Consider the following 69,992-nt stretch of genomic DNA (forward strand, 5'->3'; position numbering starts at 1 on the left):
CAGTCTCACTCAGCCTTTATTGAAAAATACCCCTCCGCCCTGTACAGAAGTCGCGTGAACGTTCTTTGACGACCTCCGCTGCAGAGCCTAGAAATCTCTGTACACTTCTTATTTGAGGTGTTGAAGGGTCGAGCGTTTCGGGAAGTTCCGTTACTTCTTGTATGACGCAGCTTCCAGGAGTTCGTCCGGGTTATTGGCGTGGGTGGCAGGTGTTTTGATCAAACTGCCGATGTAACCCCGTGTGAAATCCTGGGAACAAAAGCCTCCAGCTGAGGCTGGAGTTCTCTCCGCTGCATGCTTAAGGGTGGCCAGAAAAGACGTGGTGCTGTATTTTTGGTTGGGGAAGGCAGCGTCATATGTTTACACCTCACGTTTCCTCTTTATGGTACAGGTGGTTAATTTCTACATGGGTCTGCTGATGGAAAGAGGCAAGAAGGAAGGATATCCAGCGGTCCACGCGTTCAGTACTTTCTTTTATGCCAAACTAACATCTGGGGGCTACGAAGCAGTAAGAAGATGGACCAGAAGTGTGGATGTCTTCAAGCAGGACATCATCTTTGTGCCTGTGAACTTGCAAGCACACTGGACACTAGCCGTGAGTCCCACGGGCTTTTTCTTTAGAATTGGACGGGGAGCAAAAACTGGCAAGAGAAGTCATGTAGGTGTTGGGGGGTGTGCGGCAGAAGGTTGTGCTTTGCCTAACGGTCACCTTTTAATAACAGGTCATAGATCTGAGGAAGAACACGATCACGTACTTGGACTCGCTTGGGCAGAAAGGGGACAAGATTTGTCAGACTTTGCTGTAAGTAACCGCTCTGTCACTGCTTTTCTGGTGTGAATGAGGAGAGGGGTTTTAGATTGAGTCCCTGTAAGGCGACTGCCAGTTTTCACGTGGCTTGTAGATAACCAAGCAGGAATCTTGGAGTTGCTTGCTGCGACTTGTCTGGCATCGGCTGCTTATCTGCTGTCACAGTGTCCCCTGCACCCAGGGTCTGGGGTGCCTGGATTCTGCCACCTTCCCGTGAGAGGCACAGCCAAATACGCCATAGCCCCGTGGCACACGTGTGCCGACTTTGTTAGTCGGAGCCCAGGATGTGGGATCAAGGCACCCGGTGGAATTACGGCATTACAGTTCCTTGCTTGGTTTGTCTCTTTGTGCTCTGATAACATGTGATTTGGGGCTTTTTGACCTCTCCGAAGCAATGGAGTCGTTGGCCTCGTTCTTGACCATTAGCTCACAGCCTCTCCCCGTGTTTGTAAGTTTCAGATTGGGATTTTTCCTCAAAATCAGCCTTAAATCAGCTGCAGTGAAGATCCTCTGACATTTTACCGTCCTGCCGTCCGTCTTCCTGTGATCCTTCAGCCGCTTTATTTTGTTGTTGGCCTAAATTACAGAGATGAAAAGGGATTTTTTTTTTTCCTTTTGTTTTAACCAGCCAATACCTGCAAAAAGAAAGCTGGGAAAAAAGACAGCTGGAGCTGGATGTTTCAGAGTGGACTCTTCACAGCATGGAGCCACGTGTACGTGAGCACCCCTTGGGTCTGAAATGGGAACTGTAAGTGCTTCTTTGGGGCCCAGATCCTGGCCCGTGACAAAGAAAGGGTTGAGCTGATGTTTCTCGAGGAGTTGATAGTAAAAAGCAGTCCCTAAAGACCGGATTTAAGAAAGGTCACTTAAGAAAGAGGCGGTGCGAACCTTGAGACACCTCGCAGGGGGGAGGGCTGCTGCGCCTTCTGGGCCTGCCAAAAATTTGGATCGTAGTGTCCGAGTCCGGGAGGCAGAGGGGAGGGATGGTGAGCAGTGAACTGGGTCTGTTCCTCGTGGGCGGGAGTGGGTATCGGGGATTAGGCAAGTAGGGTCAGGAGTGTGCGGTGAGCGCAGTGTCGGTGTGGGTAATGTGCGCTGCTTCCAAGTTGCTTTTCTTTTGAGACAGAGGGAAATCCTCCATCTTCTTTGCATTCCTTAGGAGATCCCTCAGCAGCTGAATGGAAGCGACTGCGGCGTCTTTATGTGTAAATACGCAGATTACATCGCCAGAGAGAAACCGTTCAACTTTAGCCAGGTGAGTGAAGGTCATAAACCCCTCCAAGCCCCTCTCGCCCAGGGACAGGAGCCAGGGAGGTTAGGCAGCAGCTCTTCATTGTGTCCGGGGCAGGGGCTGAGGTTTCGTACCCCGTTTCGGTGCGTAGTTGCTGGGATCAGAACTTCCAAGTGGCCTGGGCAGGGCAGAGCTGTGGTTCTCCATCCCCGCCTTTGGGAGCTGCTGCCGGTGAGATTCCTCTTGGGCAAGATACTGCCGCCAGCGGGTTTGGCATATCTGGGCTCGGTATCTTTTGGAGAAATGGCTTCTACCCTTTGACCAGTCAAGACACCGCTTCTTTTTCTTGATTTCGTTTTAGACGGGTCTTTTATTAGCGTGCTTGTAAGCTGTCGCGCGGTCAAGTCAATCTGGTTTTGTCGGGTTGTCGTGTCACCCTCTTAGGAACCGCGTGGGGTGTTGTACCCAAACGGTTGACAGTTCCTAAAGGGAACTTCCTATTAAGGACTCCGCTGGGCGTTTATGCGTGTTTGCCACCTCTTTCTACCGTGACGTCATTATTTAATTTCTCTTTTCTTTCTCTTCTCTTTTCAGACTCACATGCCATACTTCCGGAAGAAGATGGTGTGGGAGATAATCCACCAACAGCTGCTGTGACACGTGGACTCTTAGAGCTCTTCTTTTGATTACGTTTCTTCGACCTTAGTTACTTTTCTTAGGCCTTTAGTTAGTTTTCTTAGACCTTTAGTTACATTTCTTAGACGAATTTTCCTCTTTAGGTTATGAAGTAGAAGTTAAGATGGTTTATTCCCCCCACCTCCCTTATTTTGGAGACAGTAACTCTGGGGTTTTGGTACACAAGTTTTCCTCTTTAGCTTATGAAGGAGAAGTTAAGATGGTTTATTCCCCCCACCTCCCTTATTTTGGAGACAGTAACTCTGGGGTTTTGGTACACAAGTTCTCCTCTTCAAGTTATGAAGTAGTGGTTAAGACAGTTTATTTCCCCACCTCCATCCCCCCCCCCCCCCCCCCCCCCTTATTTTGGAGACAGTAACTCTCTTTGAAATTAGCTAACGCACCTTAAGCAAGAGCCAGAAAGGTGGGTGTGACCTCGTTAAGGGCAGAGTGAAGAAGGAACATCGTCAACTTCCATGGCTGAGCCGCACGCTCGCGCCTCACAGCGCACGCGACCACGTTACAGACAAATGGGAAACATCCGTGGTGGTGGTTACAGTCGTGTTTGCCCAACTTACCTTCCCAAGGACAACGTGCTGAACTACCGTCTCCTCAAAGAGAGTTTTCCTCTGTTTCTGGAATATCTACCGTCTACTTGATTCCTAAAACTGGATTTGTCACGACCACAGAAAGAAAGCGTTTACCATCTCTTGATTTCTCACCAAAGCCCCTGTCCTTTGGGCTGGTTTGGGGTTGGCTTGTTTTGCTGCCTCCAGGGAGTTATCTAATGTGAAAAGAGAAGTATTTATTTCTTTATATAATATAAATATTTATTTTAATAAAAAGAGCCTTAATGGAAGGAAACTCTCCCTGTGTCCTGGTTTGAGGTAAAAGAGAACCAATTTTGTTCAGTAACTTGGCTTCTTAGCTGGGCCTCTTCTACCAACTGAAATTAACTGCCTATTGTGCCGTCAGCGTTCACTCTCTCAGAGCGATAAGAGCAATGGTTACAGCTGATGCCCAGGCATGGGATGCAGAGAGGCTCTTGCTTATACTCATTGCTATAACCCCCACGGCCAACCAGCTTTGTTATTTGCCCCGTTGGAGGGTCGGAAGCGGAAAAGCATAGTGGGGTCCCACCTGCGGGGAGGAGCGACAGGACAGGTGACCCAAAACTGACCAACAGGGTATTCCATCCCATCTGCCTCATGCTCAGTAGAAAAGAGACCAAAGGGATCAAAGGGTTCTTCTACCTGGGGAATGTTTACTTCGCCCTTTGATAATTATGCTGATGTGACCCCATCAGAGCTGGGGCATGGCAACCTTCTGGGCTCTGAGGATAAGGACTGGTACCTTGTTAAGATCGTGGTTTTGTTGTTGATGCTCCTGAATGTGGTGCAGGGGTGGTTTCTTGTGAAACATCTGTGCAGGGGGAGCTGGAGGGGACCGTGCGCTGCCGCCACTCAGACCCGCGCAGCCGCTCGGCGATCTGCAGCGGCGCGAACCGCGGCCCCGCCCGGCCCGGCCGCAGCTGTCCCCCCCGGAGCAACGGCACCACCGGCAGCCGCCTCCCCCACGGCACCGGCGCCACCGGCAGCTGCCCCCCCCGGAGCAACGGCGCCACCGGCAGCCGTCTTCCGCACCGCCACGGCACAGGCGCCTCCGCCGCCGCCTGCACCGGCACCGGCACCCGCACCACCGGCAGCCGCCCCCCCCACCGCAACAACACCGGCCCCTCCGCCGCCCGTCCCGGCACAAGCCGCGCCCCCCCCTGCAGCGGCACAAGCCACGCCGCCGCCTCTCCCGGCACAACCTACTGCAGCCACTACAACCAGTACCAAAACTACTCCAACTCCATCAAAATCGGTACAAGCCGCCCCGGTAACCAGGAGCAGGAAGAGGAGGTCAACTCCTTCCCCTGCCCCTTACCACAAAGACCACCTCAAGTCACATAGCTTGGGGGAGAGTTCTGAACAAGATCCAGGGGAGGGTCCTTCAAGACCACAGAAGGGAAAGAGACCTTTGAAAACAGACAAAGGCCAGAGTCCTTCTAGAGCAGATGCTGGAGAGGCCCCTTCTGGGGCAGCCTCCCCACAGGAGGACTCAGATGTAGAGGGAGTTGTTCAATCCTTCTCCGTGAAAGATCTGAGAAGTATCAGGAAGGACTTTAGTCGTCATGAAGGCGAAACACTTGTCTCCTGGTTGCTCCGATGCTGGGATAGCGGGGCAGATACCCTAGACTGAGATGGCAGAGAAGCTAGGCGATTGGGAAACCTGTCCAAGGATGGAGGGATTGTACCTGAAAGAACTGCCTGTGCGAGAGGTGATTTATAGTGATGGGCAAGCGATAGTAGACCCTGATGAAATGCCATGCAAACGATCTCTGCTCAAAAAGTTTGTACAAAGTGCACCATCAACATATTCCCACCCATTGTCAACAATGGTCTGGGAGGATCCGATACTGACACACCAACTGTAAATGAAGGGGTTAAGAAGGTACGACAGTATGAAGACAGTCTCTCTGGTCCCTTCTCTGTGGCAGCCATAGAAAAGCTGACTGTGACCACCGAGAAAATGACTGAGAAACTGACTGAGAAAATAGAGCAAATGACCCAGAGATTAGTTGAGCAAACCGATAAACTGTTTGATAAACTAACCAAGGTGGAGGAAAAACTCCATGCTTTCCCTGGACAGACTCATGTTGCAGCTGCTAAGAGGAAACGCCCTCCTACTCAAGAGAAAAACCACCCTCCGACTCAAGACAAATCAAAGCTGATGCGAGATATCCTGTGGGTTTGCCTCTGTGAATATGCAGAAGACATGAAGAAGAGGGATGGAGAACCTACCTCAGCCCTACAGGCACAGGTGCTTGAGTTGCAAAATGAAGCCGATAGAAGAAAGGATTCTTACAGGAAGAAGGCTGCTCCGACCTACGGTAGGCGATTCTATGGACCAGGTAGGAACCAATCTGATAATCGTAGGTACTACGGTCAACAGTAGAGGTGCCCTGCCTCCAGCCAGGAGGAGGAGAGGGACAACTGACTTTATTGGACTGTGTGGATTCGATGGCCTGGCACATGAGAGCCACAAAAGTATAAAGCCCTGGTGGACACTGGTGCACAGTGGTGTTGGGTTGTTTTTTGCTGTCTCCAGGGAGTTATCTAATGTGAAAAGAGAAGTATTTATTTCTTTATATAATTTAAATATTTATTTTCATAAAAAGAGCCTTAAGGGAACGAACCTCTACCTGGTAATGAGAGAGGGTGATTTATTCTTTTTTTTTTATTTAACTGAAAAAAAGTTGGATGTAGCGATGTGGATTTTCGCTCCCTCACAATCCCCCAGGAAGAGGATTGGAGCCAGGAGGAGCATCGGAGCACAGAAGCCGCGAAGCGATGGTCACACAGTGCTGCAGGGGCAATCGAGGTGTCGTTCAGTGGTGAGATGAGCAAGCAGCATCCCGAAAATCCGCCCCTGGAGAGGGGTCAGCGGTGTACGGACGCTCTCTGTGTTCTGTAAGCCCCCTTTGGGGAGCCCCTGCTGCCCCCTTGGCAGTGCCCGGGTGGCTGTGACTGCTGAAAGCTGGTTTGGTGCGTTGAGGTGTTAGGTGGGGTGGCAGCAGCCCCTGCCCGCCCCGGGAGGGGGGACACCACCTCTCCGGTGGCACTGGATGGGTGGGAGGGAGGGAGGGAGCACAGCTCTGGAAGCCATGGAGAAAGGCGTGGGGGTGTCCCTCATCGTGGCAGCCCCCAGCAGCCCTACCCCGCCACACGGCCACCCCAAGGACACCCAAGCCCCATCTTGGTCCTCTCCCTCTTGGGTGATGCCCTTCCACCCGCCCTGGAGGTGCGCTCCTCTCCTGCAGGGGGGGACGCCCAGCACTCGCCTGGCTAGAGAAGCACCGGGGGGGTGCTTAGGGGGCATCTGAGCTTCCCAGTTACACGGGCATAATTAGGGCGCCCTTAAGAACCATTAATAACCACTTTGGCTCTGCTAACCAACTGCGGCGAGGCCCCCACCCCGCTTTAGCGCAGGCTTTGTGATGCCAATACCTCCCTGAGCCACTGGGTAAAGCGACGCCTGGCAAAAAAACACCATCACCCAAAGAAAACCCCACACCACGTCCCCCACTCCCCGCCCACCCCTTCTCCCCCCATCACAGCCATGGGACAAACTCCCACCACCACCACACCCCAATCTCAGCTCGGCCGTGACACCCCCAAGACACTGGAAAGAGAGCAACGGAGAGCGAGCTCAGGCTCCTGTGAGCTGCAGAGATTTCTCTTTGGTTTTTGATGTTGTCCTTGGGTGGGTTTTGCTTGGTTGTTTTTCACACAACACTTTGCAGTAGAGGACAAAAACGTGGTGTCGCAGCCCCCGGGGTCGGCGCCGGCACTGCCACCTCCCCCCCCCAGCTCCTGTCCCTCCTCTTGCCCCGCAGCTGTTCCCACTTTCCTTGCTTGGTTTGGTTGGTTTTTTTTCCTTTCTACCTTTCTTTTTTAATATGTTTTCGCTTCCCCCTTTTTTCTCTTTTACCCCTTTTTTCTTTTGACCTTTTTTGCTTTTTCCCCCTTTTTGCCCCCCTTTTTTTCTTTTTCTCTTTTTCATTTTCCCACTTTATTTTTCCTCCTTTCCCTTTTCTCTTTTTAAACATTTCTCAAGCTTTCTCCTGAAGGAACGGCCCCTGGCTCTCCGCTAGCAGAAGGAGCCTACGGAAGAGCTCTGGCACTGACATGGGCAGGAACACCCACAAGTGAGAACTGGATAGACAAAAGGCTCCTCAATGATGACACTGGGGCAGCCCGACCTTAGAAGCAGCAGAGGAGCAGAGCCACCCAGAGCCACCCAGAGAACAGGAAGGGCTATTCAGGGCCTTATTGTCTGCGCGAAGTAACCATCTGCTGAGAACCGGTCTGGCGGCTCAGAGCTCAGCCACAGCAGCACTCTTGAGCCAAAGGGGAAAAGTACACCGGCAGGAAGACTGGGAGTCTTCCTCCACAACAACCCACAGATCATGACCAGAGTGGTGCCTATTCCCAGCCTACACTAATGAATACTTACGCCTTTGCATCAGAAAGGAACGCTTGCTTTACCAGCCCCTGGGCGAGTTGGGAGCCATCCCCCTTGCACCCAGCGCTGCAATAAACATGCTGCTTTGTAACTCGCCCCGAGTTGGGGAGTTTCTTTCCGCACGTCAGCACCCCTGGGATTGCTTTCCTTCTCCCGCCTCGCACTCGCTCGACATGGTTTTTTCCAACTCAGTCTTTTTTATTAAAAAAATTAATGAAAAAATGCTCCAACTCTCAGTTTTACAAGGCACACAAAATCTCTAAAAGGGAAACACAAGCGTGAGGTGCTGAGGTACCAAAACCTGCCCCTGTTAGTCCAACTAAAGGGACAGCATCGGGAGGCGACGGAGGAGGAAGGGGGAGGCTGTGGGATGGAGAGAGCCCTCCCCGTACCCCTCAGCTGCGCATCCTCGCAGCGCCGCGGGAATGGGGGGCTGTGTGTCTGGGCGGGTCTTTGGTTTGCTCCCCTGACCTGCTGGGGGTGGTGGAGGAGGTTGGAGGGGGTTGTCCGGCAGTGGGGTTACATTCATCAGGCGGTGCTGGGCGGCACGACAGGAGCATCACTTGCTGTGCTGCGAGGCCGGGGCTCCCGGAGCGTGTTTCTGCTCCTGCTGCTTCACCTGCTGGACCATTTCCCTCATCTTGCACTGTGCAGTCTTGGGGAGGAGAAGGGAAAAGCAAGAGGTGGGGGTCAGGGCACTGTTTCTCCCACCACCACCCACCCCTGAGCCCCCACCGAGCATCTCGCCGCTCCCAACTTTTCACCCCGGACAAGCCCTAATTAATTTCAGGTTTCTGGGTTTTTTTAACTTGTGCTTCCTCCATCGCTCCTTGAGAGAGGCTCAATTTTTTGGGGGGGGGGCCGCCATCCCGCTCGAGTGGACAGGAGACAAGGTTATGGAAGATGAACCCAGGTGGGATGCGGGTGGCTTTGCCCGCACCGAGGAGTCCATTCACAATGTCCTCACGTCCAGCAGCATCAAAATCATGGTACCCAGCAAAGAGCTCCCCTGGCGCTGAGGGAGGCCAAGCCAGGCTGGCAGCACAGTGCTGACCACAGGGACGCTCTCAACTTGGCCCTTACTGTCCCCCACACCCACAGCCCCCACCCAGCGCACCTTGAACTGAGCCTCGGGCGGCCCTGTGATGATGACCATGCGCTCGCTGCCCTTGGGACCTTCTGCCGGTGCAATCTGGGGAAGTATGGGGGAGAAGGAGCGTGAGTGCAGCCACCGCTTCAGCAAGACCTTCCCTCGGTGGCATGTCCCCCCACAACGCAGGGCAATCCCCCCATGCAGGAGCATCCCCTCCCACCCGAGCCGGGCTCCTAACCAGGGTGCTGCAGGCCTGGCCTTCTACTAAACACAGGCGGGAGAGGTGGGCCCATGCCAACGGGTACAGGAGAGCTGGGGAGAGACTTTTTACAAGGGCATGGGGTGACAGGACGAGGCGGAGTGCCTTCAAAGTGGAAGAGGGGACATTTAGAGGAGACAACAGGAAGAAATTTTTCACTGTGAGGGTGGTGAATCACTGGCCCAGCTTGCCCAGAGAAGCTGTGGCTGCCCTAGCCCTGGAGGTGTTCAAGGCCAGGTTGGACGGGGCTTGGAGCAACCTGGGCTGGGGGGAGGTGTCCCTGAACAGGGCAGGGGGGTGGGACTCCATGATCTTCAAGGTCCCTTCCAACCTCAACCGTTCTGTGATAAGTTGGGGAGCAAAACTGCTCCCCGCACACTCCCATTCCCTGACCTCGGCAGTGCAGAGGGGAAACTGAGGCACGAAGCGCAGGACCAGCCCCGCAGCGCCTTCCTCACCTTGATGGAGGCACCCGCAAACCGCACCAGCTGCTTGATGTGCTGCCCCTTCTTCCCGATGATGGCCCCCACCGCCTGCGTCCCGATGAACACGTTCACAACCTCTTGCTCCGGAAGCTGCGGGGGCATGGAAGAGTGAGAGGGTCAGGGCACCAGCTGGACAGGGGACAAAGGAGGTGGCTGTCCCCATCCCACCATCCCATGGTAGTGGTTGCCCACTCTCCCAAGGTGCCCCAGCAAAGATCTCCTGGAGAGGGGGGCCAGGCACCTAAAGGGTGCTGATGTGGGAAGGCGCTGGCTGGGGGAGCTCCGCCGAGAGCTAGCTGAGAGCTATGCCGAGGAGCTCTATGGTGGGAGAGAAAATGAGGGTCAGTGATGGCCCCAGCATGCCAGACCCTTCCCGGCCACCCCCAGACCCACGCACAGCAGCAAGACACCACCATGGGGCTGGGAGGCAGACGGGGGCTCCCAGTTACCCCCACTCCCCCCACGCTGCCACCTTGCCGCCCGTGTCCCGCATCTGCAGGGGAAAACCACGACACAACTCTCTCCTGCTCTGCATTCCAGCAAGTGCAACCGGATGCTACCTGCAAACCACCACTGCTCAGCTGGAGGACGAGCAGACCCGGCTCCCCTGCCCAGCCTGGACGCCGCTCTCGCTCCCAGCCCTGGAAAAAAAGCCTCTCCAGGACGGGGCTGCAGCAACAGCCGCACATTTCCACCCCACAGGAAACAGCTCGTTAACGAGGGGCGAGCACCGCATTTCAAAGCCCCCTTAGGAGCAAGGCAGCGCCCCAAGAGCCAGCCCAACCCCCCCGCACACAGCTCAGCACTCACCACACGCTCGCCGGCCCCCGCAGCAGCGGCTCGAGCGGGGCTGCCCGCGGCCGGCGGTCGGGCGCCGCTCCGTCACAGCCGCTCACCATGGTGGAACGCCGAACGCAGTCCGCGTCCTTCCAGTCGCGCCGCAGCCATGGCGCAGCCGGATGCGGCTACCGGAGCTCCGCGCCAGAGGGGCGCAAAGCGCCGTGCGAGCGCGGAGGAAAGGGCTCGGTAAGCCCGGGATTGGCATTCCCTCACCCACCGAGGGCAGAGGAGGCAGGAGGGGGCGCGCGAGAGCCTGCGCCGCCGGCCGCTGTCGCTCGCCTCAGGCCTGCGGGACGCCGAAAGGCTTCTCCGCTCTCCGAGGGGCCCCTCCGCTCTCTGGGAGGCTTCTGGGGGGCCCCTCCGTCTCTGGAGGGCTTCTGGGGGGCCCCTCCGGCCTCCGTGGGGGCCTCTCCCCGAAGGCCTCTTCCCCTCCTCCGGGCACTCCCCGGCCTCCCGGCGCCCAGCTGCCAGCCGGGGCCCGGCTCGGGGCTTCCGGAGAAGGGCAAGCGCCTCCCCCAGACAGAGCAGGGCCAGGCGGGCCGGGCGGGACGGCGCCGGCCCGGCCCCACCGCAGGGCAGGGGCAGAAGCGGGCCGGGCGGCCGCTAACGGCTCCCTCAGGCAGAGCACAGACGGCGGCGCGCCTGCGCGCGCGCACCCACCGCCCCGCCCCTCTCTCCCCCCTCAGCCTCCCCTGTACCGATGGCTGTGGGGGCCCCTCGTCGCCCTCCTCGCCGCCCCCGGCCCCGCCGCCGCGCAAGAGGCCGCCCCCCAGGGCAGCGAGCCGCCCCGCCGCCTCAGGGCCGCCCCCGGGCATCGCCCCGGCGCCCACTCCCCCCCCATCTCCCCGGCCAGAAGCAATGCTATCAGCAGGGGTCGGGGGCATAACAGTTCAAGAGAAATTCCTTTGTGTAAGAAAGACCAAAGAGTTCTTCAAAGGATCCGGCTGTCCTGACATTTGGGGGGGCAAAGAGAGGAAAAAACCCACCTCGGACCAACCTGTGTGCTCCATTCCCAAAGGACAAAGTGATTGAAGTGGGTGTATGCCCGAGTTGCTTTCCCACCTTTTATGTCCTGTCCTCCTTAGACTTTTCTTTGCAACTCAGTGTAGGGATTTCCGAAACGAACTTAATTTGTTGGCGATAGGAAGAAAGGTAAAATGTTGGGAAGCATTAACGGAATGAGCCAAAGAGGCCTAATGTGCTGCAGCGGGATCATTAGCTCTCTGCGAGCGGTCGTTGGCTGGGAGAGGTTGGGGGGTGTTGAGGAGGGCTGCAGTTAGGTGTATGTGCCTGAGATGATCCCAGGGGCGCTTGGAGGGGGAGACCTTCGGGATAGGAAAAGTAACTTGGGAAGTTTGGGCCCTGTGAAGGGAAGTCAGCCTGCTGGGAGCTTCCCTAGGGCTGCAAAACACTGTTGTGTGTGTTCTTTCCTCAGCGTTTGCATAGTTGTGGATGATGATGATGACGAGACTCCGCCGAAAAAGCAAAAATCAGGTATCGCACATTACACAAGTACTGAATATGCCCGATTTTTCTGAGGTTTCGTGTCCCTTGGAAAAGTCTGGCATTGTTCCTGAAACGGTGGCTTTTCAAGCTGTTGGCTTCTTGCCTTGTGGCTCTCTATGCCTATAGCCAATGGCTTGAGGGTGTCCGGTAGGGCTTAGCCCTATAGATGACGGACGTTCTCTGCGGTGACTGTGGCAGGGCCCAATACTTTTACTGCCAGCAGGAGATAGCCCAGGTCTCTGGCGCTGAGCCCGCGCCTGTCAGCAGAAAGAGTATCTTAAATCCAAGCTGTGTGCTCCCTCCTGTCTGTATTCGCAATGTACCTCTGTTGGTTTTCTATCCTGTTCTTATATGGCCTGTCTTTGTTTTTTAGATTATTCCATCTCTGAGCAGAAAGAGAAAGTTGACGTTTCTGCAGTGCTGCAGTTGCCGACCAAGGCAACCAAACGCCCGGCGGCTTCCGTCAGCGAAGATGCTGCCGGCACAGAGTCTGCGGAAGAGGTTAGCGAGGGCTTTGAAATGTAAGGGTCTGTGCAAGGTGCGAGAGCAAGCGGCTCTCCCTACTGCATCTTGAGGTTGAGCCTGCTCTGAGCCTGTACAGCAGTAGGTGGTTCTTTTGCATTTCTAGCAGGCAGCTCTAATGTGGGCTGGGTTTGCCTTACTCAAGCCTGCGTCCTCTGCTCCGGCACTGGCAGCTGCGGGAGGAGCAAACTGTTTGTTGTCTTCCAGATACTTGAGAATGGTTCAAGTTTATAGTTTTAGTGTGTTTGCAAACTGTTATTCTCTTTCTCAAGCTTGTGGTTAAGGAATCAATATACACTACCTGACAAGAAAAACTGCATACTTGCTCTGGATAAACCACTTTCTGCTCATTATCCACCAGTCCAGGAGAGCGTTCCTGTAGGACTTTGGCTCTGTAAAAATGAGCCACCTTGACTGCCTAGTTTGGTTCAAAGGTGTAGTGCAGTTTTTCTTATTGCCCCATGGGATTAGAGGGCTAAGAGACTGTCGGGCTCTAGTTCTTCGTTCCTGAGAGAGTCGTTAACTCTTATTTGTACACAATATATTTCTCAAGGGCCGAACTATCACCCTTTGGAATGTTTAGAAGCCGACTGAGTGATAACTCAGTGACAAGACTGTATTCTTTTAATTGCTGCACATATGAGAGCCTGTATTCAAAATTTAAAGCGTACCTGTCAAAGGTCCTGCCAAGATTTGCCGCCTTCTGCAATCTGAACCAGCAAGTCATGGTCCCCAAGTCATAGTAGAGCTGACTACGCCTCAGGAAGTGTGTTTGCTGGGATTCACATTCAGGTTACACTCACGCTGGTGCTTTTTTGTTGTTTTCTTTTAAGCCTGGGTCCACTTCTTTAGAGCCTTCCACTAAAAGACCACGATTTTCGTCACTCGAGGTAGCCGTGCTGCAAATTGGTAAGGCTGACATCAAGTTATACGACTTGTTTCATTTTCACCCTACCTTGTGTACTGTCCAAGTCTACCCCTAGGGTTCTGTAGGGATTATGGCAGGCACGGGACGAGGCAGCATCTGGGAATACTTGAGCGTGACCTCTGTTTCTTACCCGCATCCTCGCATTGCTTCTGGAGTGGAGCCGGGCGTCGATCTGGTCGTCTCGGTACCAGAGCTGCCTTGGATGCAGTCCTTCCGTTCTGATAGGTCCACTGTTAGCTTGCCAGAAGCAAATTGTTTTCAATGGTCCTTTTAGGTAGTAGATCCTGAGGAGCCTTTTGTATTTCAGGTTTCGGCTGGCAATACCTTGTGCGCGCAACTTGCTGCAGTTGCCGGTGTGAAAACCTGAAAATGTCCTAAAGTGACATAACACAAATCATATGATGATGTGAGAGAGAAAATGACAATTTATCTTTGGTGAAGCTCGTTACTGTAAACTCATAAACCTCTTCAGTTTCCTTTTATACTTACCCATGCCTTACGCTCTTCTCTCGTAGGTCAAATGCCGTGTGGGACCCATGCTCGCTTGACTAAGGAACCACTCTCTCGTCCTGACAAGACAATTCCCCGTCTGAGGTAAAAATCCTTCCGTTTTCTTTGACTTCTTCCCCGAAAGGTTTACTGCCTATGGTAAGGGAGGTCGTCAGCTGCTTCCCCTCCCGAAGAACCAATATTAAACTTTTTCTTTAAATCCAGCTACTTAATTGACACAGGAGATTAGCTAGAGATTAAAGGTCTGCGGTAAGAGGAAGCGTTGAACTTGAGAGGAGGCTGAGGACACAATCAACAGCGTATCTTCAAGGCAGTTGTTGTGATTTTCACTTTTACTTCTCTCTACTTCCCCATTAGCCAGTTGAAGACAGCAGGTCTTCATCTGAAAGTCATAAACATCTCGTGTCTGTCTCCATCGTCATCGGTGTACGTGCTTGACAAAGCAGGTGGTGGTGGAGGTGCACATTGGAATGTTCTCTTGATACCGTTTCTTTTGCCGTTGATGTTTTGAGCACAAGCCGGAAGGGCAAACAGAGCATCAAAGCTGCTCCAGACAGCTTCTTACCACTGAGGCCACCAGTTAAGGAGTGCGCTGCGCCAGAATCCGCCACTGCAGATGAAAATCCATACCATGAAAATGATACAGAAGAGAGTTTCTCATGTAATTTTGGGTGCGCTGAGTTTAAGCGCACTGCATTTGAGAGCAGGTCAAGACTCTGCTGTCGGCGTCTCATCTGCCAGTCGTTGCTTATTGTGGTTTGGCTCATATTTTGGAGCAGATCTGGAGCCTGAGAAAGAGATTCCTTTCAGAGGAAGCTAAACCAGAGAAGTTCCTGGGGAAGGTGTCTAATGCACTCCAACCGCTACTGAGCATATAGTCCCTGAGGTCAGAGCAGGGCAGGTCTGAAGTAAAATGTCCCAGCAGTGTGGATGCTGTGGACATTGCCATTCTCAGCGTCAGCATAACCTTTAACAAATAGATTGAGCAGAATTGGTCAGGGCTGGTTGAAATGAACGCTGTCTTGTCCCACAGAGTAAAGTGGCCTCCTCAGGTTAATGCAGATATTTGTCGGATGTGCAAAGAATATTTTGTTCTTCTTAAAGAAAAACCCCAAAAGCCAGCGTGAATTGGTACGCACTGATAACAAATGCCCCCCGTATAAAAATTGTGATTCTCCTCTGTTGTTTGTTTCCTGCCCCAAAGTGTTCAAGCCTCCTCCAAGGAACCAGTGGCGACTGTGAGTCACCGGGAAGAACCAAAATACGGAGGAGACGTCTATCCACGTGCAACACTCAGGACCGGTGAGTATCCCCATGATTCCAATCCGTTCCACTTTGTAGGTAGACGTCAAATCCGAATAGGGCATTTCTTACACACTCGCAGATGACGTTCCGAGTTCAAAGTGCTTGCCAGAATTCGAACTTCCTGACCATACCGTCATCCTTCAAAGTTTTTCCTTTTTTTTTATTTATCACTCAGAAATGGAGAGCTGTGTACATCTGATGGTGATTGAAAGTCGACTTCTTGTTTTCTTACTACTGCTTTTCTGTGCAGGTGTCGAATGTATAGATGTTTGCTGCCCGCAGCGGTCGCAGAGAGGTGATACGATCAGGTAGAGTCTCTTCTAATGATGCTTCTTGTTCCTTTTGGCTCTGCGCGTGTATCTCTTTCAGCCGCTGGTAGAGTCTCGAAGATGACCAACGGTCTTTGATCGTCTCAGTGCTGTGAAAGAGAAGTAGCTAGCTTGCGGCTCCGGAATTGCTTGCAAGCCAGTTGCATCTCCAACACAAGCGAGAGCCGTGCTGCGTGACAAAGAGGGTTGTGCTGGTGTGGTGTTTGCTGTGGGAAGAAAGCCAGTAAGGGTGCGAGTGGTGGCCGTCCCAAGTTGCCCTTGGATGTGCAGAATCCGTTTTTGTTTGTGAGTCGTTCTGCCGAGCCATCAATGAGCTGACATTTCACTTCTTTCACTTGGAAACCCGCATCCTAAGCAGAAGGATTAGAGAGCTTGTAAAGCCTGGTGGGACTTGAGGCAGTTTTGGGGACTTTGTAAGTCCCAAAGGATGCCTGGGGTTTGCCTAGGAGGGGGAAAAAGGCAGCGTGCAGTTGGGTTTGAGAGGCCAGCGGCCTCATTGGTATTGGCTGTCTGAGCTGGCAGGACTGTGAGTTGCGACGGCTTTGCGGTCTTTATGGAAACAGGTCTTGGTTTCCCGAAGCTCACTCTGTTTGGGTGCAAGTCTAGTTGCAGATGTTCCTGTTATACCTTGCAGTAGAACACCCAGCGTGCAGTGTTTATCAGCAGCAGATCACAAAGCACTCGACAGAGGAAGTGCTGGTTGCTTCCCTGTTTTCCAAATAATGCAACTGATAAAGAGAAGGAAAAGGAGTCTTGTACAAGTAGATGGGAAAAAAAAAAAAAACAAACTTCCAAAGCTCCCAGCTCTTCATTCTATCCCAGTCTTGCTGCTAAGAAAGACCGGTGCTGGAAGTTGAGGCGATATTGTCACATGTTGATGTGTGCAACCGGGGCTAGTCAGAATAGGCCTTGCAAAAGCCTTTCTTGTCCAGAGGGTGAATTCTTGAGAATTCCATGGGACAGGACGGATATAGAGCTCACTTCTCTCTCTCCCTCTCCTGGCAGGTACTGCACACCAGAAGAAAACTCTGCGGAAGAGGAAGGAGCAGTGAAAGAAACCATCGCAGGGGTAAGCTTGTGTTATTCCCAAGGAAAATAGAGCTCTTTGTGGTCAGAAACTTCAACAAATCTGTGCTTGATTGCTAGCTTAACGTCCGTTTGTCTAACAGAGGCAGCGTGGCACAGAAATCTTAGAAGATGCCTTATTCCGAGGACACCCTACACCTGTTCCGTCCAAAAAGTCAGCCAGCCTCGATGTGGAGGAAAAGAAAGTGCCAAGATTGGGAAAAACAGCGGAACGCTTTCCTCCGCTCACAGAGGTACCGTAGGCGACAGTCTGTGAGACAAAAGAGAAGGTTGTGGCAGAGCTGCAAGGAAGTCCTCTTCTTCTCGGTGGTTCTTAAGGCGCTTTGAAATCTGAAGAACTTGCATTGAACCTGTTAGCGAGTGGCTGTGGTTGTGGCTTCACAGTGCGAGGGTCAGCACTAAAGCTGCTTTGAAGGATTTTGTGTGCTCCCCGCGCTCCTTCAGTTGTGCTGCCCTAAGGGTTTGTGGGCCTTCTGTTAGTGGGACGGCTGCCTCAGTTTCCCCCTTTGCCGTTCCCTTTGAAGTCCCCCACCTTCACGTTCTTTCAGGCTCCTGACTTAGCTGCCTCGGTACGGAGGATGCCCGCTGGGGTTGGCTTAAACCTGGGTATTGCGAGGGCCGCAGCAGCACCTGGGAAAGGGGGTTGCCAGAGTTGTGTTCCATTTTCAGCTGCTTGAGCGTGTTTGCTAAGTTTACGGGTTTTATCCCCACGTCCTTGGTGAAAAGAAACGGCAGCAAGCCTGGGCTGTGAAGTTCAAAGTTAGGATGCTGAAACCAACCAAGCAAGGCAAAAGCGCTATCGCTCACTGAGGCAGGAAACCGTCGAAGGCAGTTGCTCTGTCACCTGAGCTGAATTTACAGGCCGTGTTTCAGTGGAAAGCTGCCCCCAGGTCAGCGTGCTCCATGCGCTGTTTCACAAGTCCTTCCCCATTTAATTGTTCCTTTCAGGCCATGGAGAGAGAGGTCAGTGCCGCATTTGGCAAAGGTGAGCCAGATGAGATCATGAGCAGTGCCTTCAAACTAAAGGTCACTCGTGAGGACATCCGCACGCTCAGGAACCTTTGCTGGCTAAACGATGAGGTAAAACCAGCTGCAGCACAGGGCTAGTCTCACTCAGCCTTTATTGAAAAATACCCCTCCGCCCTGTACAGAAGTCGCGTCAACGTTCTTTGACGACCTCCGCTGCAGAGCCTAGAAATCTCTGTACACTTCTTATTTGAGGTGTTGAAGGGTCGAGCGTTTCGGGAAGTTCCGTTACTTCTTGTATGACGCAGCTTCCCGGAGTTCGTCCGGGTTATTGGCGTGGGTGGCAGGTGTTTTGATCAAACTGCCGATGTAGCCCCGTGTGAAATCCTGGGAACAAAAGCTGACAGCTGAGGCTGGAGTTCTCTGCGCTGCGTGCTTAAGGGTGGCCAGAAAAGAGGTGGTGCTGTATTTTTCGTTGGGGAAGGCAGCGTCTTATTTTGACACCTCACGTTTCCTCTTTATGGTGCAGGTCGTTAATTTCTACATGAGTCTGGTGATGGAAAGAGGGAAGAAGGAAGGCTATCCAGCAGTCCACGCGTTTAGTACTTTCTTTTATCCAAAACTAACATCTGGGGGCTACGAGTCGGTCAGAAGGTGGACCAAGAGTGTCGATGTCTTTAAGCAGGACATCCTCTTCGTGCCTGTGAACTCGCGAGCACACTGGACACTAGCCGTGAGTCCCACGGGCTTTTCCTTTAGAATTGGACGGGGAGCAAAAACTGGCAAGAGAAGTCATGTAGGTGTTGGGGGGTGTGCGGCACAAGGTTGTGCTTTGCCTAACGGTCACCTTTTAATAACAGGTCATAGATCTGAGGAAGAACACGATCACGTACTTGGACTCGCTTGGGCAGAAAGGGGACAAGATTTGTCAGACTTTGCTGTAAGTAACCGCTCCGTCACTGCTTTTCTGGTGTGAATGAGGAGAGGGGTTTTAGATTTAGTCCCTGTAAGGCGACTGCCAGTTTTCACGTGGCTTGTAGATAACCAAGCAGGAATCTTGGAGTTGCTTGCTGCGACTTGTCTGGCATCGACTGCTTATCTGCTGTCACAGCGTCCCCTGCACCCAGGGTCTGGGGTGCCTGGATTCTGCCACCTTCCCGTGAGAGGCACAGCCAAATACGCCATAGCCCCGTGGCACACGTGTGCCGACTTTGTTAGTTCTTGACCATTAGCTCACAGCCTCTCCCTGTGTTTGTAAGTTTCAGATTGGGATTTTTCCTCAAAATCAGCCTTAAATCAGCTGCAGTGAGGATCCTCTGACATTTTACCGTCCTGCCGTCCGTCTTCCTGTGATCCTTCAGCTGCTTTATTTTGTTGTTGGCCTAAATTACAGAGATGAAAAGGGATTTTTTTTTTTCCTTTTGTTTTAACCAGCCAATACCTGCAAAAAGAAAGCTGGGAAAAAAGACAGCTGGAGCTGGATGTTTCAGAGTGGACTCTTCACAGCATGGAGCCACGTGTACGTGAGCACCCCTTGGGTTTGAAATGGGAACTGTAAGTGCTTCTTTGGGGCCCAGATCCTGGCCCGTGGCAAAGAAAGGGTTGAGCTGATGTTTCTCGAGGAGTTGATAGTAAAAAGCAGTCCCTAAAGACCGGATTTAAGAAAGGTCACTTAAGAAAGAGGCGGTGCGAACCTTGAGACACCTCGCAGGGGGGAGGGCTGCTGCGCCTTCTGGGCCTGCCAAAAATTTGGATCGTAGTGTCCGAGTCCGGGAGGCAGAGGGGAGGGATGGTGAGCAGTGAACTGGGTCTGTTCCTCGTGGGCGGGAGTGGGTATCGGGGATTAGGCAAGTAGGGTCAGGAGTGTGCGGTGAGCGCAGTGTCGGTGTGGGTAATGTGCGCTGCTTCCAAGTTGCTTTTCTTTTGAGACAGAGGGAAATCCTCCATCTTCTTTGCATTCCTTAGGAGATCCCTCAGCAGCTGAATGGAAGCGACTGCGGCGTCTTTATGTGTAAATACGCAGATTACATCGCCAGAGAGAAACCGTTCAACTTTAGCCAGGTGAGTGAAGGTCATAAACCCCTCCAAGCCCCTCTCGCCCAGGGACAGGAGCCAGGGAGGTTAGGCAGCAGCTCTTCATTGTGTCCGGGGCAGGGGCTGAGGTTTCGTACCCCGTTTCGGTGCGTAGTTGCTGGGATCAGAACTTCCAAGTGGCCTGGGCAGGGCAGAGCTGTGGTTCTCCATCCCCGCCTTTGGGAGCTGCTGCCGGTGAGATTCCTCTTGGGCAAGATACTGCCGCCAGCGGGTTTGGCATATCTGGGCTCGGTATCTTTTGGAGAAATGGCTTCTACCCTTTGACCAGTCAAGACACCGCTTCTTTTTCTTGATTTCGTTTTAGACGGGTCTTTTATTAGCGTGCTTGTAAGCTGTCGCGTGGTCAAGTCAATCTGGTTTTGTCGGGTTGTCGTGTCACCCTCTTAGGAACCGCGTGGGGTGTTGTACCCAAACGGTTGACAGTTCCTAAAGGGAACTTCCTATTAAGGACTCCGCTGGGCGTTTATGCGTGTTTGCCACCTCTTTCTACCGTGACGTCATTATTTAATTTCTCTTTTCTTTCTCTTCTCTTTTCAGACTCACATGCCATACTTCCGGAAGAAGATGGTGTGGGAGATAATCCACCAACAGCTGCTGTGACACGTGGACTCTTAGAGCTCTTCTTTTGATTACGTTTCTTCGACCTTAGTTACTTTTCTTAGGCCTTTAGTTAGTTTTCTTAGACCTTTAGTTACATTTCTTAGACGAATTTTCCTCTTTAGGTTATGAAGTAGAAGTTAAGATGGTTTATTCCCCCCACCTCCCTTATTTTGGAGACAGTAACTCTGGGGTTTTGGTACACAAGTTTTCCTCTTTAGCTTATGAAGGAGAAGTTAAGATGGTTTATTCCCCCCACCTCCCTTATTTTGGAGACAGTAACTCTGGGGTTTTGGTACACAAGTTCTCCTCTTCAAGTTATGAAGTAGTGGTTAAGACAGTTTATTTCCCCACCTCCATCCCCCCCCCCCCCCCCCCCCCCCTTATTTTGGAGACAGTAACTCTCTTTGAAATTAGCTAACGCACCTTAAGCAAGAGCCAGAAAGGTGGGTGTGACCTCGTTAAGGGCAGAGTGAAGAAGGAACATCGTCAACTTCCATGGCTGAGCCGCACGCTCGCGCCTCACAGCGCACGCGACCACGTTACAGACAAATGGGAAACATCCGTGGTGGTGGTTACAGTCGTGTTTGCCCAACTTACCTTCCCAAGGACAACGTGCTGAACTACCGTCTCCTCAAAGAGAGTTTTCCTCTGTTTCTGGAATATCTACCGTCTACTTGATTCCTAAAACTGGATTTGTCACGACCACAGAAAGAAAGCGTTTACCATCTCTTGATTTCTCACCAAAGCCCCTGTCCTTTGGGCTGGTTTGGGGTTGGCTTGTTTTGCTGCCTCCAGGGAGTTATCTAATGTGAAAAGAGAAGTATTTATTTCTTTATATAATATAAATATTTATTTTAATAAAAAGAGCCTTAATGGAAGGAAACTCTCCCTGTGTCCTGGTTTGAGGTAAAAGAGAACCAATTTTGTTCAGTAACTTGGCTTCTTAGCTGGGCCTCTTCTACCAACTGAAATTAACTGCCTATTGTGCCGTCAGCGTTCACTCTCTCAGAGCGATAAGAGCAATGGTTACAGCTGATGCCCAGGCATGGGATGCAGAGAGGCTCTTGCTTATACTCATTGCTATAACCCCCACGGCCAACCAGCTTTGTTATTTGCCCCGTTGGAGGGTCGGAAGCGGAAAAGCATAGTGGGGTCCCACCTGCGGGGAGGAGCGACAGGACAGGTGACCCAAAACTGACCAACAGGGTATTCCATCCCATCTGCCTCATGCTCAGTAGAAAAGAGACCAAAGGGATCAAAGGGTTCTTCTACCTGGGGAATGTTTACTTCGCCCTTTGATAATTATGCTGATGTGACCCCATCAGAGCTGGGGCATGGCAACCTTCTGGGCTCTGAGGATAAGGACTGGTACCTTGTTAAGATCGTGATTTTGTTGTTGATGCTCCTGAATGTGGTGCAGGGGTGGTTTCTTGTGAAACATCTGTGCAGGGGGAGCTGGAGGGGACCGTGCGCTGCCGCCACTCAGACCCGCGCAGCCGCTCGGCGATCTGCAGCGGCGCGAACCGCGGCCCCGCCCGGCCCGGCCGCAGCTGCCCCCCCCGGAGCAACGGCACCACCGGCAGCCGCCTCCCCCACGGCACCGGCGCCACCGGCAGCTGCCCCCCCCGGAGCAACGGCACCACCGGCAGCCGCCTCCCCCACGGCACCGGCGCCACCGGCAGCTGCCCCCCCCGGAGCAACGGCGCCACCGGCAGCCGTCTTCCGCACCGCCACGGCACAGGCGCCTCCGCCGCCGCCTGCACCGGCACCGGCACCCGCACCACCGGCAGCCGCCCCCCCCACCGCAACAACACCGGCCCCTCCGCCGCCCGTCCCGGCACAAGCCGCGCCCCCCCCTGCAGCGGCACAAGCCACGCCGCCGCCTCTCCCGGCACAACCTACTGCAGCCACTACAACCAGTACCAAAACTACTCCAACTCCATCAAAATCGGTACAAGCTGCCCCGGTAACCAGGAGCAGGAAGAGGAGGTCAACTCCTTCCCCTGCCCCTTACCACAAAGACCACCTCAAGTCACATAGCTTGGGGGAGAGTTCTGAACAAGATCCAGGGGAGGGTCCTTCAAGACCACAGAAGGGAAAGAGACCTTTGAAAACAGACAAAGGCCAGAGTCCTTCTAGAGCAGATGCTGGAGAGGCCCCTTCTGGGGCAGCCTCCCCACAGGAGGACTCAGATGTAGAGGGAGTTGTTCAATCCTTCTCCGTGAAAGATCTGAGAAGTATCAGGAAGGACTTTAGTCGTCATGAAGGCGAAACACTTGTCTCCTGGTTGCTCCGATGCTGGGATAGCGGGGCAGATACCCTAGACTGAGATGGCAGAGAAGCTAGGCGATTGGGAAACCTGGCCAAGGATGGAGGGATTGTACCTGAAAGAACTGCCTGTGCGAGAGGTGATTTATAGTGATGGGCAAGCGATAGTAGACCCTGATGAAATGCCATGCAAACGATCTCTGCTCAAAAAGTTTGTACAAAGTGCACCATCAACATATTCCCACCCATTGTCAACAATGGTCTGGGGAGGATCCGATACTGACACACCAACTGTAAATGAAGGGGTTAAGAAGGTACGACAGTATGAAGACAGTCTCTCTGGTCCCTTCTCTGTGGCAGCCATAGAAAAGCTGACTGTGACCACCGAGAAAATGACTGAGAAACTGACTGAGAAAATAGAGCAAATGACCCAGAGATTAGTTGAGCAAACCCATAAACTGTTTGATAAACTAACCAAGGTGGAGGAAAAACTCCATGCTTTCCCTGTACAGACTCATGTTGCAGCTGCTAAGAGGAAACGCCCTCCTACTCAAGAGAAAAACCACCCTCCGACTCAAGACAAATCAAAGCTGATGCGAGATATCCTGTGGGTTTGCCTCTGTGAATATGGAGAAGACATGAAGAAGTGGGATGGAGAACCTACCTCAGCCCTACAGGTACGGGTGCTTGAGCTGCAGAATGAAGCCGATAGAAGAAAGGATTCTTACAGGAGGAAGGCTGCTCCGACCTACGGTAGGCGATTCTATGGACCAGGTAGGAACCGATCTGATAATCGTAGGTACTACGGTCAACAGTAGAGGTGCCCTGCCTCCAGCCAGGAGGAGGAGAGGGACAACCGAATTTATTGGACTGTGTGGATTCGACGGCCTGGCACATGAGAGCCACAAAAGTATAAAGCCCTGGTGGACACTCGTGCACAGTGGTGGTGGGGTTTTTTTGCTGTCTCCAGGGAGTTATCTAATGTGAAAAGAGAAGTATTTATTTCTTTATATAATTTAAATATTTATTTTCATAAAAAGAGCCTTAATGGAACAAAACTCTACCTGGTAATGAGAGAGGGTGATTTATTCTTTTTTTTATTTAACTGAAAAAAAGTTGGATGTAGCGATGTGGTTTTTTGCTCCCTCACAATCCCCCAGGAAGAGGATTGGAGCCAGGATGAGCATCGGAGCACAAAAGCCACGAAGCGATGGTCACAATGTGCTGAAGGGGCAATCGGGGAGTTGTTCAGCGGTGAGATGAGCAAGCAGCATCCCGAAAATCCGCCCCTGGAGAGGGGTCAGCGGTGTACGGACGCTCTCTGTGTTCTGTAAGCCCCCTTTGGGGAGCCCCTGCTGCCCCCTTGGCAGCGCCCGGGTGGCTGTGACTGCTGAAAGCTGGTTTGGTGCGTTGAGGTGTTAGGTGGGGTGGCAGCAGCCCCTGCCCGCCCCGGGAGGGGGGACACCACCTCTCCGGTGGCACTGGATGGGTGGGAGGGAGGGAGGGAGCAGAGCTCTGGAAGCCATGGAGAAAGGCGTGGGGGTGTCCCTCATCGTGGCAGCCCCCAGCAGCCCCACCCCGCCACCCGGCCACCCCAAGGGACACCCAAGCCCCATCTTGGTCCTCTCCCTCTTGGGTGACGCCCTTCCACCCACCCCGGAGGTGCGCTCCTCTCCTGCGGGGGGGACGCCCAGCGCTCGCCTGGCTAGAGAAGCACAGGGGGGGGGGGATGGGGGTGGGTGACTGGGGGCATCTGAGCTTCCCAGTTACACGGGTGTAATTAGTGCACCATTAATAACCATTAGTAACCACTTTGGCTCTGCTAACCAACTGCGGCGAGGCCCCCACCCCGCTTTAGCACAGGCTTCCTGATGCCAACACCTCCCCGAGCCACTGGGTAAAGCTGCGCCTGGCAAAAAACCACCACCACCCCAAAAAAACCCCACAGCACAGCCCCCACTCCCCACCCACCCCTTCTCCCCCCATCACAGCCATGGGGCAAACTCCCACCACCACCACCCCCCAATCTCAGCTCGGCCATGACCCCCCCGAGACACTGGAAAGAGAGCAACGGAGAGCGAGCTCAGGCTCGTGTGAGCTGCAGAGATTTCTCTTTTTCTTGTGATGATGTTGTCGTTGGGTGGGGTTTGGTTGTTTTTTTTTCACGGAACACTTTGCAGTAGAGGACAAAAATATGGTGTCACAGCCCCTGGGGCCACACTGGCACCGCCACCTCACCCCCCCCCCCCCCCCTTCGCTCCCGTCCCTCGTCCCTCCTCTTCCCAGCGGCTTTCACCACTTTCCTTGCTTGGTTTTGTTTTGTGTTTGTTTTTTTTTTTTTTTTCCTTACAACCTTTTTTTATATTTGAGTTGGGGTTCTTTTTCCCTTTTTTTTCCGCCTTTCTTCCCCCCCTTTTTTCTCTTTCTCCTTTTTTTTTTATTTTCTCCTTTTTTCTTTTGCTTTTTTTCTTTTCCCCCTTTTTCTTTCCACCACTTTTTTCCCCTTTTTTTTTCTCCTTTTTAACATTTCTCAAGCTTTCTCCAAAGGAACAGCCCCTGGCTCTCAGCTAGCCAAAGGAGACTACGGAAGAGCATTGGCACCCGTGGGAGTGGTTTCCTTCTCCTGCTTCACACTCGGTCGAGATCGTTTTTTCCAACTCGTCTTTTTTTTTTTAACAAATTAAACAAAAAAAAAAGCTCCAAGTATCAGTTTTACAAGGCACACAAAATCTCTAGAAGGGAAACACAAACGCAAGGTGCTGAGGTATGAAAACCTGAGGTGTTTTTTTCTGTGTGGATGTGTGTGTGTCATCTGGGGTTGGGGGTTGTGTGTGCTTTATTTTTGAAATTTAAAAAAAATAATAATTTTGCTAGGTTTTTTGTTGGTTTTTTTTTTTTTTTTTTTTCCCCAGCCCTGGGCTGACAACCTCTTGGAAATCCGGTGTTTCCCCCGTCGTGGTTTGGCCTCAGCCGGCAACAAAGAACCACGCGGCCGCTCGCTCCACTCCCGCAGCCGGGGGCAAAATCGGAAGAAAAAGGCAAAAAAGTCGCGGGTTGAGATAAAGGCAGTTTAAGAGAAGAGCAACGGGAAGGGCAAACAATCCCAATAACAGCGGTAAAGGAATAGACGGACGCGATGACAGCGCCTCCGCGCACCGACCGGCCCCGCACCGCCGCAGCCCGCTCCCAGCCGCCACTTCCCGCCCCCTCCCCCGGCGAGCTCCCCCCAGCCCCGGGCATGGCTCACAGGGGATGGGATACCTGTGTCCCTGCCGGCTCCTCGGGGAAATTAACCCCATCCCTGCCGGAACCAGGACACCCCCCGCCCCTCTTTCCCCCCTTCTCTCCTGCAACCCGCATCTTTCAGCCGCGTCGGGGCGGTGATGGAGAGCGAAGGGACAGAGGGACAGCCGGGACAGGGGGACGCAGCAGATGCCAACCCCAGTTTGGGACTCAGGGAAGCAAAGAGGAAAGGGCGCGTGAAAGAGAAATGCCTCTTTGAGGAGACGGGATCCCTTCTCTTGGCTCATACAGGCACTGCTCTTCTCAAAGCCCTTAAGAAATCGCTTTTTAACGCTCCTTTAATTATTATTGGGGGTTTCACCCCCTGCTGGCAATCCTACATCCCTGCTCTACCGGGCATTAGAGAACCACTGGACTAGTTCCTGTCCTTTAACCTCGAGAAAAGCCGGCTTTGGCTAAAAACCAAACATCCTCCTCCCGCCCCCACCCCCTCTGAAAAAAAAAAAAAAAATTAAAATCCTTACAAAACTGAAAAATCCTCCGGCTCCTCCGGCTGTGCCTGAGGTGAAAAACAGGTGGCTTTTAGTAAATTAAAAATAATAAAAAAAGAAAAATACTAAAAACTCTCTCTCTCTCTGCCTCTGTTAGTCCAACTAAAGGGATAGCGTCGGGAGGCGAGGGAGGAGGAAGGGGGAGGCTGTGGGATGGAGAGAGCCCTCCCCGTACCCCTCGGCTGTGCATCCTCGCAGCGCCGCGGGGAATGGGGGGCTGTGTGTTTGGGGGGGTCTTTGGTTTGCTCCCCTGACCTGCTGGGGGTGGGGGAGGGGGACTGGGGAGGGGGGGAGGGAGATGTCCGGCGGCAGGGTTACATTCATCGGGCGGTGCTGGGCGGCACGGCGGGAGCCTCCCTTGCTGTGCTGCAAGGCCGGGGCTCCCGGAGCGTGTTTCTGCTCCTGCTGCTTCACCTGCTGGAGCATTTCCCTCATCTTGTGCTGTGCAGTCTTGGGGAGGAGAGGGGAAAAGCAAGAGGTGGGGGTCAGGGCACTGTTTCTCCCACCACCACCCACCCCCGAGCCCCCACCGAGCATCTCACTGCTCCCAACTTGTCACTCTGGACAAGCCATAATTAATTCTGGGGGCGGTTTTGGGTGTTGTTTTTTTTTGTTTGTTTTGTTTTTGTTTTTTTTAACTTGTGCTTCCTCCATCGCTCCTCAAGAGCACCTGAATTTTTCTGGGGGGCTGCGATCCTGCTTGAGTGGACAGGAGACAAGGTTATGGAAGATGCACCCAGGTGGGATGCGGGTGGCTTTGCCCGCACCGAGGAGTCCATTCACACCCTGGGTGCTGCTCTGCACGGCATTCAAAACACCCATTTTTAGCTCAATCGAGCCAATCTTCAATTTCAGTTCTCGCACAGCCAGGGGGAGCTACCAAAACACCTTCAGTGCATCTTGGGGGCACAGGGACCTCCCAAAAGAAGAGTGGCAGGACGCTCGGGTGGTGCTGGGCTCAGCAAGCCCTGTGCCTTTCCTCGGTAGACAAAAGCGGCCGGGGAGGATCGGGTAAAGCCACGGCCAAACTGTACCTGACTGGCAAAGAAATGCCCAATGATTTTAATGATGACCTCCTCGTTCTTGTCCGGGGTTTGGTCTCGTGGCACAAGGACTTCCGCGCTGGTTAAGTTTTACAGTTCGTTCACCTGGAGCGAACCACAAGAGGCTTCTGTTGTGGAAGAGCCAAAATCCTCCACTGCCACAGTCACGACGGCACCAGGCACCCTGTGTGTCTCCCCCTTCCTTGGGACCAACAAGAACCACCACCAGGACATAGGGGCTGAGGGTCAAGACATCGCTGAGACCACTGAGCACCCGGGATTTGTCCCCCTGGGGTGGGCAGGGGTGATGGGTGATTCACAACTTTGCATGCCCGGGGCACCACCCCCCACCGTTTTGCCACCTTTGCCTGTCACGTGGCCGGCGGCGAAGGAAGGCACCTTGATGTGGGCTTCAAGCTTCACTTCTTCTTTCAGGTTAAAGAAGTTATCCTCTTTCAGCTTCCCAAATATTCACCCCTGGGCCTGGGGAGGAGACGGACAGGAAGGAAAACCATCAGGCAGCGCCCGCTGTGCCCCTCCATCCCCAAAGCTGATGATGTTCCCACGTCCAGCAGCATCAAAACCACTGTACCCAGCAAAGAGCTCCCCTGGTGCTGAGGGAGGCCAAGCCAGGCTGCCAGCACAGTGGTGACCACAGGGATGCTCTCGACTTGTCCCTTACTGTCCCCCCCACCCACAGCCCCCACCCAGCGCACCTTGAACTGAGTCTCGGGCGGCCCCATGAGGATGACCATCCGCTCACTGCCCTCGGGACCTTCTGACGGGGCGATCTGGGGAGGGATGAGGGAGAGGGAGCATGAGTGCGGCCCCCACTTCGGCAAGACCTTCCCTCGGTGGGATGTCCCCCCCCAGCACAGGGCAACCTCCCCATGTAGGAGCATCCCCTCCCACCAGAGCTGGGCTGATAACCGGGGTGCTGCAGGCCTGGCCTTCTACTAACGACAGCCTGGAGAGGTGGGCACATGCCAACCTCATGAAGTTCAATGAGGCCCAGTGCAAGGTCCTGCACCTGGGTCGGGGCAATCCAAGCCCAAATCCAGGCTGGGCGGAGAATGGATGGAGAACAGCCCTGAGGAGAAGGTCCTGGGGGTGCTGACTGATGAGAAGCTCAACATGAGATGGCAATGCGTGATCACAGCCCAGAAAACCACACATATCCCAGCCTGCATCAGAAGTGTGGCCAGCAGGGCGAAGGATGTGGTTCTGTCACTCTGCTTTGCTCTGGTGATACACCACCTGGAGTACTGCATCCAGCTCTGGAGCCCACAACATAGGAAAGACATGGACCTGCTGGAGTGGGGCCAGAGGAGGCCACGGAGATGCTGTGAGGGCTGGAGCCCCTCTGCTGGGAGGACAGGCTGAGAGTTGGGGTTGTTCAGCCTGGAGCAGGCGCCGGCCAGGGGGGCTCCGTACAGACCTGAGAGGTACGCCCAGGAGCTCTATGGTGGGAGAGAAAATGAGAGTCAGTGATGGCCCCAGCGTGCCAGACCTTTCCCAGCCACCCCCAGCCTGACGCAGAGCAGCGTGCCACCACTGTGAGCCCGGCAGGGACACGGGGACAACCCTTCAAGCCCTGAAACCCTGGGGTGATATGCAACCCCATCCCAGCACGATGGGGCTGGGAGGCGGATGGGAGGACCCAGTTACTCCCAGTCCCTCCCCACTGCCACGTTTCCACCCATGTCTTGCCTTTGTAGGGGAAAACCAGGACACAACTCTCTCCTGCTCTGCGTTCCAGCAAGTGCAACCAGATGCTACCTGCAAACCACCATTTCTCACATGGAGGACGAGCAGACCCAGCTCCCCTGCCCAGGCTGGACGCCACTCTCGCTCCCAGCCCTCTAGTTAAACGCGCTGCGCCGAGGTCATGCTCCCTCTCACATTGAGCCCATGCTCCCTGTGTCCACCCTCTGCTTCTGGCCACAGGCTGCTCCATGGCTCCTACACCAACATGTCCTCTCCTGCCCAGCCACTCCTCAAGGCCAGTGTGGACATCGCACCTCCTCACTTCCCTCCCTTCACCAGGAGCCTCATTCCTTCTCCTCCATCCTTGCCAGGTCTCTACAGCTCCACAGTTGAAGATACAGCCACAGGCCCCAGGTCCTGCTGAGGATGCAGTCAGAAATGACCACTCCATGGTGTGAAACATAAAGTACTTGGGTGGAAGGAGCAGAGGCCTCACCAGGGTGGCTTCAAAAAGGTCCCACAAAGCTTTGGGGTGAAGGAGGTCCCACCAAACGCTGCCCTTTGGGACACCTGCCCAGCTCTTCTCCAGCACACCAACAAACGCTCAACCAGATGCTTCCCCAAGGCCACGCTTGCTCAGGCGGTTGCCGCGGGCAGAACATCCTCCCGCACAGCCAGACCAACCGACCCTTCTCAGTGCCCTCCGGGGCCACCGCGCACATCACACTCACGCCCCTCCGCACCACCAGCCTGGCACTCACCCTTCTCCTCCGACCGCTCTGCTGCTGGCGTTGCCAGGAGAAGAAAACAGCACAAGTAAATGAACCCGCACGAAAATAGAAGTTAAAGAGGTCCGGCCAGTAAGGATAAAACAATATCCCGTATCTTATGAGGGGAGGAAAGGTCTAAAACCAGAAATTGATTCATTGTTGAAGGATGGATTGTTGGAACCCTGGATGTCACCTTACAATAGTCCAATTCTACCGGTCAGGATGGCTGAGGGGAGATAGAGATTAGTCACAGACCTACGAGAAGTCAATAAACAAGTACAGACTAGGCAGACTGTGGTTTCGAACCCATATACCCTCCTGAGTAAAATATCGCATAATCGTAAATGGTTTAGTGTAATAGACCTTAAAGATGCCTTTTGGGCCTGTCCATTAGCAGAGGAGACTAGAAACTTATTTGCCTTTGAATGGGAAGATCTGGACACTGGGAGGAAGCAGCAACTCCGCTGGACCTCCCTGCCTCAAGGGTTCACAGAATCCCCAAATCTATTTGGACAGACGCTAGAGAAAATTTTAGGGGAGTTCCAGGCAGAACCCCCAGTAAGAATCTTGCAATATGTAAATGATCTGTTGGTATCAGGAGAGAAAGAGCAGAAAGTCAGAGAGACATCGATACGTTCGCTGAATTTTTTAGGAGAACACGGATTAAGAGTGTCAAAGGCAAAACTGCAGTTTGTACAAAAGGAAGTAAGGTATTTAGAGCATTTAATTAGTGGAGGAAAAAGAGAAATCAATCCAGAACGAATTTCTGGGATTACAGCTTTAAGTGTCCCAAGAACAAAAAGAGAAATAAGGAAGATTTTAGGGTTACTAGGGTACTGTAGACTATGGGTTGAGGGATACACTCAATTAGTAAAATTTCTGTATGACAAACTAGTAAAAGAAGGTCCACTACAGTGGACAGAAGACAAACAGGAGCCATTACAAAAACTGAAGCAGAAGCTAATAAAAGCCCTGGTTTTAGCCCTCCCCTCCCTAGAAAAAAAAAAAAAGAAACCAAAACCATTTCACCTTCTTGTAAACGTGGAAGAAGGGATAGCGCATGGAGTCCTAATGGAGGGATGGGGCGGAGAAAGGAAACCAGTGGCATACCTGTCCAAATTAATGGACCCAGTACGTGGGGGTGGCCCACATGCATGCAGGCAGTGGCGGGGACCGAGGCAGTCCCAGGCGACCGAGCTACCAGCACCTGAAACACCCCATCTCTTCAGCGATGGAGCAAACCTTCTTCTGTGGGTACTCTGCTATTCCAGCACCACGTTTGGCAGGTGGTCAAGGAGGAACGATGAGAGTGGCCACACTGCACAGACAACTGGAGGAATGGTTGGGGTCCGTGTGGGCAGAGGCATCTAGCAGGGCCAGCAGTGCCCAGGAAGCCGCATCAGTAATGCCATGGCGGTCCCAGGCGACCGAGCTACCAGCACCTGAAACACCAAATCTCTTCAGTGATGGAGCAAACCTGGGAGGAGAGGAAGTGACCTGGGGTGGGTCCCTTGTTTGGGAGGAGAGACAAGGGAGGAGAAAGGGAGGAGTCAAGGAAGATGAGGGGGATGTTCAAGCAGGGAAAATGGAGACAAGGGGGGATCAATCCCCCGTTAACTACCCCTGAAATCCGGCTCTTCCTTCTGGGACTGAGAGCCCTGTTGGCTTCTCACTCTTTGCTGTGGTCAGCAATTTCTCTTGTCACGCTCAGCAGTTTCACACCGTCTGTTCAATTAGCTACGGCTTACACTGGGCCCTAATCTCCAGCTGTGTGCCTTAATGCATACCCCCAAAGTCATCTGCAGGTCACATCACTGTTTCCTATCCTCCATGTGCCAGTCTTCTCCGTCCCATGGTGGCTCTGAGCACCCTCCTCTCTGACCAGGCACCGTTTCAGCCCTTGGGAGTCACTCTTTCCCTTCGTGCCCTGCTGTCTGCCTGCGGCCTCATTGGCAGGCGCCGGGCACGCAAGTCCTTGCCTTGCACCGGAGACTGAATTGGACTCAAGCACGCTCAGCTGTGAAAATCAGGAACTTTATTTCTACAACCGAGTCAACATCAGCCCTTCTGCGCTCAGAGGAGCGCGGGCAGGACAGAGCAGGCCTTGGCACTGAGGCTGCCTTTGGCTCAGCAGGCATTGCCCCGGAAGGAAATGGTCGTGGAACAGGGCGGCCTGCTCTGGAGCCTCTTCGTCACGCTGCTCAAGCCTTTTTCCCCCACAGGACCTGCAGCAGCTCCTGCACCCGAGTAAAGAATTCCACCAGCTTCTGGAGTGGAAATGGGCAGGAGCTAATCGTGCCCGGTGGTGTTGGTGTTGGCCTTGGCCTCTGATAAGGGGTTGAGGCAGTGAGAAAATGACTCCAAGCCCGTGCTGTTGGAGTACCCCTTACTGCTGGGCTCAGTCCCATCTGGACCAGGATCCAGTTGTAGAAGTGCTGGGTGGAGGTGTAGACTCCGGGCCGTTTGGCTCTGGCACAGCCTCTCCCCCAGCTGGTCACCCCAACAAGCCAGAAGTAGTCCGCGTTGTTGTCTTTGCACACCAGAGGACCACCACTGTCACCCTGCAGGGAAGGAGAGAGGGTTGAGGTGGTGTTGGGTGGCCGCTGTCAGCGCTCTGGCCGGCTCCTTCTCTCTCCCAGCACCTGCCAGAGCTCTGCTCACTGCACACAACGGCGCTGCTCCGGTGCTGGAGCCTACAGAGCCTCATCTGGGAGAGGGTGGAGGGCCTGTAAGGTCGGGCACTCTCTCATCTCTGCACAGTGCTCCCGGCTGTGTGGAAGGGGGATGCTTTGGGATCTGGACCTATGGGCTGCCGGGAGCACAGGATGGGCTTTCTGGGCAGCGTCCCCGGGCTCTGGGACAAGGCGGGCACTGGGCAAGGACCTGCATCTGGGGAAGGGGAGGTGAGCACCAGCAGCGGTGGAGACCCAGCGGTGGCAGGGTGACTTGCCAGGCCAAGCACGTGCCGGGCGATGTTTGGGCGTTGCGAGAGGGCTGCCGGTGCTGCCGGGGCTTGACTTGCAGCACGTCCTACCTGGCAGGTGTCGATGCCACCCTGCGGATAGCCAGCACACAGGTTGTGGCTGTGGATGGCCCCTCTGTACCACCCGCTGCTGTTGCAGAGGTTGACATCAATGAGCTGGACCTTGGCCTCCTGCAGGACATCCGTTGACCCTGCAGCTGTGAGCACAGAAAGCAATGAAGCCCCAGCAGCTCCCCCCCTGCCTGGGTGAACCCCTTCCCTAGGGCTTGGCTTTGCGTCCTGAAGGCACTGTGCCCGTGTTTCCCCTCTGTCTGGCTTTGGGCGGTGGGTCAGCCCATTCTCTCCGGAGGCGTACGTCCCCACAGCCTGACTGCGGCTTTCGCCTCCGCTCTCGGGAAGCCCAACCCCTCTCCCCAGTGTGCCAAGCTTGCACTCAGGACACCAGCACTTTGGGGGAACTCACATCTTGCAGTGGTGGCGCCCCAACCGCTGACGTAGCAGGTGTGCAGCTCTGACACTCTAAGTGAGGCGTCGGGCACACAGGCAAGCTGGGTGTAGGAGTTGCACTGGACCGGCTGGTCCAGCTCCAGCAGGGCGATGTCGTTCCTCTGCGTGATATTCCTGTAGTGCTCGTGAACCAGCAGCCGCTTAATATGGCGCACTTGGGCCTCGGGGCCCAGCCGAGTCAACTGGGTGGCCCCGATCACCACGCGCCACATGCTGATGTGCCTGGAAGGCAGATGGAGAGGGGGGTCAGAGGGAGCGGAGCCACGCGCTGCAGCAGCCCCGCCGTTCCCTGCCTTCTGCTTCCCAGGGCAGAGAGGAGAGCAGTGCCACGCAGGCTGCCACTGCCCTGGCATGCCTTAGGCACGAGCCATGTGGCGCTGGAGGCTGCTAGGAAGCAGTGGCCCGAGCCCAGCCTTCTCCTGAGCAGTCTCTGGGCTGGGCTCGGCAGTGCCCAGGCACTGGGCGTACTGGCAGGAACTGGGATGGGAGTAGCAGGCGGTGCTGCACGCAGGGCACCCGCGAGGGTGGTGGGGACAGCCCCCTTCCCTGGCCCTCCTTACCTGGCCTCGATGAAGCAGTGTGCCGCCGTGAGGACCCACTGTGGGCTGATGAGGGACCCTCCGCAGATGTGCCCCGTGCCTGCTTCCCAGGGGTCCTGGATGCTGACGATCCAGGGCCAGGCTCCTGGACGGGCATTGGTGCCACCCACCACGCGCGACATGCCGTACTGGTAAGCCATGGGCCGGAGCCCGCAGGTCCCTCTGTAACCAGAAACTCATGACTGTCCTGCTCCACGGCGTGCTGCGCTTCAGGCTGAAGGTCAGCCCTCTTCCCTCCCCACAAGGCGCTGCACGGACAGCAGGGCCAGGGAACCCCCTGGGGCGGGCGTGCGTGCGCCCCTGTTTCTGCCTGAGCCCCGCAGAGGAGCTGTGCCAGCAGCCGGGGTGCTGGCCAGGATGTGAGGCTCCCAGGCGGGGTTGGGGAAGCTGTGGCCACGGGGGACAAGCGGGCTCCCTGCAGTGAACCCCATCAGGGTTGCCCAAGCTCCCCCCCAGAGCCTGGGGCCACTTACCCACAGCTGTCCCACGCGCCTTGCACAGGCCAGCACAGGGCCAGCAGGACGACGACGAGGAGCAGTTTCATTGCTGCCAGTGGCGGCACGTGGCACCTGCAAGAAGCGAACCGAGGGCCTGTCGCCACCAGTGCCGCAGCCGACGTAGTGCCCGCAGTGCTCACGCTGCCCACGGTGCTCTTGTTCCCGGGGCTGATGTCACAGAGTCGCTGGTTCCGGGCACCGGGCCCGGTGGCCTCTTGGCAGAAGGGGGGGCGCCATGGGGGGTTCCCGGCAGGAGGGGAGGCAGAAGCCGGCATGGGACACCCCCGACAGACCCCCGCTGAACGCTCTGCCTGCGGGACGAGGCTGTGCAGGCCCCGCGGCAGGCAGCAGCGCCTGGCTGCGAGCGCTGCCTGCTGACAGCTGGCAGCAAAAAACCCCGTGTGGCATCGCGGCCTCTTGGGGAAGTTCACTGCCACCCCACTCTCTGCAGCCCTTTGCCACCAGGGCCTTCCCAAAACACATACACCAGAAAACAGAACTGCTACAGGCAGCATGCACGGTTTGGGGTGTTGAGGGGCCCATCTGGCTACAGCCGCAGCAGGCAAGCGGTGATGTGCGTGTGGGACGAGTCCAGCACACCCACGTGCTGCACTCCGTACCTATGCGCACGCCTGGGCGCACACACAGAATCACAGAATGGTTTAGGTTGGAAGGGACCTTGAACACCATCAAGTTCCAACCCCCCCACCCTGGGCAGGGACACCTCCCACCAGCCCAGGTTGCTCCAAGCCCCGTCCAACCTGGCCTTGATCACTTCCAGGGATGGGGCAGCCACAGCTTCTCTGGGCAACCTGCGCCAGGGTCCAACACCCTCACAGTCAAGAATTTCTTCCTAAGATCTATTCTAAACCTCCCCTCTTCCAGTTTGAAGCCATTCCCCCTCACCCTGTCACTACACGCCCTTGTAAAAAGTCCCTCCCCAGCTCTCCTGTCGGCCCTTCAGGGACTGGGAAATGCCGGCACGTCAGTTTGTGTGCTGCACTCTGTGTGTGCACGCATCGTGTGTGCCCTGTGTGTGGGTGCACTCGGTGTCTGGGTGCACTCCGTGTCCCGGTACCCACACGGTGGGTGCACACTGTTTACGTGCAGTGTGGTGTAGATGAGCCTGTGAGCGTGCGCACTGCAGGTATGCGTTCACTGGGTCGAGCGCGTGCCGTGTGTGCGGGCATTTTGTGCGTATGCTGGCAGGCTGTGTGTGCCCGCACTGCGTGTGTGTGTGCGTGCTGCATGTGCATGCCTTCCACGCTCTGTGCATGACGTGCACGAGCACTGTGTGCATTACGTGGGGTGTTCCATGTGTGGTGGGGGCGTGTGTGGGATGTTAGTGTGTGTTGGTCTGTATCAGTGTGTGTGTTCCTATGCAGTCGGGGTGTGTGTCAGTGTGTGTTGCTGTTGTAATAAGTAATTTAGCAAAAGAATTTTGCTTCAGCTCAAATGAATGTGTGCCCTCTATGGCTTCAGCTAAGATGGGTCTGTGCTCGCTGTGCGTTTGGGAAAGGGATAGCGTTAGACAGGATATCAGACGAGAGCAACAGTTGGAAGTACAGAAACTTGCAGAACAAAGGGTGGTGTCGTTAGCTAAGATAACCACAGGAGTGTAAGGAATGAAGAAGCCACAAGAAAGACATGGTGGTAAAGACTTCGAGCCTCCCTCCAATGACTGTCAGGAAGACCCCTGAGGCAGCGCAGCGCCTGCGCCGCTGGAAGGGGGGGGCATGTTCGGGGGTGGGCTGCATTCCAAGAACTCATTGATTATGTATTTGGGGGTGGGTTGTGTTCCAAAAACTCATTGATTATGTAAATTATGTTCCAAGAAAAAACATGAATAAATATAAGGAATACAAAATAAAAACAAGTGTTTGTGAAGGAAAAAATGAGCCACAGGAGGAGAAATCCCCCGTGTAACTCCCAGCGCTGTAATAAATATTCTTTGCTCCACCGAATTTGCCCCGGACTAAAATTCAATACAGTGAGCGTGTTTCTCACAATCTGGGGGCTCGTCCGGGAGACCTGAAGCCCATGTTTGGAGCCTTGGACGGGTGAGTAGACCGGGACAGCGCGCCACTGCCGATTTCAGCAATCCTCGGATTCTCCCCGCCCTCAGTGACGGACCAGCGGCAACAGCCCAGTGAAGGGGCTCGTGGACACAAGGGGGGTCCCAGGGATAACCGCGGCAGCCGATAATACTTGTGCGTGAGACCCGGGTAAGAAAATTGACTGTTAAGTATTGCTCAGGCGGCTGAGTGACGGGGGATTGAGAGTGGTGTGAGTGAGACGCGGACTAGATCTGCGAAGCGAGTGCGGAGTCTTTCTAACCGCGGTTCCATATCTCCGCGAGGAGACCGGCCAGTGAAGAGACGAAGCGAAAGGCTGGAGTTGAGAGATCCCCCGGGGGAAAAAAATGGGACAAGGGAAAAGTAAAGAGGAATCTAAGGGAAAAGCTGATCAGGGAATTCCAGAAATGCCTCCGGACAGTCCATTCGGGAGGATGTTGTTACAATGGGGGCAGGAAGGAGAGTCCTGCACCCGGGGTAAGGACAAAGCAAAGATGATCCATTACTGTATGTTTAAATGGACCAAAGAGCCCATAAGGCCAGAGAAGTACTGGCCAAAGTATGATTCTATAGAGGGACAGCTGTGTCAAGCACTAAATGTATACGTTAACTCTAAAGAATCATTTGATGAAGAAGAGAGCGAATATGCAGCGTGTTGGAAAGGAGCTGCAGGGGTTTTTAAATGGGAAATACAAAAGGAGAAGGAGGAGGACCAGAGACCAGTCTGGGATCCTCTTGAATACTTACCTCCCCCATATAACCCGGACCCTCCGGAAAGCGCAAGAGAGCCTCAGGTCCCCGTTAGAAGGGAAAGCCAGAGGAAATGGAGGTGGGAAGTGGGGAGGTCCATAGTGGAAGAAAATGAGAAGATGACAGAACCAATCGGGCTGCATCCTTTATGGGAAGTCCCGATCCCAGGAGTTCAAAATGGGGCAGGATTTGTGAATGTGCCCCTAACCAGTACAGAAGTCAAGAACTTTAAAAAAGAAATGAAGAAATTGTTGGAAGATCTCCTAAGTTTGTCAGAACAATTAGACCAATTTTTAAGTCCAAATGTATACACTTGGGAAGAAATGCAATCCATCATGGGAACTTTGTTCTCCCCGGAAGACAGACAAATGATTTGTTTAGCAGGGATGAGAATATGAGAAAGGAAAAACGTTCATAGAGTGGCGGGGGACCAAAAGTTACCCCTACGAAGAACTGATTGGAATCAAAATGACCCCGCAGGAAGGAGAAACGTGTCTGATTATCCGACGTTAATTATAAGGGGACTTAAAGAAGCAGCCCTGATGGAGTCAAATGTGAGCAAAACTTTTAATAAGTAAATAAGGGAAAGAGGAATCTCCGACGGAGTGGTTGGAGAGGCTCCGAAGGAATATTCAGCAGTTTTCTAAGAATGACCCAGAGACTGTGGCTGGCCAGGAATTATTAAAAAGTAAATTTTGTCACCCATGCCTGGCCAGATATTAAGAAAAAAAATGAAAAAGATGGAAAACTGACATAAGAGAAGAATCAATGAGTTGTTACGAGAAGCACAAAAAGTACATATGTGAGGCGTGATGAAGAGAAGCAGAGGGCAAAAGCAAAACTAATGGTAGCGACTGTAAAAGAAATAACAAAAACTAAAGCGCTCCAGAATCCAGGGCCAGGGATGAGACCATACAAGATACAAGGAGCCCATCTGCCACCGCTCAAAAAAGCCCATATGAATGAAATCAGGAGCCCCAGAGGGCGGAAAGTGTTACTATTGTGGGCAGGAAGAACATTTTAAGAAAGAGTGTCCCAGGCAAGAGAGAGATCGAGTGTTACCTCAACAGGAAGAATACACTACCAATTAAGGGTGTCAAAGGCTCTACCTCCTGGGGGAAGAAAGAATTAGTGAGCCCTTGATAAATTTGAAATTAGGCCCCCAGGAGGAAATTTACACCTTTTTAGTAGACTCAGGAGCTGAGAAGTCTTGTATTATGAAATTGCCTTTGAATGGGAAGATCCGGACACCGGGAAGAAGCAGCAAGTCCGCTGGACCTTCCTGCCTCAAGGATTCACAAAATCCCCAAATCTATTTGAACAGATGCTAGAGAAAATTTTAGAGGAGTTCCAGGCAGAACCCGGAGTAAGAATCTTGCAATATGGAAATGACCTGTTGGTATCAGGAGAGAGGGAGCAAAAAGTCAGAAGGAGACATCGATACGTTTGCTGAATTTTTTTTTTTGAAGAACAAGAGTTAAGAGTCTCAACAACAAAACTGCAGTTTGTACAAAAGAAAATAAGAGCATCTAATTAGTGAAAGAACAAGAAAAACCAATCCAGAACAAATTACAGCATTAAGTATCCCCCAAATGAAATGAGAAATAAAGAGGATTTTAAGGTTACTAGAGTACTGTAAATTATGGGTTAAAGGATACACTCAATCAATAAAATTTCTGTATGACAAACTTGTAAAAAAAAGTCCAATACAGTGGACAGAAGACAAACAAAAGCAATTTAAAGAAGCAGAAGTTAATACAAGCCCTAGTTTTAGCCCTCCCCTTCCTAGGAAAAAAAACCCAAAAACTTTCACCTTTTTGTAAACGCGACAGAAGGGATATGGAGTCATAATGCAGGAATGCGTCGGAAAAAGAAAACCGGTGACATATCTATTCAAAATTAATAGACCCAGTATGTTGGGGGTGGCCCACATGCATACAGGAAGTAGTGGCCACAGCAATATTAGTAGAAAAAAAGCCAAAAATTAACTTCCAGAAGAACCCTAATCATACATACCCCACACACACTGTAAGAACTATCTTATCTCAAAAGTCTGGCCGGTGGTTAACAGATTCCAGAATTGTGAAATACGAAACCATTTTAATAGAAAAGAATGATTTGACCCTCGTAATAGACGGAAACACAAATCCTTCACAATTCTTGTATAGACAGACAAGTGGGGAGATGGAACATGATTGTTTAGACTTTATAGATTACCAAACCAGGATAAGAGAAGACCTAATAAACTCGCTGATGCCATATCTCTCTCTCTCTATATATATATATATAAAACAACAACAACAACAAAAACAACAACAAAAATATAAAAAAAAAATTTTATAGACGATTCCTCCTGATGTATAGACGGAAAGAGAGCAAGTAGTTATGTCGTCATCGATGGGGAAAAAAAAGCAGTAATTGAAGAAGGAGGATTACCAGCAAATTAGTCAGCCCAGAGTTGTGAACTATACACTCTGAAGAGAGCTTTAGATTATCTCCAGGGAAAAGAAGGCATTATCTATACAGATTCAAAGTACGCATATGGAAATTAACCATGAGAAGGAAGTCTCGTGTTTTTGCTTTGACAGCAAAAAGCCCTGGAGAGCCTTCAGAAGGCGCATAAGAGTCAGTACTGCTGCATGAGAGCAACAGACAGGAAAAGCCTCGAAAGTGCCTTCGGACTGGGGCAGCACCAAACCCCTTCGACTCTACTTTGCTGCGATTGTAACTGTTGTGCGTATACACGGGTTAAGTGTAAGAATTGTAATAAGGTCATTTTAGGTCCCCGTGGCAGACAGGAGCAGTACCTCTCCCAAGTCCTCGATCTTTAGTGTATCCAATGTGAGTATACAACCCCAATAGATAAGTGTATTATTGTTGCAGAATCCACAGAAAATCACTTAATGTGGACCGACCCAACCAGAACGTTCACAGATCCTCGAAATATCAACTCCCATATGAGTTCCAGGACCAAAGATAGAACCCTATTGTGCCACAAGGACCAGAGATACCGAACTAAAGAGGATGGAGGGCAAGACCACGTTGGCCTCTGGACTTGCTGCCAAGAAGAACTATTTCTCGGCTGTTGGAGGCACCCCAATAGGCACGAGAGGTAGGAGTATAAGCCATGCTGGACCTCCACTTCTAGTGGTATTATCACTAGTGGTATCTCTAGTATCTGGTAACGAATGCCAGAAGTGCTCTCAGACGGTCTCCTGGGGTAGACGATCCTTTTATACTGTGACTGTGCACACGCATATCAATCACCAGTGTTATACCCGTGAGAGTTTAAAAGTGTGCAAATACGGCAGACAAGAATATTGGGTTGGACAGAATTTAGGAATAGGCGGAACAAGATTAGGAGTAGGGTGTCCTAGAGGGGAAAAATGGCTCTGCTTCACTAAGGCAGGACACTGGGATATTCCAGACGGAGGGGGAGTACAAGAGATGGTGAAGGAAGAACTAGTGAAGAGCATGACAAAGGTCACAAAACAGAGAAGAAAAAAATTAAAAGTACAAAACGAGAGCATATACCAGAAGCTGCAAAAACAGTTACAAAAAGAGTTAGGATTCCCCACTCTTGGGCAAAACTTGTTTTTAAATCTAGCAACAGACATAGCTAAAGAATTAAATGTGACTGACTGCTGAGTCTGTGGGGGAGCTTGAATGGCTGAAGAGTGGCTGTGGAGAGGCACAAGTTTGAGTCCGATTGAAATCCTGGAATGGAATTATACCCTCACCATGAGAAAAAAAAAAAAAAAAAGGAGGCCTGACAAGTGAGTGATAAGTTCCACAGTAATTGGAAAAGTCAGTTTGACTTGGGAGGGAGGGAACTTTTCAGATCAAATGGGGGAGACCCCATGTAAAAAAAAAAAAAAAAAAAAGTCTTAAAAATAGATTCAAATTTCACCCAAACTTGGTTTCCTTGAAAACCAAGGTCATACCTAACGTTTCAAAACGAAACCAAAAATTGTACCCGGTGTCCTGGTTTGGGGTAAACCAGAACCAATTTGGTTCAGTAACTTTGTTTCTTAATTAATGAAAACATTCTGTCGGTCCCATCTGGGGTCCGCCAGGTCCCCAGTAGCGGATTTTGGCCTAAACCACAACACCCGGGTACCAAAAAATAGTCTCTTTAAACGTAAGAAGGAGGGTATGAATCCATTCTCAGGAATGAAAAACAGCTCACAATATTAAGAAAATGTAGAAGATACAATGAAAGAGTTTTGGCAGGCACCGGATGAGTTGTTCTGGATATGTAAAAACTGGGCATTCCCAGAATTACCACCTCACTGAAGAAAGACCTGCACCTTGAGAGTAATTCAACCAGGACACACAAACCAGCCACATGGGCCCAAGATGGTAGCTGGGGATATAAACCCCCACCTATATGCTGAATCAAATTATAAGACTACAAGCAGTAGTTGAGCTGATCACTAACAAAACGGCTTCAGGACTAAAACTGTTAACCCACCAACAAACTCAGACAACGGCGGCAGTCAACCAGAATCGGCTCGCAGTAGACTATCTGCTAGCAGTAAAAGGAGAGATGTGTAGAAAATTTAACATATCTGATTGTTGTTTAAAAATTGATGATAATGAAAAAGCAGTACGAGAAATCGCTGCTGATATAAAAAAAAAATAACATGTGCTGGTGCAAAAAAGAAATTAAATGGTAAACGCCAGTTGGTGAAATGAATTACTGAAAATCGCTTGGTGGAAGAAATTAAGACTGATTCTGCTGTGTGCCTTTTGAAAGTTTCTTATTTCTGCCTTGTTTAAATACCCCGTTTCATAAGATTAATTCACAGTGTAGTCCAAAGACTGCAAGTGGCAGCCGCTCCTCAGAAAATCATGATCTTGAGAAAAGCCAAAAAAGAAGAAAACCTCGAAGAAGCCACTCAAATTCTTGCTAAAATGGAAGAATCCTGTGAGATAGATGTAAAACGCTTCAGCAAAATTAGATGATAAAAAGAATAAGGATGGAATTGTAATAAGTAATTTGGCAAAAATTTTGCTTCAGCTCAAATGAATGTGTGCTCGCTATGGCTTCAGCTAAGATGGGTGTGCGCTCGCTGTGCGTTTGGGAAAGGGATAGTGTTAGACAGGATATCAGACGAGAGCAACAGTTGGAAGTATAGAAACTTGCAGGGCAAAGGGTGGTGTTACACAGGAGTGTAAGGAATGAAGAAGCCACAAGAAGGACATGGCGATAAAGACTTCAAACCTCCCTCCAACGACCACCAGGAGACCCCTGAGGAACAACGCCTGCGCTGCTGGAAGGGAGGGGGCATGTTTGGGCGTGGGCTGCATTGCAAGAACTTATTGATTATGTAAATTGACGGCTGAGTTGCATTCCAAGAACTTATTGATTATGTAATTAAGGGTTGGTTTATGTTCCGAAAACTCATTGATTATGCAAATTATGTTCCAAGAAGAAACATGAATAAGGAATACGAAATAAAAACAAACGGTTGTAAAGGGAAAAAGGAGCCACAGGAGGAGAAATCCCCCGTGTAACTCCCAGCACTGTAATAAATATTCTTTGCTCCACCGAATTTGCCCCGGACTAAAATTCAATACAGTGAGGGCGCTTCTCACACCTCCCTCTGTCCCTCTCCGCTCCCCGTCCCCCTCCTCTCTCTCTGCTCTGTCCCTCTCCCCTATGTATTCTCCCCCCCCCTCTCTAATCTCTCGCCCCTCTCCACCCACCCCACCCCACCGCCCCATCCCACCCCTCTCCCCGCTCTCCCCCTCCCTCCCGCCCCTCCTCCCGGCCCCACCGGGGCTCCGGGGCCTGGCCCTGGGCCGGGGCAGCCCCGGGGAGGCGGCCATGGCTGCTGCGGGGGGCGGGGGGGGTGTCCCGCAGGGCCCGAGGGCGGGAAGGTGCGCGCGGGGCATGCTGGGAGCAGGCGCGCCCCGGGGCATGCCGGGAGCTGTAGTCCCGGGGCACGGGGCTGCCCGGCGGCCATGTTCCTTCCCGGGGCACGCCGGCAGCTGCCGTGGCCCCGCAGGCTGAGGGGAGGGCTGGGGCCGCCCCGAACCGCCCGCAGCGATGGGGTCCCGCTCAGCCAGAGCCGGGCAGAGGCAGCGGGCCCCCCGACCCCCTGAGCCCCCCTCAGCCGCCCCGGCCCCGCTCGCCCCCTGCAGCCGTCCCGGCCCCAGCGCCTCCCCCGAGGGCTGTCCCGCAGCCCCAGGCCGCCCCACGGCCTGTCCTGGCAGCAGCCAGCTGGGCCTCGGGCGCGCTCCATCCCCGGTAACGCAGTGCTGTCAGCGCCCGCGCGGGGAACGAGCGGTGTCTGCAGCAGCTCCTGCAGCAGGAGGGGCTCCAGCCCGGGGCCGGCTGAGGGGATCGCCGTTCTCTCCCTCTCCCAGAGGCCGCGCTGAGGGCTCGGTTGTCCCTCCCTCCCCCTGGGATGTTGGTGGCTGCCTCTGGCTCCGGCTAAAGTTGATCAGAAAAGGTGAAGCTGCTGGAGAAGGACACAAAGGGGATGGAGCTGGAAGCTGCCCCCAGCTGCAGACAAGAGACAGCCGCCCTCTCCAGGTGAGGAAGGGTCCCTGTGAGTGGTCCTCAGCAGACCTGATCGCAACATGCACCGTGGGGTCCATATCCGTAACCAAAAGTATGGTACGGCCACATAGTGTGAGTGTGCATGTGCGAGGCTGTGTCTCTGGAAAGCTTCGTGTTGTAAGAGCTGAGAGAGGCAGAGAGAAGCGCCTGAACTGTCAAATTCTGCTGGTAGCACCAAGAGCAGGAACTGCGTTGAGTCCTGTGCCCCTGGGGCTGTGTCGCCCCTCTGCCGCGTCCGGGTCCCTCCCTGTGGCTGTGCCCCCCGGCCTTTCCCTCGCTGGTGTCACATTTTTGCTTCCCTGTACCTCTCTTCATCTGGCGATTCTTGTATCCTGCTGCCTGCCCCTGCTCTAGTCTCCGGCCCCTCTCTTTCTTTGGCATGCTACCTGTCACTTTTTTTTTCTTGTTCCTTCTCTGTCCTGCTCCCTGCTCCTCTTTTTCTCTTTTTTTGTCTCTGTCCTGAAGCACATTGATGTTTTTTTCATTCTCTGCCTCTTTGTCCTGCTCTGCATCCCTCTGTTTTTCACAGTCTCTCTGGCCTCTTCCCTGTCCTGCTTTTTCTCTCTCATCCTGTATGTCTCCCTGTACCCATCCTCCTTTTTGTCTTGCTCCTTCCTTATCATCATAGAATCACAGACCGGTTTAGGTCAGAAGGGACCTTGAAGATCATCCAGTTCCACCCCCTCCGCCCTGGGCAGGGACACCTCCCACCAGACCAGGTTGCTCCACCTGTCCAACCTGGCCTTGAACACCTCCGGGGATGGGGCCTCCACAACTTCCCTGGGCAGCCTCATCACCCTCAGAGTGAAAAACTTCTTCCTAATATCTAATCTAAATCTACCCTCTTCCGGTTTGAAACCATTCCCCCTCATCCTATCACTACATGCCCTTGTAAAAAGTCCCTCCCAGCTCTCCTGTAGGGTCCCTTTAGGGACTGGAAGGGGCTCTAAGGTCTCCCTGGAGCCCATCAGATCCCATGGACTTGTGCACCTTCAGGTGGTCTCAGACTTGATCTTCACCTACAGTGGGTAGTTCTTCATTTTCCCAGTCCTTGCCTTTGCCTTCTGCCTCACGGGTAGTGTGGCTGCAGTCTTTGCCAGTGAAGACTGAGGCAAAAGTCCAGTGGAGCAGGTTGCTCACACACAGCCCGCTGTGACTTTCAGTGCTGCTGGGCCTGTGGGGATGGTTCGGGGGACAAAGGATCAAACCTGAATGACCTCCCTGAAATCCAGCTGTCCGCTAGCCTTGGTTCACGTGGAGCCGGGAGGTGGTCCTGCAAACCACCAATCCAGGACACAGAAAGCTTTTAGCGACTGTGGCTATTTGGGAATAGATTGTGCTAAAGCTGAAAAGGAATTTGAGCTCTTGCTCATGGCCAAAGGAGGATGGTGGCCTCAGATGGCGGCTGGGGCTTGGGGCTTGCATTGCCTATGATCAGCCATCCCCACAGCCTGACAGAGGAAAGACTTTCCCAGGGAAGAGGAACCTGCGAGTTGTAGAGATGGAGGAAAACGTCAGCATGGTTTTGTAAGTAGGTGGAAGGTTCTGGATGAGGGAAGAATTCTGCATCTTCCATAGCATAGCAGGGGTAACTGCCTGTGCAACAAGTTTTTTTCTTTGTTTACTTTTTCCTGGAAGAGTCTTACGTTGGTACCCATCAGACAAAGTGGCTCATTGAATGGGAATGATACAGGGAAAATTACTTGGCTTACTTAGAAGCCCCATTGCTCTGGAAGTTGTTGGTTGTTTTTTTCTAGTGCTTTCTGTTTTTTGGAAGGGGGTGAGGGGAAGGGCTAGAATAATTTAGCTTCATACCTCCTAAAACATGCATTGTGGCAGTCCAGGTAGAACACGCCTTTCTCATGTACCTTTTCTTTTTCTGAATGTGGCGAATTCAATCTGCTGATCAAAAGCCCACTGAGTTCATTGGAGCCCTTGGATTTTTATCCTTTGGCTCAAGCGCTAAATGCAACCTCCTGTCAATTCTGTTAGCACAACTAATGCAGGTAATCTGCTACCTACTATCGAATAATCTCGGCTACCTACTATCTAACGATCTATGCAAGAATACAACCCGATCCGATGTTCCACGTAACATCAGAACTATGAAGAGACGTGATGTTCAAATGAAAAATGAGACAGTTTGTACACCTTTTAATAGCTTGAATGAATAAAAAGGGGAAGCACTGTATAGATAATAAAAAAATCACATGGATTTTTCCCCTAAATTTCTGAACCTTCTGTGACAAGTCATGCCACATCAAGGTGCATGTCTGCAACCCCCTGCGCTGCACGATGTGGGTCCTGTTGGCATTCAGTGATGTGGAGGACGGGGCAGCGCCCCCTCAGACAGCTTGCAGGTGGCACAAAACCGGGAGGAGAGGCTCATGCACTGGAGGGTGGTGCTGCCAAGCAGAGGGGGCTTGACAGGCTGGAGAAAGGGGCTGGCAGGAACCTGGTACAGTTCAACAAGGGGAAGAGCCAAGTCCTGCACCCGGGGAGGAACGAGCCCTTGCACCAGTATATGCTTGGGGAAACCCAGCTGGACACCTGGGCTCACAGCGGACCCCGTGCTGACCGATTTGGAGCCCGCAAAGTGCCCTCAGGGCCAGGAAGGTGAACTGTGTCCTGGGCTGCAATAGGCAAAGCCGTAGCAGCAGGTGGAGGGAGGTGATGCTTACCTTCTGCTGCGTCCACCCCTGGGCTCCCCAGTGCCAGACAGACATGGCCCTACTGGAGAGAACCCCCAGCCCAGCTCTGCCCCCAGCTCCCCCCCCCGAGTTTCAGTTGGGGTCGGAACGTTGGTCTGTTGGAGCCAACAGCCACCAGTGCGGCAGGACGGAGCTGTGCTGGTGCAGAGCGGCGTTTGGAGGAGGCAGGGTCTGGCCGAGCAGCGCTGCTCGGGCACCACCACTGGCACCGGTTTCCCAGCCACGCTCCTGCACACTGGCCCACGTCCTTGGTGTCAGCCAGCGCTGCACACCGTGACGGTCCTCCTGGCCTGGGCGGGATGGGCCAGGCCAACTGCTGCTGCAGGCCCAGGTGGGCTCCCCTACAGAGGAGGGACACGGGGGCACAGCGGGGCCCCTCAGCGCTCATGCCCCCCACTCTCTGCTCTGCAGGGAGGCTCTCACTGACGTTGAGCCGGTGCTGAGCACGGGCGTGCAGCTGACCCGGGGCCGCAAGAGGAATGAGAGGCGCCTGCTCCTCCTGCAGGAGGAACTGGTGATCGCCAAGCGGCAGTAAGCCCCTGAGACCCCGGCTGCCTTTGCCCCATCCCCGGCCCTGGGACCAGGGCACGGACACCCTGCCACCAGCCCCAGGCCCTGTGGTGTCCAACCCAAGGGCAGGTGGAGACAGGGCTTTGGCCAGGGCCTGAGGAGGCCACCTCCAGCTCACTGCCTGCCTCTTCTCTCAGCAGACATGGCACCAGCGTGCGCCCGCAGCTCCGCCTGGCCCTGGACCAGCTGTGGGTGCTGAGCAGGAGGATGGACGCAGGAGGGGAGGAAGAAGAAGACGAGGATGGCAGCAGCGAGGGCAGCAACTCCCTCATCCTTGTCTGGCCCACAGGCTACTGCCTTGCCACTTTCAAGTAAGTCATGATGCCACATCCCACGGGCTGGGCAGTGCAGGGCGGTGCTGGCCCCCATCATCTCTGGGGTCTGGCAGCTGCAGTCAGGGCTGGCAAGAAGCAGGAGAGGATCCCTACCATGCCCACGCCATCCTGTGAAGGGCCTCTGGTTGCCATGCAGACCCTGGGCGGGGAGCAGGCAGTACACCGGCAGGGAGGGAGGGAGGCCGGGTTGGCTGAGGGGTGGGCCTGCAGGCAGCTGGAAGGAGAGGGGTGGGGGCGTTTCTGTGTCCTGCATCCCCTGGTCACCTTTTGGTCACCTTTTGGTCACCAGAAGGGAAGGCCAAAAGCAGCTGCTCTGGCATGACAGAGGGAGCCAGGGCTTTGGCAGCGCCTCTGTCCTGCCCCACGGGGCTTCATCCTGCCACTGTGTCCCTCCCCACAGGGCAGGGCTGTGCAGGTGCCCGCTCTGCCCACGGGCTGGGGGGCAGTGGGGCCTGACGCTGTTTCTCCTCTCTTTCTGCAGCTCATGCGTGGTGAAGGAGCTGTGGGTGGACACGCTGCTGGGGTAAGCTGAGGGGATGCTCCAGGTGCATCCGTACAGGGGAACACAGCTCTGCATGGCTATGGGCAGCTCTTGGGCAGACGAGGGATGAGCGGGAATGGAAAGCCTCTTCTTCCTCTGTTTACAGCAAGGAGGAGAAGAGGGAGAAGTAGGGTGGAGTGCTTGGCAGGCAGGAGCTCTGCAGGCAGCTCTGTTCTCTGCTTGGCGCTGGGGTGGTACCCAGGGAGGGTCAGGATCCCTTTCACTGGAGAGAGAAGAGGTGGCTTGGGGCTCACTCTTTCTCTCTCTTCTGCTGCATAGGCCACCAGGTGGAGTGAAGAGAGCCCGGGTGACGCGACTGCCCTCCCTCAAACTCCTAGAGAAGCAGCTGTGCAACTGCCATGCTGTGAGTGTCTCTCTCATCTCAGCTCTGTCCCCTGAGCGCTGCTCCTCCAGCCGAGCAGCAGAGGCATCGCTTCTCACCTTCTTCCACTCCTTCTCTCTTGCCCAGTGGAGGACATTAAGCACCAGGAGCCTGGAGACCCTGATCGAGGGCCAGGCAAAGGTGAGAGTGGCTGCCTTTCACCCGCCTCTCGCTGTGCTGGAGTGGCAGGCATCTCTGGCGAGTGGGGTGAGCTTCTGCGGGAGGGTCCCAAGGTACCACCTGGGGAGCTGAGAGGGTTGGCGAGCCACCAGGAACGCTGGCATGTCCTTGCTGGCGACGCTGGGAGGAAACCTGCTGCACAGGGCAGAGAGTCTGTCAGGGCTGACGGTCCCAGCTCTGCCACGTTCAGGCTGCTGGTGCCAGGTGGCAGCTCGCTGGTGGCCCTTTCTGCTGCAGGGCTGCTCTCTAAGCACAGCCTGGTTCTTGCAGGATGATCTCAAGCAAGGGCCTCTGCCAGTCCCTTCTGGCAAAGAAGGAGGATGTTGCCACTCGGAAGGTGAGTTTTTGAAAAAAAGGTGGGGAAAGGCACCTTTGCTCCTGCAACCAGCACTTCTGCAGAAGATGGGATGCTGCTGCAGCTGCCCTTCGCCTTGAGCAAGTCGGTCCCCATCGCTGTAGAGCAGGAGAGAGCTGAGCCCTTGAGGTCCCTTCGCTCCCACCTGACATTTGTCCCTTGCGTGCAGGGCAGCGTGCTCGAGGTGATGCCTGCCTCTGCTCCATCCCGAGAGCCAGGCAGATGGCTCTCTGCCCCTCGGCTGGAGTCAGCGGGAGCTCTGCTCACTTGTCCCCTGAGTGTCGCCATGCAGGTTTGGCCCCCCAAGGAAGGATGTCACCTGGATGAGGAAGGACACTCGCTGGGCAGCGGCTGCTGAATGTGGTTCTCCAAGGAGACAGAGCCTCTGCTGCTGCGCAGAGCTGGGTGGAGGGCAGGGCGAGGGCTGGGCCAGGCTGTCCCGGTGGCACGCTGGCTGTCAGGAGCCTCCGAGCTGGAGCCGCTGAGCAGCAGAGGCGGTTCCAGCTGTTGGCTCCCTGCCCGTCCTGCTGCACCACTCATCACTGCGCTGCAGGCAGGGCAGGGCAGGGCAGGCTCCAAGAGTGCTGCTCCAGTGGTCTCCACTGAGGGGCTCTTGCTGTGTTTTCCTTTGTGGCAGGAGGGACCGGGAGGAGGAGGAGGAGAGGGCTGCCCTGGCCCTTTGCTTTGCGGCGGACCCCGCTCGCTGCCCAGGCTCCCGGGCAGGCAGACTGCCGCAGGGCACTCTTTGGACAGCCCCTTGCAGCCCTCTGCGGGGATGATGGCACGCTGCCCCAGCCCATCCAGGTAAGCCAGTCTGGACAGGGGGCCCCAGCCCTGTGTCCCGAGGAGCACCGAGGGCGGGGCATTGGGCTCTTCACCCCTGGCTCATGCTTCTGGCCCCAGCCCCTTTGCAGGGGAGGCAGCCGGGTCTGGGGCAGAGCTCTGGCCACGGACACTGCTGTCAGAAGGCAGCTTTTCAGCCAAGCAACTGTTCTGCTGCGTCTCCTGCAGGAGCTCCTGAATATCCTGCACCAACAAGGACCGTCGACGGAGGGAATATTCCGGAGAGCTGCCAGTGGGACAGCAGTTCGGGAGCTGAAGGAGGCCCTCGACAGTGGCGCAGATGTCGACCTGGGCAGACAGCCTGTGCTTTTGCTGGCCGTCATCTTGAAGGTGAGCGCTTCTGACCTGCAGCTGGAAGAGCTCCTGGCTGGCCTGGAGTGTTCAAAGACTCACCTGGAGCTCTTGGCACTGCAGGACTTCCTCCGAAGCATCCCCGCCAAGCTCCTCGTCGTTGACCTCTATGGGGACTGGATGCAAGCCATGGAGAAGCCAAGCAAGAAGGTGGAAGAGCTGAAAGCGTAAGTGTGGCCAGCAGCTTGCCTTTTGAGCAGCAACTGGTAGAGGCCTGGGACTTGCCTGCAAAGGGACAGGCTCCTTAAAAAGCCGTGTTTCCTGGCAGCCCAGTGTTGCTGGGGGGTGGAGTTGGGTTTTGGGGAAAAGCACACGGACAGGGAGCCTTCCCTTGCGTGGGCTTGGGGGAAATCAGGAGCTGGAGAGCAACGCCGTGCTTCCTTCCTGAAGCGCAGGAGCACTGACCGCTGGCTGAGAGCACCTGGAAAGCTGCAGAGCACAGCCGCTGGCTCCCACCTGCCTTGTGCAAGTTTTGGGGACAGCTGTGGGCAACATTGACTTTTTAAACATTGTGTTCCTGTTCCCTCAGGGTGGCCGGCAAGTTGCCTGCAGCAAATCTCCTCCTTCTCGAGCGGCTGCTGTCCCTTCTCCAGCATATTGGCCACAACGCATCCACCAGCAGGATGAGCTGCAGCAATCTGGCCATCTGCGTTGGGCCAAACCTGCTGAGCCCGCCCAACGAGGACCTGCTCCCACTGGAGGCCATGCTGGAGGTGTCTGAGAAGGTACGCTGTATTGACCAGCCAGCTGCAGCCTTCCTGGCCCATCAGAGCTTGGCTGTGCAGAGGTCCCTGGCTGCCCCCTTTCTCCAACAAGCGCTGGTGGGGTGGCTACCTGGAAGAGCAGCCCGCAGCGACAGCCTTCTGCGCAGAGGCAGGGGTCAGGAGTAGGAAAGGCTGCTCGACGTGTTTTCAGGCACCTGCGCTGAAACCAAGGCTGTCATGTGTGCAGGTGAAGACGCTGGTGGAGTTTCTGACTGAAAACTGCCATGAAATCTTTGGGACGAAGATGGCTGGCCTTTCCAGTCCCTCAGCTGAGGAGGTGCCAGCACCCGTGGGCAGACCCACAGGTATGAGGAGGCCCTGAGGGTTGTCACAGCCTGAGCAGGCAGCTGGTGTAGGGCTTCGGGTGGGTTTTGCTTTAGCTGTTGCTCACTTCCAACAAGTCACTTTGCTGCACCTGCTTTTGCTCTCCAGAGCTGCCTTTGGAAGAGCAACATGGCCGTGGAGGCAAAGCAGATGTGGAGCACCAGGCAAAAGCCTTCCTTGACACACCGCCCTCTCTGCTTGTCCTCCAGAAAGCAGCAGGGGCAGACACAGCGGTGGGATCAGAAACAGCAGAGGTATGGCAGCTCCGCAACCGCTGAGACAACCTGTCTCGTGTGGAAGGTAGTTCCTGAGGAGTCCAAGTAGCTGCTGTGCCTCTTCCTGGCATTCCATCTCATGTGGCTTTGTGTGGGTTTATTTATCCCCCGAATGATACACTGTAATTAAAAGAGGAAAGGTTGTTTCTCAAAAGGGTTAGGCATCAAAGGAAACACCTACAGAAAGACACATTTCCAAAGCAAGGCCTCCCACCACAGGAGGTGGGATTGCACCAAAGGGGTATCCGCAGAGCTCTGTCTTGGGAGGGCAGAAGAAACCCCGGCAGAATGATGTGGGCAAGCCTTTTCTTGGCGTGAGAGGGACCGCGGGCTCCCCGCTGAGTGGCCCCCACAAACGAACTGAGTGTCACACACCCGCGTGAACACTGTGTTCCAAAGTGAGGCCCTTGGAAGAAAGGGCTGATGCAAACCAGCCGAAGGGATCTTCTCTGCAGGGCCAAGGGAGCCATTTGCCAAACAGTCACCTGCTACTCCAGGCCGTCCCAAGCCACCTGCTAACGCTGACATTCCTGTTTTAGGCACCCGTTGCTTTGCCTCCTATCACCCCAGAGACCACGGTAGACTCCCCGGTACGTGCAGAAGAACTAAAGAGCCTTTCAGAGGAAAAAAGGTAAAACGAGTCAGCTTTGGTTAAACCAAGAACTGGTTCCGGTTGATCCTGGCTTTACCTGTCTAATCACACTGGGATGGAAAGGTTTGCAGGCTCCTGCCAGGAAACTGAAAACCAAAGAAAAAGAAAGAGAAAGGAGGCCTGGGCAGAGGCGAGGGAATGCCAACGAGACAAAAAAAGAAGGAAGATAGGAAAAGATGGGGACTGGAAAAAAATCAGTCAGGTCTAGAAGGTGAAGAAGCCCAGGTGCGTACCAGGCTCTGCTGCCCATCTTTCACCACTCGGACACTGCTCTTGGTCAGCCGAACTCGCGGGCGAGGGACGGTGAGGGATAGTGCTGCGCAGGGCTTGGAAGTAACTCCCCAGGGGCTGCCCATGGAGCACTGCTGTGTGGCACAGGGCCACGGCGCATCTCTGTACACTCGCAGGGCGCTCAGGGTGTTACCCATGGGGATAAGGCGCCAGAGCCCTCCCACAGTCACTGCCAGCAGTCGCTCTCTCTTCTGGGCTATAAACCATTCCTGGCCAGCTGTGTTCCCCAAGGAAAGGGGAACAGCGTCATGCCTCTTCTTCTTTCGTGGATTTATCGGTGCTTCTGACTTTGTCGTTGTAGGTGCAGATTTCCTGTTACTGCCTGAACCCCTGTGACTCCCGGGCTCCCACACTTGATACCCACAATAAAAGGATATTTTCTCTCTCCTGACTGTGTCTGCCGTACGATGTTCTGGACTAGGCAGATGTTTTGTGATGAATGGTATTGGAGGAGTTTGGGATCATCCCTTGTCCCAGAATCCTTTCCAGGGGGCATCAGGGCTTAGTTCAAAGGCTTTAGGAGTCTCACCAAAGCAGAGAATCACACAGAGTGGCTGAGGTTGTGGAGACTGTGTGAGACTTGTGGAGACTGGTCCATCCCCTCTGCTCAAGGAGCATCATCTAGATCCAGTAAAATATATCACCCCAAGATTAAAATACTGGTTTCTCATGTGCAGCTGGAATATCCTGTCTTCTAATTGGTGCCCCTTTCCTCTGGTCCTCTCAGTGCACACTCTTAAACAGAGCCTGGCTCCCTCTTCTTGTTTCCTTCTCAGCAGGTGTTTATACACATTGATAAGACACCCCACCCACCCCCAGCCCCAGTCTTCTCTTCTCCCAGCTGAGGAGTGCCAGCTCTTGCAGCCTCTCCTCACGTGGCAACGAGAAGGAGAATTTCCGCTGGTCCCCTTTTGGAAAATTTTGGAAGTCCTTCCTCTCCAGTATGAAATTTGAGACGTTAGTTTTCATCTCAGATACTTCATGAGCTATGTGGTTTCAGTTTGGTGTAGAAGTGCCAGAGCACATCATTAATGGGGTGTTAATTGGGCAGTTCTGGCCATGAAGCTCCTTGGAGCACTAAGCTGGACACCTGGAGGCTGCACCTGCGTGTCAGCCAGGCTGGATGCTCAGGGTGCAGCACAGCAGCGCGACCACCACTGCTCGAGCACGTGTGCACTGGCGACTTGCCCCTGAGCATCCTCGTGCCCTGAGGGTTTGGATCTCTCGGGTTGTCCTGACAAAATGTTATTGACAAAGGTATGAAGGTGGTGCAAGGAAGAGCTGTTGGGAGAATCTGCCACCATCCTTCTCCTGGTGGGAAGGTGTTGGCAGTGAGAGCTCTATAATGGGGGACATTGCTTATCGCTAGCGCAGCAACCGAGTGAGGAAGGTGCTCCCATTTACCACCTGTAGGATTTTGGTCCAAGGCATTACAAGGCTCCACTCTACATTATACCCCAACTTCTCCTCTTATTTGACATCACTTGTTCATATCAGATTCTTGAGTTCGTGTATTTCAGGTATCTTCGACAAATACCTGCATCTTACCCAGAGGAGACGGCACTGGAACAGTGTTGCAAACACAACATCCCATTGAAGTTCCATCTGAAAAAGTGCATGCCACAGCTCTCCAGTCTGTGTGGGCAATTACCCCACATCAGGGTATCAAACCCAGAGTAATATTGCTGAAGGAGCTGGAGCAACGCGATGTATCACTGGAAGGAGATGACACTGCTGCTTTTCTCCCCTGTCACAGGTTGGCTCCTTGGGCTTTGTAGTCTTGTGCTGTACCCTTGTGCCCTGGGTACAGCTCTGACACACCAACACGCAAATACTGAGATTTGGTCAGCCTTGACTGTCACTAACTCATCTGTTTTTTGTATCAAGGGAAGATGAGCAGCTGCAGATCTTTTGGTACCTTGTTTCCGTGGCATACCAACCCCAGCAGCTGTACTATAGAACTACACTGTGCTACATGATTTTGGTGATAATGTCTCTCATTGCTCTCTCTCCTGAGTAGGTAATGGCTGTTATCTGCCAATGAATATCACAAACCCAACTGATGGGGGACTGTTTCCTTCCTCGACGTCAGAAACGCTGCTTCGACTTTGAAGCAACATTTCCAACTTTGTCAGCTCCAGGAGAAGCGGTCTCTTGAGCGAGAGGGTGCAATGTGGGAAAGTAACAGAAGATTGGCGAGGAGGACTGTAAACACGCCCAAGTGACTTGCACCTGGGGTGAGGACAACACATCTATCACACTAATTGTTGTTCAACCTTGTGTGCTCACAAGTGGGATATCTGCACTTAGATAACGTAAAAAATCATTTCTCAGTGTGGACTCAAAAACGTTGCCTTGTTATTTTGTGTGGCAGTGTTTTGCTCTGTTATCAGGTCGTTTGTAATCTTTTAGTTATTTGTCACCTATGTAATGGCATCTCAAAAATCACAGAGGTCAGACCATCTCAGGATGGTGGGAGGCCACTGTTGACCATTGTGCATTGGGTTATGTTATGGGCCATTTAGCAAAGGAGGGGATGTCTCTTGAGAATTTGTATATACCAATGTCAGGAGCCTAGCATTCTTCCTCCCCAGGTGCAGGACCTTGCACTTGCTTTTGTTGAACCTCATTAGGTTCTTCTCTGCCCAGCTCTCCAGCCTGTCCAGGTCACGCTGGATGGCAGCACGGCCCTCTGGGGTGTCAGCCATCCCACCCAGTTTGGTATCATCAGCAAACTTGTTGAGGATACACTGTGCCCCCTCATCCAGGTCATTAATGAATATATTAAACAAAATTGGACCGAGTATTGACCCCTGGGGGACACCGCTGGTTACAGGCCTCCAACTAGACTCTGTGCCGCTGACCACAACCCTCTGAGTTCTGTCCCACAGCCAACTCTCAGTCCACCTCACTGTCGCCTCATCTAGCCCATACTTCCTCAGCTGGCTAATTTGAGCAGAGCAATGAAGTTAGTCGTAGGAGTACCAGAAAGGTAAGTGCTTGAACCGGTAAATAGCAAATAGCGAGTTCCCCCCAAATCGTGTGTGTGTCAAACCTGTCAAAGTTTTATTGCCAAATGTTGTTTGGCAGTACTTTCCAAGTGGCTCTTTTTGGTAAACATAACTTTTCAGGAGATTCAGGGTTGTGTGTGGCAAAACGCATGCCTCTGTCTGCGTGCCCCACTCCACAAACGTCCAGCAGCGGGGCTGTTGGTCCCCACTCTGGGTATTGCCACAGTGGTGCTGCGATATTGTCCTGGTTTGAGCGACTCGGGGCTAATTTCTCTTCTAATACTTGGGGAAGGTTGCACTTTTAGAAGACTCTAGTGTCTGAGCTTGTGAAAATATTTACTTTCTAGCCAGCTATGGTGTGTGGATTTCAAGGTCTCACTGTTTTCGAGCTAGCCAGGTGCAGGGATGAGGAGGAGCGAGACCCGGGCACTTGACCCAAGCTGGCCAACAGGATTATTTCATACCATCAGCATCACACTCGCTATAAATTAGAAAGTTCACTGGGAAGTTCTCTCTCTCCCTTGATGGCTGCCATCCTGAGAGCTGCGTATTCTGTATGGGTATCGGGATCAATATTGGTTCTTTAGCGCTTTGAAGGAGGCAGGTGGTGAAAGGCAGGAGGGGAAACCAGGGTGACCTGGAGGAGGGATACAGATCTCTCTTGGGTCCTGAAGAAAAGCAGCCTCTGCCTCCGCTTTGTGATGCGGGCTTCAAGGCAAAATGAGGAAACTGCCCTGGCGCAGGCTTTCCTGGGAAAATGCTGCCAGCGTTTGTGGGGAGGCCGAAGTCCAGGGCCAGCAGCTGTTGCCAAAGCGCAGGTGTTCTCCAGTGGGGCTGTAGCTTAGCCACAGGGCAGCCCTACGAGAGGCATTGCTGGGGCAGTGAGCTGGACAAGTCACTAGCTGGGCTTCTGTTGCAAGCCCTGGAGTGTTTGGGTGTTTAGTTTGGGGTCTGAGACCTGCTGTGGCTGGCAGCTCTCTGGGGGACTGTTGTTGTTGGGACGGACACGACACTGAACATCAAGTTGCAGCAATCCAATTTCTTCATTTAACAAGCAGTGCTTTTTTATATTCTTTTACCCAGGTGCTTATCTATGCATATATTCAGCATTCTACTTTTGCCCAATACGCTTTCACATCACACGCTGTTCGTGCTCTGGTCAAAGCCAGGATGTTTGCCAACCCTTATCCTTTTACTTAGCTCTTCTCAGGACTCCCCAGTCTCTTCAAGGGTACACGGATATCTGCTCAAGGTTAATGTTAAACTTGCATTCTGATCCCTTGGACCAGCCGAGGTTTCCCACAATTCCCCCTTTTTGTATTTGTGCTACAAATGCTGCCCCCATCACCCGCTGCAGGGCCCTTTGCAGTAGGGAGATGAGACATGGCACCATCATTAGCACAACTACAATTATCAACAATATTATTAATCCTGCTTTGACCTTTGAAACCAGCCATCCCGAGAGTCCCCAGTTTTGCAAAAGGTGATCAAAAGAGAAGAACCCATCCTCTTCCTTTAACTTTTTTGTTCGTTCCATTAACTCTTGTATGCGCGCATGAATGGATTGAGAATGGTCCGATAAGTTCATGCAGCACATCCCATCAAAATCTTGACAACCATGACCTTGAGCCAGCAACAAAAAATCTATTGCAGCTCGATTCTGCAGTGTGGCATGTCTGACTGAGTCTACATCTAGTAGTAAACTACTTAAAGCTGAAGATGTAGCATTAGATTGCTTGGCCAGCCAACACCCAAGCTTGTTAAGCGTAGCGAGCGCTTTAGCTGATGCCACTCCGGGGGCTAAAAAGGATGCCGCGATTATTAGGTCTCACAGCAGCACTTTTGCTCCAGGACCCACCCGTTCCTGGGTCACAAGGGAACCAAAGTGCCGAAGAAGGGGTGGCACCACAGCAGGAGTATCATCAGCAAACTGCAAAAAGTTTAATACATATACAGCTTTAGTTAATCGTGCTTCAGGGCTTTCCCCTATCATTCCCCCTTTTTGTTTTTTGCAAAGGCGTTTTAGAGTCCCGTGTGCACACTCAACAATACTCTGACCCGTGGGTGAGTGGGGGATGCCTGTGACATGTGTCACGCCCCAGAGTTGTAAAAAACAAGCTACCTTAATTGCCTTGGCCGTTAATTTCTCTTGGCCAAGGGGCAACTGATCAGCCCACACCGGTTTTTCTGTTAGCCATTTTAGGGCTAAAGTGTGTTGAGAAACACCCTGCAATACAGTGGCCCCGACTAAAAATCCGTAGTTATGCGAACTCCCCATTGGCCTAAGCAGTCCCTTCCCCATAGGTTTAAAGGAGTCGAGGTCACATATGGCCGCACTGTAGCCCTTTGCCCTTCTGAGTTTACAATCACAATAGGGTTAGTGGACATATAACTGTTGGCAACTCCTCCGAGTCCTGCCCCTCCCAAGGCATTGGAGGTTAATGGCCAAGCAACAGGCCACTCCCGTAAAGAGATGATCGTCACATCTGCTCCAGTGTCTAATAATCCAGTCAGTCGGATCTTCTTGGGGGTGGCATCGTTAAGTTCAAGAACACAATGCATTTGTGGGCGTTGATTAGATACTCTTTGCACCCAATAGACTTGTGGCTTTCCTGTAGAGCCAAAACCACCATTACCACATGTAACGTTCGTTCGTGGAACACAACTTTGAAATGGGATTAACTGAGCAAGTCGAGTTCCCTTCTCAATAGTCACAGGTGGTGTAGCTGTTGATACCATGGCACATATTTGTCCTGTGTAATCAGCATCAATCACTCCGACATGTACCATGAGGCCTTGTAAGGTGGTACTAGATCTTCCTATCAGTAAGGCACTTAAACCTTTGCCAGTTGGTCCCCAAGCGTCCAGGGGCACCTTGTGTACCTCTTTACTACAGGAAAAGCAGCAGGCTCGGCAATTTCAGTACTAGGAGACTCGGCATGAGAAAGTGAAACAGGTATTTTCTCTGACAAGTCCCATTCACCCAATTCCATCGCTTTTTGCTTCACCTCCTCCAAAATCGGACAGGGTTTTGGGGTTTAACCGTCACTTGAACTGGTGGTAAGTCCCAAGTTTGGGGATACTTTGAACAACAGAGAGGACCCCCTTGTTCTATTTGCGATTTTACATCAATTGGAGAAGGCCAAGGAGGAGGTGGGGCAGAAGGGACAGAAACTGGAGGAGAATTGCTCCAGTCAATCAAATTGCTTTCCTCCTCATTGTCCGATTCAGGGGGCAAAGGTGGATAAGGGAACAGTGGATTAGGAGGTTCACAAGGGATGGGCACCTCCTCCGGAGGGGTCTTTTGGACCTCTTCACTGCTTTTGATTTGGTCTCTAGGCAATACAAATCCCGATCAGTTAGCACCTTCACTTGCAGCTTGGTCGCGAGGTAATACATATTTATATTGTTTATCTTTTGTGTTCATCGGGATCAGTCCTTTATTTTCCTGAGCAGCAATCTCCTGCCCCTTTAAATCATCAACACGAGGTTTAGAGACAAACGGCGCAGGGGCTGCGGATGGCTGTTCACAACCTCCTGCTAAATCTCTCTGCTCCTTAAAGTTCTTTAATGTCTCTAATAAAAGTTGCCACGTAGTTAACAACTCAACAGCCGTTTTTGAGCCGCGCGTAGCTTCCTCAAATAAAGTCTGCCCTAGCTTTGTCCATTGCGTTATACTAAATGCTGTAAGCGACGTTACTTCTACTCCCTGTTCTTTTCCCCAAAATACCATTTTTCACAAAATCACTTCAGGGAGGATTACACCTTGCCATTTCAACATTCTAGCATTCTAGAATAGCATATATTCAGCATTCTACTTTTGCCCAATACGCTCTCCCATCACACGCTGTTCATGCTCTGGTCAGAGCCAGGATGTTTGCCAACCCTTATCTTTTTACTCAGCTCTTCTCAGGACTCCCCAGTCTCTTCAAGGGTACACGGATATCTGCTCAAGGTCAATGTTAAACTCGCATTCTGATCCCTTGGACCAGCCGAGGTTTCCCACAGGGGACAAGAGTCCCCTGGTCCATGGTGCTGCACTGCCTCAGCTAAGCAGCGTTGGGTTTTGTTTGCAGTACAACCTGTGCAAAGTGAGGAAGATCTTCATGGGCACCAAAGGAATCCCTCATCTGGTCACCCACAATGCCTGCACCATCCGCTATCCAGACCCCCTCTTCAAGGTGAATGATATGGTCCAGACTGACCTGGAGACAGGCAAGATCACAGATTTCATCAAGTTTGACATAGGTGGGTCTTGCACCCCATGTGGCAGTTCCCCACTGTGGAAAGCAGTACAGAAGTACAAATGCCAAACAGCTTTCCTCTAAAATAGAGAAGCAGTGGTTGCAGTCTTCGGAAAGGGGTGGTTTCCCAAGAAACCACCTGGAGCAGGGTTTCCTCCCGTGTAGGAGGTGTTTGGCATAGGGACTTGGAGGGATTCCAAAAGCAAGCAGGCACCAGGTAAAAGCAATGAGCTGGTGGAGGGGTTGCTTGGGTCTTGGGACCAGAGAGCTCTTTGGCTCCTTGAAGTGTGCCAGTGTTCCTGTGGGACACGCAGGTGTCCCCAGGTGCTCTGGTGGCCGCTCCGTGGGCCAGTGTGGCCCTGTCGCTGCCCTTCTCCAGTGGTGCTCCTCAAGGAGCCAAGCAGAAGGCCTTCACCACGGCTCCTGGTGCCAGCTCTTCTCACACCTGTATTCCGTGCCAACTTGGGCCGTATTGGAGTGATCACCAATCAGGAGACACCCGGGGTCATCATAGAATCATAGAATCATAGAATCAGTGAGGTTGGAAGGGACCTTTAAGATCATCAAGTCCAAAGATCATCATGGTTCACGTGAAGGATGCCAATGGCAATAGCTTTGCTACCAGGCTCTCCAACATCTTTGTTATTGGCAAAGTAAGGCTGCGCGGGCACAAGGCGGGTGGGTGCTCTCCTAGCTCCCCAGGGCTCGGTGCTGGGGCCGGTTCTGTTTAATGTCTTTATCAATGATGTGGAGGAGGTGATCGAGTGCAGCCTCGCTAAGTTTGTAGAGGACACCAAGTTGGGTGAGAATGTTGATCTAGTGGTGGGTAGGAAGGCTCTACAGAGGGATCTGGACAGGCTGGCTGGCTGGGCTGCAGACGATGGTATGAGTTTCAACAAGGCCAAGTGTCAGGTCTTGCACTTGGGTGACAACCCCATGCAGTGCTACGGGCTTGGGGAAGTGTGGCTGGAAAGCTGCCTGGCAGAAAGGGACCTGGGGGTGTTGGTCAATAGCCATCTTTCTCCTGAGATGGGCCAGGCACAGACAAGCATTGGGGGAAAATTGTCATCTTTTATTGGCCTCAGAAAGCCTCCATAGCCGAGCGGAGGCTGGCAGCACGATGTCCTCAGGGCAGATGAATGTCTGGGGCGCTGTCCATGCACCCATCCTTCGGTTGCCTGGATGCTGTGCAGGCTCAGGGCCAGGTGCCATCTCTGGGGACCCGCCTGGCACTGGCAGCAGGACACTACTGTTCTTTCTGTCCCGCTATGCAGGTACAGCGGAAAGCCCTACGCAGAGCCCTGAGCGCCCTCCTGAAGAAGGAGGGCCGTCGCTGTCGAGCCGGGGTGTGTGGCAGGGCCACGATGCCTGCGGGGAACAGAGAGCTGTAGGTGAGGGGCTGGGCAGGCAACGGGCAAGCCACTGCCAGCCCCCTGCCACCGAGGCGGTTCCCCAGGGAGGGGTGGCCACAGCACGGCCAGTCCCCGTGTGTGCAGTGCTGCCGACCTGCCCTGGGTGCCGCTCGCCGGGATGAGCAGCACCCAGCCAGGCCTGCCCTCGGCTCAGGGACCTACCTGGGACATCCTCCGGCACGTCCCTGCAGCTGCAGGAGGGCTGTGCACCGCCTGGATGCTCGGAGAGCGCCTGCAGGGGAAGAGCAAGAGCAGAGGTAGGGGAGGGAGGGGATGTCAGCGGGAGACCTGGAGGGCACCAGGCAGCAGCCTGGGCGCTGTGCCTGCCTTTGGCAACTCAGGATGCCCGGTGCTGGCCACGTGCGCCTGGCTCACCTGGTGCTGAGGTTCCCGAGCCACGGGAGAAGCTGCTGCACCTCCCTGGTCGTCTGCGGCTGGGGCGAGAGGGGCTGTGCTGGCCTCTACGTGAGGCTCTGCAGCCAAGAGACGCTCGGTGTCTTGGTGTGCTGCAGGTGTTCTCGCAGCCGTCTCTGCATCCGCGCTCTGTGCCTGCTCCTGCTGGATCACAAGCACAGCACCGGCCACGGCCTCCCGCACAGTGTGCCAGGCAACGTCCTGCAGAGCCTCCTCATATGCTGTGGGGCTGTGCGGGGCAGGTGCCTGGCTCTCTGCCTCTTCTGCTGGGGCAAAGTGGGGTGCGCCAGCATCTGCCGGAGCGTTTTGGAGCACTGAAGCAGCCACTTCATCCTCCTGCGCTGACGGGGAGACAACAGCTGTGCTGTCCTCTCCATGAGCCTTTGCGGTCACCGGACCCTCGGTGCCCCGAGGTACTGCCGGTGTTCTTGCTGCCTGTTCTTGTTGGAATACAAGCACAGCGCTGGCCACAACCACCCTCACAATGCACCAGGCTGCGTCCTGCAGTGCTGCCTCGTAGCCTGCGGGGTTGTGTGGGGCAGCTGCTCGGCTCTTTGCCTCTGCTGCTGGGGCCTGCTCGCCAAAGGCAGAAGCTGGCTCCTCTGCCTCCTCTTGTGCCACAGGAGCGAGTGGTGCGCGCTGCCCCTCTTCCTCAGGAGCTCCGGCCAGGCCAGAAGCTGTTGGTTCAATGTCCCTGGGACCATAGCTGGGACTTTGCAGATCCCCAGCTCTGTCTCCGGTCCCCTCTGTGTCCATGCTGCTGGGCCAGCCAGGCCCCTCCTGGGGACTAGAGTGGGCATCCTGGAAGAGCTCCTGGACCAAGGAGTTGTTGACACAGATGCTGGGGATGTTGATGTCTTCCCCCTGGGTCAGCTCTTTGTCCCTGTCGTTCTGACACTCCTCCTCGGCCAAGGCCTTTTCCTCTGGGCAGTCCCGCTGACACTGCAGGCTGGCATTCCTGAGCTGGGCCAGACTGTGCCCGGTGTGGGCCAGGAAGCTCCTCCCCAGCTCCTCCGGAGCCTGCATCTTGATGGATAGGATGTCGAGATGCTCTGCAGAATCCTGGTGGTGCACCCCCGGTGATCTCTTGTAGAGGTCGCACCTGATCCACATCACCCACATTGCTGGGTTGTGCTCCGCTGCGTGTCCCCAGCACCCTGGCCTCATATGCTGTCCCCGGGCCACTGGTGCAGGGCCCCTGACGGCAGCATCAGTGTCCCCCCCATGCATGGGGATCAGGTGAGAGCTGAGCTGCAGGAGCCTTGCTCCCATTGACACCTGGACCTCGTCTGTTCTTGCTGTTATTGACAGGGCCCTGTTACGTGCCCAGTCCCACGGTGCCACTGCCTGCTGGCTGTGACTCCAGCTCCCGCGGAAAACCTTGCCTGGGACCTCACTGGTGAGGCACGGAGCTGTCCCCTTCACAGCTGGTGTATAGGCCGCAGGGCTCTGCGTGGCAGGCCTGAATCTCCTGACCCTCGCAGGTCTGCCCCGCTCACCGCAGGTGCCCCAGGGAGGTGGGACTGGCTGTGGGTGTCTGATGGCTGCACTGCTGCTGGCCGTGTCCCATGCCCCGGCAGAAGGTGCAGCGGGTGCTGCTGGCAGAGCAGGCAGCCTGCAGCGGGTGCTGTCAGCTGCTGGTAGCCGAGCTGCGGGTGCGTATCTGGGTGCCGCTGCCCGCCCGGGCAGAGTCTCCAGTTTCTCCACGATGCTGGGCAGTACCATCGGGTTGCAGGGCAGTGCCTCCATGTGTGCCACGCTGTCTGTCTGCAAAAGAAGCTGAGGAGAGAGGCTGTGAGACGGTGGCCCTTGCCCCCCTTGTAACAGCTGGAAGAGCTCCTGTGTCTGGGCTCCCCCGCCAGCCCCCAGGGCAGCACTCAGCCCCACAGGCAGCTGCCGCCCTGTTCCCACAGCCGGCTGGGAGAGGGCTGGTCCCCGCAGGAGCATCCCCGGCATGCCCAGGCAGCCTGCTGGGCATGGCACAGGGGGTCCAGCTTGCTACAGGGGCCGAGCCCGCCTGTCCTCTCCTGCACCTCCCACCTGCCCGTTGGCAGCTCCCCAGGGTCGGGAAAACATTCAGCCCCATCTCTCGCAGGTTCCCTACCTGTGCGTGGCGACTCCCAGCGGCCTGCAAGCTCTCTGGGCAGTGCAGGTCTGGCAGCCTGACCCCGTGGAGGGACGAGGCTGGGCTCTGCCTGCCCTGCGGCGCTGGCGTTGGTGGCCTCTGGCCCACCTGCGGGCAGAAGAAGAAGAAGGCATGGGATGGAGGTGGCTGCCTTGGCACAGTGGCCCCCAGAGTGCCATCCAGCCCGGCCTCGGCACCAAGGCAGCTCGGTGCGGCCCCGTCCCACCAGCAGCCTCTCCCTCCTGCCCTATCCCTCACCTGGCGCCTCTTCTGCAGGCTCAGCAGCCCTTTGTTGGGCTGAGATGGCATGTTCGCCTCTCTGTCCATGGGCGTCTTCGGCCGTAGAGCTGCCGTGGGCACCCAGGGAAGATGCTGCCTCCTGAGGCAGGTGCTCTCCTGGGAGTGGGCACCCCAGGGCTCTGGCCCCTTCTATACCCCACGGTCACCGTGGCCACCCGTGTCACAATGGCTGCTGGGCATGATGCGGTGCCCCCATCACAAAACGCTGGCAGTCGCCATGGTGATGCCCATGCCCGTGACCGGCTGGGACCAGCTTGGACTGGTTGTGCCATGGCTCCGAGGTGGCCATGCCCGGCATGGGTCAGCCCCTGCTCTCCCCTCAGAGAGGCCCTGGGAGGCCCGAGCCAATGCCTCCTGCACAGCCCGGTGCCAGCGGCCTCTGCAGAGCTCAGACCTGGGTGCCTTCAGCAGCTCGGAGTGCCACCGCCCTGGGCCTTGTCCCCCGGCATTGCTCCTGTCCGGCTCCTGGAGGTGTGCCAGCGTTCCTGCGGGACATGTAAATAGAGCCCGGTGGTGAACTGGTTGAGCCTGGTGATGAACTGGATTTTCCTCCCCCTGAACTTACTGGCCTGTCTGGATCTACTGGCTCTCCATGACAGCAACCATCAGACAGGCACCAGGAGCATGTTCGGTGTCTGCGCAGCTGTCGCACTGCTGGCTGTTGGCCGCCTCTTTGCCCTCAGCTGCCACAATGCTGAGCTCTGCACTGCCAGACAAGCTGATGCCGACACCACACGTGAGCTGTGATGGGGTCCTGCGATGGGTGTCACCCCCCTGAGGGACCGGGAAAGGGTCATGGGGACACCCTGACCTGCTGCTACAGGATGAGTGGCCCCCCCTGGGTGGCTGGTGACCCCCAAAGCATCCTTGTCCCCAGTGCCTCTGTGGTGGCAGGGGGGGTTGGAAGCATGTGGGGAGGTGTATTCTCCCTATTTAAAAAAAAAAAAAAGGTGTTTCTGCAGATCCCCACCCTTCCTCTGCATGTTTTTTTTTGGGGGGGAACCTACTCCAGATCTGCCCCCTGCCCAGCACGGGGCTCTGTGCACGTGCGAGTTGCACGGTGGAACCGCGTTGTCCCGCGCAGCGGTGCCAGAGTCAGGCTCACATGAGTGTTCCTGGTACACGGGGCGTTTCTGTGCACACCCGCTGTTGTGTTGCACAATCGCCCCTGGTGCAGGGTGGGGGTTCCGTGAGCACCAATGCTTCTGTTGCACAATGGTCCCTGGTGCACGGGGGAGTTTCTGCATCCACAGACACCGCACGAACACGCGCCAGCACCACACTCCGCCCGTTCCGCTCCCGAGCCCTAGCGGCTCTGCCCCGGGCAGCGCGGTACAGCGGGGACGGCGTGAGGCGTCGTGCGGATGCGCACCCCAAGGGAATGGCACGGGGACTACAACTCCCGCGTGCCCCGCGCCGCCAGCCGGCCGAAACCGCACTCGAGGCTGTGAGTGGGGCTCTGTGTGTGTCAGAGTGGGCGATGGTGTCATTTGGGGCAGCCCAAGGTCACCGGGGGTGGGGGGTGGGGGGCAGTGCTGCGGTGGAGGAGCAGGTGAGTGGGGGATGGGGAGGGTCATGCGGGGGTCGCTCCAAAAGAGGTGGGTCACAGCCCCAAAATGTCTGGAAGTTCATGGGGGGATTAAATACCATTAAAACCTGTGAATGTGGGCGTGAGGCACTGAAATGGAGAAAAAGCCCTTATTTTAATCTATGTTGATAAATGAGCATTCATTTATGTATATCGAAGGAGTTCAAAATAAAAACCTACTCTAAAAAAAAACATCTACTCTATTATATAGGAGAAAGGTTAACAAAACTGCCACCTTAGACTTCCGGAGGGCAAATTTTAATCTGTTCAAAAGACTGCTAGACAGAATCCCTTGGGAGGATGCCCTGATGGATACAGGAGTCCAGGAAGGATGGACATACTTCAAGAAAGAAGTCTTAAAGGCACAGGAGCAGGCTGTTCCCATGTGCCGAAAAACAAGTAGGCGGGTGTCCTGGTTTGAGAGACACAGGACTAATTTCTCTTCTAATGCTTGGGAAAACTGCACTTTCAGAAGACTCCAGTGTCTGAATTTGTGAAAATATTGACTTTACAGCCAGATATGGTGTGTGGGTCTCAAGGTCTCAGTGTTTTCAAGCTCGCCAGGTGCAGGGATGAGGAGGAGCGAGACCCGGGCACTTGACCCAAGCTGGCCAACAGGATTATTTCATACCACCGACGTCACACTCATTATAAATTAGAAAGTTTGCTGCGAAGTGCTCTCTCTCTCTCCCTTGATGGCTGCCATCCTGAGAACTTCGTGCCCTGGTGCCGGAGCCCTGAGGCCTTCCCTTCCTCCTGAAGCCGTAGCGCTTGCAGTGTCCCACATTTGCTGTCCACTGCTGGGAGTGCACAGCTTCCTACTGATAGAATTGGCTGAGTATAATCTTTGCATATTCTGTACTGGTGTTGGGATCGATATCAGTTCTTTAGTGCTGTTAATGTTAATTATCTAATCTTATTCTATTAAATCTGTTTATACTTCAGCTCTCGGGTTTTCTTGTTTTTCCCAATTTCCCTTTCCCAGGTGGGGAGGGGTCATCGGGTGATAGAATGATTGTCTAAATGACAACAGATTGTTATGGGTCTCTCAAACCATAACACTCCTGAAGACACCATTGCAAACTGAAATTAACATCACCGTGCACCAGTTATTCTTTATGTTGTCTCTATTTTTTCAGTCTTTCCCTGTCTGTTTTGTGCTGGGGTTGTGTCTTTCTGGTGGCCAGAAATGGCCTTGTCATTACAATTCTCAGAGAAGGACTGGCAGTGTAACGTGCTCTTGTTGTTGTTTCCCCAGCATCATCTTTTTGCCACTCCAGCATCTTTTTGGTGGAAAGAACTGACCTGGAAGCACTGATTGTTGTGGAAAGGTAAACTTGTAGTGTGACTGTTTGGTGGTATTGTTTCTTGTGTAACTCTGCTTTTCACATGGCTTGTCTCAGCTAGTGAATGCTTTAAGTGAAATGCTACTTTGTTTATGTTTCCAAATTGATGTACTGAAGGTGTTGGGTTGGAATGTGTTTTTCTGCACAACCTAGAGTTTTGGGGAAAAGAGCAACAAGCTTTAAGATTTTGATCCTTGCGTGTCACAAAGTGGCAATGTGACTTTGAAAAACTGTTCTATGGGATTCTAATAAAAGAAGCAGCAACTTGGAACTTGGTGTTATTTTAATCAGTTTTTAATCAGTCTTACCCCGGCAGAAAACACTCATTCCCTCCAAGAAGCAGCAGAGGTTTCTAGTATGAGCCGGGCCTCTGCTTCCCAGCATGAAAAAAGTCAAGATTGGTGAAGATACGGCGGCCTTGTGGAAGGAAAGGGAAAGGTACTGGAAGCAGAGGAGCCGCAGCAAGGCAGCGGGGCTGCGTCTGGGGGCCTCTTCCCGCTCTTGCCCTCGGCATCCCGTCGGGGCGGGAAGAGGCGGACGCCTCCAGCGGCGCCTGTGCTGTCGGCACCGGTGACTCGGGGCCCGATGCTCCTGGCTGCCGCCGTCAGTGCCACCGGCCCCGAGCTCGCTGGCGGGAGCAGTCGGGGCGGGAAAAGGCTTCTGCGTTGCTCCTCTTGCGCAGACGTGGCTGTGCTACTTACCCGCCCCGACGGGGGCTCCCCCGGCCGGGGGCTGCCCCTCCTGCCGCTGCCTGTGCCGCTGCGCTGCGCTGCGGGGGCTGCTCTGGGCGGCCCCTCGGGCTCCTTTCGCTCCGCATCGGGCAACCTGCGGCGCTCGGTGACTCCCGGGCGCAGCCCCGCAGGGCTCTGCCCGCTCCGCGGTGGCCCCACCGCCCTCCCAGCGGGGGAGAGGGCGGGTACGGACGGGACGGTGTGTGCGGCACAGAGCCCGTGCGGCGGGGCCCGGGGCAGGCAGGAGGGTCCGGCCGTGCCCCCCGCCGGCTGCCCCGCCAAAGGGGGATGGCCGCCGGGACGGAGCCGGCCCCAGCCCAGCCCAGCCCCGGGGCTGCCCCGACGCCCGGACAGCGGGGACCCGAGGGACACCGAGCGGCTGCCCCGGACCGGCCGGGACCTCGGGGCAGCGCAGGAGGGGAGCGCCCCGCGGCCGCTTCCCGGGGCGGCTCGGCCCCTCCGCCCGCCGCTCCTCTGCCCGCCCTGCGCCAGCCCGGCCCCGCCGCCGCGCTCGGGGACGGCCCTGACCGGCCGAGAGGGGCCGCGAGATGACGAGCCGATCCGAGCGGGGCCGAGTGTTGCCGAGCGGAGCCGAGCGGCAGCCGGTACCTCTCGCCACAGCCGCTGGCGAGACCTGGGCGTTGCCCGGGCAACGGCGGGAGGCTCAAACGCGCCGCAGCGGAGGGAGCGGCCGGTGGCCGAGGGAGCCGCTCCGGGGCCGGCCCGCTCCGCGGCGGAGAGCAGCGCAGCGCAGCGCAGCGCAGCGGCGGGTGTCGTCCCGCGGGGCCGCGGCCACCCCCGGCCCTGTACCGAGCAGCCAGAGCGTGGGGCGGCAGGGGCCTGGCCGGGCGTCGCCGCCCTGCCGGCTCAAGAGGTGAGCTCGGTCGGTGGCCGTCGCCCTCCGGGAAGGAGCTCGGCTGTGGCATCCGCCGGCAGAAAGCCGTGTCCGCTGCGCTCGGCAGGATGGATGTGGCGGCCCAGGCGGAGCTCCCAGGAGAACCCGCAGCCGGCCAGGCCGCAGGGCGAGGCGGGGCCTGTCCCTGCTGAGGGGCGGCAGCGGGGAGAGCAGCCGTGAGGGGGGAGCAGGGGGACGGTGCGCTCGGCCTGGCGGCAGAGCCGGGGGGGAAGGAGAAAGGCTGAGGAGCAGCCGGGAGCGTGAGCGAGAGAGAGAGGGGCCGCTGGAGCCACGCTCTGCCCTCCCGGAGACGGGGACGGGAACAGAGGACCGGATCTGCCGGGCAGACCCTCCTCTTGGGGAAGTCTGCTGCCCCCCTGGGCCCGGGTTAAGGACGTCACTAGGAAACTTCCCGGCCTGGTACGGCCCTCGGACTATTGCCCAGCGCTGCTCTTCCCTGTGGGTGGCCACGAAGCCACAATGCGTAGTCCGAGGGCGATCTGGAGAGACTTCAGGGTCTTGGGATGGGTGGTAAGGGAATCTGGAGCACCGGCTATTTTTCCTCTCTCCTTCCAGTTATGCGCAGCGACACTGGAAGGAACAGACGGACCTGGTCTCTTAATACATGGCTCCGTGGCTGCTGTCACCGCCACAATTTTCATTTTTTTTTTTTTTTTTTTTTTTTTTTTCACAAATAGGGTGGCCTCCATGGTGCCAGGCCTGCTGGGGTCAGATGGGATTGAGCTTTCTGAAAGGGGGAAGAGGGTCTTTGCTCAGGAGCCAGTGGGGCTCATTGGCAGAGCTTTAAACTAGACTTGAAGGGGTCAGGGATAGGATCAGGCTTGAAGGGGTCAGGGATAGGATCAGGCTTGCCCGTGACAAGCTGCGGGAACATGCTAAGGTCAGGGGGACGGGGCGCCAGCGAGGACCCTCAGCCTGTTGGTCTGAGACGTGCTGGGTGCAGCACACTCGGAGTCTTATGGAGATGAGCCAGGGGCTTCTGACGGAACAGAAGCCAACAGGGAAACATCAGTGAAATCACAGTGTCATAGAATCATTTGGGTTGGAAGGGACATTTAGAGGTCCTTTAGAGGTTGAGGCCAACCCCCTGCAATGAGCAGGGATGGGGCATCTGGGAAGATTATGTTTTTTGATGATGAGGGTGGGGAGACACTGGCCCAGGTTGCCCAAAGAGGTGGGAGATGGCCCATACATGGAAACATTCCAGGTCAGGTTGGATGGGGCTCTGAGCAACCAGATCCAATTGAAGATGACCCAGACCATTCTATGATTAACTACCGCTTGGAAAAAACATACAAAGGAAAACTGAGTTAGAATCAGGTTAGGCTGATTCACACGGGGACTGGAGACGCAAAGAGTAAGGAAGACCCTCCCATTGAGTCATGAGGTTCAGAGTGGATCCCCTTGCCTTCTAAACTCCTTATGGAGCCCCGGTCTCACACTTGGAGAACAGCTTATGT

The 69,992-nt window shown here is 54.3% G+C and overlaps 1 protein-coding gene and 2 long non-coding RNA genes across 3 annotated transcripts; 2 read left to right on the forward strand and 1 right to left on the reverse strand.

The window, feature by feature from the left end:
* Positions 1 to 32,090: 32,090 nt before the first annotated feature.
* On the reverse strand, positions 32,091 to 41,650 carry LOC309684819 (acrosin-like; the record flags this gene model as incomplete). The annotated part of the gene is made up of 4 exons (XM_082500676.1): positions 32,091 to 32,450; positions 32,924 to 33,069; positions 33,321 to 33,540; positions 41,642 to 41,650. 4 exons carry the CDS (start codon positions 41,648 to 41,650, stop codon positions 32,091 to 32,093), a joined length of 735 nt encoding a protein of 244 aa, XP_082356802.1.
* Positions 41,651 to 50,812: 9,162 nt separating this feature from the next.
* LOC309684823 lies at positions 50,813 to 51,419 on the forward strand. The gene is made up of 3 exons (XR_014270350.1): positions 50,813 to 50,864; positions 51,091 to 51,208; positions 51,336 to 51,419. It is a non-coding gene; the product is annotated as an uncharacterized lncRNA (long non-coding RNA).
* Positions 51,420 to 51,466: 47 nt separating this feature from the next.
* Positions 51,467 to 52,490, forward strand: LOC309684822. Its single transcript, XR_014270349.1, has 3 exons — positions 51,467 to 51,481; positions 52,042 to 52,133; positions 52,218 to 52,490. It is a non-coding gene; the product is annotated as an uncharacterized lncRNA (long non-coding RNA).
* The last annotated feature ends 17,502 nt before the right edge of the window (positions 52,491 to 69,992 follow it).

The sequence above is a fragment of the Vanellus vanellus genome, assembly GCF_965231255.1.
Source record: "Vanellus vanellus genome assembly, contig: HAP1_SCAFFOLD_62, whole genome shotgun sequence".
In the NCBI taxonomy this organism is placed as follows: Eukaryota; Metazoa; Chordata; class Aves; order Charadriiformes; family Charadriidae; genus Vanellus; species Vanellus vanellus.